At 37.7% G+C, this 72089-nt stretch overlaps 2 protein-coding genes across 6 annotated transcripts in view; both read right to left on the reverse strand.

Moving 5' to 3' along the window:
• Window positions 1-9520: 9520 nt before the first annotated feature.
• CAPZA2 (capping actin protein of muscle Z-line subunit alpha 2) lies at window positions 9521-45491 on the reverse strand. 2 transcript variants are annotated; one of them, XM_085307091.1, is made up of 10 exons: window positions 45383-45491; window positions 29155-29218; window positions 27091-27142; window positions 26360-26423; window positions 25637-25843; window positions 23836-23915; window positions 20641-20719; window positions 17150-17221; window positions 14216-14278; window positions 9521-13188 (listed from the first exon to the last, which is right to left on the reverse strand). In XM_085307091.1, the coding sequence occupies exons 1-10, from the start codon at window positions 45419-45421 to the stop codon at window positions 13048-13050; spliced, it is 861 nt and encodes a 286-aa protein (XP_085163217.1). In that variant the 5' UTR covers window positions 45422-45491; the 3' UTR covers window positions 9521-13047. The 2 variants fall into 2 exon arrangements, with proteins under 2 accessions (XP_085163217.1, XP_085163216.1); XM_085307090.1 differs by lacking the exon at window positions 9521-13188 and adding an exon at window positions 13628-13660 and having other exon boundaries at window positions 45383-45486.
• Window positions 45492-69338: 23847 nt separating this feature from the next.
• The window catches only part of MET (MET proto-oncogene, receptor tyrosine kinase), a 90524-nt gene continuing 87773 nt past the window's right edge, over window positions 69339-72089 (reverse strand). For 3 of the 4 annotated variants that reach the window (XM_085307095.1, XM_085307092.1, XM_085307093.1), the window contains 2 exons: window positions 71821-71957; window positions 69339-71671 (listed from right to left, as the gene is read on the reverse strand). In XM_085307095.1, coding sequence (XP_085163221.1) covers window positions 71461-71671; window positions 71821-71957 — 348 coding nt within the window. In that variant the 3' untranslated portion in view covers window positions 69339-71460. The remainder of the gene's footprint in view (window positions 71672-71820; window positions 71958-72089) is intronic. The other variant, XM_085307094.1, reaches the window with a different exon arrangement.

Here is a 72089-nt window from a genome sequence, read left to right on the forward strand (position 1 = left end):
ATTTAGCTCAAGGCACTAACTACCTAGCTCAGTCAGGATATAACAGAATACAACTGAAGTAATCATTACACAAAAATTGTTTGAAAAAGTATTTTATCTTTCTGCTAAGTTTTTCTACTAAATTCTCACTTAAGTGTTTTCTCATGCAGCTCCCCAAATATCCCAATTCCTATCTCAAAGTAGYCTATAAATGCAAACACTACTGATTTATTTGCCATAAATCGAGTTTAGAATTCTTAGTTTCTCATATGACTGTTAATGACTTTGCTAAATTAAATCAGGAAGTAGAAGCAATGACAGTTGCTAAATACTAGATACAGTGAAGTTGTCAGCTTTGCTCCTAAACTTGGGTCCTGGCAATTAAGAAATAATAGATGCTACTGCTGTAAAACAAAACTGTAGTTTCAAAATCTGTCCATCTGCTCTTATGGTTCAGGATCCAAGGTAGTGAATTTTTTTTAGTTCTTTAAAAGAATTCAATTCACGTTAAAATATCTTCTGCCTGAGCAATTCAGAGATCAGTAACCTTTCCAGACTTTCAATACACAATCCCCTCATAGCCCTAGCTATGCAGAAGCACTCTTGGCAAAGGAGGGACTACCAGATACATTCGTTGAGAATGTCTGCAAACTGCATAATATATGCAGCAATATATGCATAGGCTTCAAACATCTGTGAATGCTGGGAAGTGCCTACCTGGTTCAAAAGAGCCAGACCTTAAACTGATTTCTCATTAGCAATTAAATCCTGACAAGCAGTTTCACGCCTGAGACCTTTTAACATAGATAAATATTAAACTATATACTTATATGTAGATACATACAAACGTGTGTCTAACATACATATTAAACATATATATATATAGCACATACATATTAAACATCTGCAGATATATATTCGACGATATCAGGGATGAACTGGAGATGGCAGTCTAAACTGAAACCAATAGTGTTTATAAAATGCTTGCTAATTTTATAATTAGCACTTGAGGAAAGTTCAGAAGATACCATACTCAGCACTTTTGAGACATTTGAAAGTCTGAATAAAAGAAAACATATCTCAGATTAAACACACATGAAAATCTGTTCCCAGCCAAAGCACATGGTTCACAAAAACTGAATTAGATCTGATTCAGTTAACACTAAGATGCCAACGTTAACACAGTGCAAAGAAAGCAGTTATCAAATAGTTAAGTGCAACTCAGAATAGTGTTTCAGTATTTTCAGGCAGTGTTAAAAACAAACCTTAATCAGACCTCCCCACTCCCCCAAAAAATACTCCAAAACCAAAAAAACAACAACCCTCCAAAGCACCAGTTCTCCTTTCCTTCTTTTAGGCCTAGCGAACAACTTCTTTCCCCTAAAATCAGATGGGAATTCCACCTTGAATGTGAGCATAATTAGAAGTCAGTGCAGGGCATAATTCTCCCTCCAAAACACATGCACATTTGCTAAAGCATATGGAAATGTTTTTCAAAAACTCCACTAAAATAACATCAGTAGCACTTATATTTTTTTTATATAACAGGTTGACATACGTATTCGCTGAAGTATTTTATGAAGATCTTTTATAAAAATCAGGTGGTGTACAAAGCCACATCAGTATCCTACGTGCTTAGGATTCATAAAGAAATAATAAAAGCTGCAAGGTTGGCTGCTGGTCAAAAAAGAGCTCTTGGCAAGTCGGATTTTGGCATCTGCCTGCACACATGTTCTGTACGTCACAGGAGGCAAATGAGGTTGTGGGAGAAAAAGGGAGGCAGAGACAGATGGCTTAAAAGACGGGAGGGGAACCGGCGCTGCTTTCTTCCTCCTCCATTCAGGTTGAGGAAAAGGACAATAGATCGGCTTCCCACATCCCTGCCTTGGGTCGAAGCCAAACAGTAAACCTGCTTTTCTGAGGGAAATTTGGAGGTACAGGAGGTGGAAAAGGCATTGACTTTTTCTTGTATTTTTTTCCTTAAGAAATAAAATGTCAAAAGTAGTTTTTAATTTGCGGAGCATTGCTACTAATACTTAATAAGCCAATCTTTTTAATAGAGAAAAGATTCTCCACTCCTCTATCTGAAATTCACAATTAATGTAGACAGAATATAATTTACTTTCCCCTCTCATTTGTCAACACTGTCTTCACCGACAATATATGGGTAGAAACACAGGAATTCATTGACATTTATATTTTACTTAGTCTCCAGAAATTCAGACTAAGGAAATAGAAAAGTCACAGGGCTGGGTCACGTACAGATAATTATTGCTGCTTGAAGCTGGCAAGTATTAGGAAGGATAAGAATAGCTTTGATTGTAGGCAGACAAGAACGTACCAAGAAGCACATCTTTTCTGTAATCTAAGCAGGTAGCATTCCAATAGCACACTCAATTTCATTATATTACAACTATATTTGGCTCCTGAGCCAAATATCTTATTAAACCTTTGCAAAATTAAATAGGAGAATATCCTCTTGCCTTATCTGACGCAACGCCTTCCTACACAGCCTGCTTGCCTCAGCTCTTCACATCTGCGCAACGTGTCTTTGCTGAGAAAACCCTCTCCCATGGTATTCCAATCTTCTTTCTCTTTCCACAGATAAATGTCTCCATTAGCTTTTGTCTTTAAATTTGAGCTTCAGAATATTGTCTTACTTACAGGTCAGCTTCACCTTACCCTCCCTTATTTCCTTCCTTGCTCTCCAGGCTCTTTTGTCTGGACTGTCACATTGCTGCTGGTTCATGTCTCCTTTCCATGCAGCAACCATTCTTTGTATTCCAAAACCTTTTTCAGGCTCTTTTTATTCAATCCATCCTGCCTCCTCTTTTAATAATGGCAAAACTACCATCCCAAATTGCATTTACCTCACTGTATTTAGCTTATAATACTGCAGAAAAAGGAGGAACATGTTTTGTGATGTGTAATGAGTAAATTTACCCAATAATCCCTACCTAAATAGAAAGTTCTAAAAAATAGAAGATACCTTATGATAACTCTGGTTTAGTCCACGACCGAGAGAGTTCGGGAAAGGGAAAACTACCACTAGCCATTTCTTGAGTAAAAGTGGTCTGGCTGTGAAAGGGGTATTTCAAAGAGTTAAACCGGAGTACTTAAGCTAATCCACTTTCTAAATGCTAATGAAGCAGGAGAAAAACCACAAGGGCAATGCGCCCCCCTTCTGCAGTGGCTGCGGAGATATAGTCCTGTCTATAAAGCATTGGAAAGAACTGACAGGACCTGCAAACTGCTGTTTGTGCAAACCAAGATGTGTCTAGGATGGAAAAAGCTAAAGTTTACCACTGTTAAAAACATCTTGGTTACCCAAGATCCTACAACAAAGCTCAGGATTATTTGCTGGTGCCAACCTCATGCTTTGCATTGAAGTTCGACACTCACATTTGTTCCCTGAAGTATGTTTTTCAAGAAGAGAATTTTCTTTCATTAAGTTAACTGTTTGCATTCCTTCCACTCTTAAAACTAATCTGAACRATTCATATCTCTTTTCTCCTATATTAGCATAACAGGTTCCAGGCTCTTTAGCCAAACTCGGTACCTACATAGCTGAATTCTACTCCATAGATTTTTAACTAACATTTTAAAATAATCCACTTAAATAATCCACATTAAAAAAAATCAAATTTTAAATAACATTTTTGCATTTCATTTCCTTTCTGTTTCTGAAGAAACCCAAATAGTAGCCAGTAACATGACTCTCACCTGCTTTGTACAGAAGATTCTCTTCTTCTAACTGCTCGTGTTGGTACAGCCCAAAGTAAAGTGGCTTTCTCTATCACAAATCATTGCTAGCTTATATCTCACTTACTGTCTGTTATCATACCGCACAGGCAAGCATGATTTGCACAGTCTTAGCTGACATTGTTATACACGTGGCAGCAAGGGTGTGTGTGTGTGTGTGTGTGTTCAGTCCCAGAAAATATAGTAGGAGATTTCTCACACCTCCCCACTCACTTGCCCAGAACAAGGTGGCTTTTTTCTACTGAACGCTACCAGATCATATTTACAGTCTCACTAGTTAAAAAGCACCTCCAGTCCCAACTTACTACCTATTATTCAATATTATACAATACATACAGCATTAATAATTTCCTGATGGGTTCTTCCATGATGCTTATCACTACACCAAGTACTTCACAGATCCTAACTGAGCTTTTTCATAACCTCATTTACAAATAGTAAGCTGTGATGCAAAAACAGTAACACTAAATATAACCACTAATATGAGATCTTTTGCATTGCTTAACACTTATTACATGATACTTACTAAATTGCAATCTGACCTCAGTTTGGAATAGCAAGCACTTCTGCAAATCATGCTCTTGCTTTCTCACAACATATATATACCCCCACCCAATCCCCAAATGAAGAACATTAGCAGACCCATGATAAAGGAAGATTGGAAGGGGCATTACATGGAGGCAAAATACTAAATCCAAACAGCTGCTGCTGTGTGGGAAAAGGGTGGTCCCCCCACAGCTGTAGGGTGAGCAGAAGGCTGCAGCATTCTTCTGGTGGAAGAGGCACCACGGTCAGGGCAGCAGGCCTAGGCCCTGTGCCAAAATGTTTTGCAATGACTCTCAATGCACAAATGAAGCATTTGGACACCTTCAGTAGTGCTTACACCAGAGTTTTATACAAATACAGAATTGTGAGAGCAGAGCCTAGGTATTGTTGGCTGCTTCCTCTCTCTCTCCGACTCATTCTCCTTCCTCAGCTTACACAACTTTTAGTAAGGACAGTTCATACTTCCTTCCTACAGCCACCAGCAAGATGTCTGATAGAAGTGACTGGCCCAGCATCAGGTGTGCTCTGCATTCAGGTGAGAGACAAGTTAGTTGTCTGAGTGGCTTTCAATTCCTTCCTTTCTCTGTATGCCCTGTCCTTTCTATGCATTCTCCTTAAAAAAAGAAATTCACTATTTTTGTGTTTCTACTATTCAGCCATTTTTAGAAAGGAAGAGAAGACAGAACCTTGCTTGCTTGCATGTTCTTGCTCAGCTGCCTCTTTTGTTATAGATTTTTGTATATTCGCCCTTGGTGCTGCTTTCCTCCCAACTCTTCCCAAACTACTGTTAGGCCTTTTTTCTCCCGAGCTATAGACTGTTCCTACAGTCTTTAGCTTATCAATTTTGCACCCTTATCTTCTGTGTTGAGATTTTAAGTCATCAGCTAGTGGTGAATYCCTTTCCTGCAAGCTAGTCCAGATCCACTCTGGCTTGTTGGTCTTAACAGCACTTTTTCCCCACTGCTAGCCCAATAGGAATTCTTCTGTCTTATCTTAATTCTAAAGAAATACATATATTTTGCATGTGTAATAATGCCACATTTACATTTAACTCCAGCATTGGCTTATTTTATTTCCTGTTCAGTCACAGTCAGTGCAGCTGGAGAAGCTAATTCACCTTCATCCTGCTGACTGAATCAGTTGCTCTGAATGACAGCAGGGAGAAAAAACAAAATGAAAAAACTAGTGGGAGAGCAGTTAGTTTCCCCTCTACACTGCCATCCTTTCCCCCCAGCATTTTCCAGCCTTGGCTGCAAGCACAAATAATCATATCGGTCTTTTTTTTGCAACAATTTAATCAATAGAGTACAAGTGAATCACCTGAAGAATCCAGTTACGTGGCAAGCTCTGTCCTGGCCTTGCAGCAAAGCCCTTGCACAGGAAAAGGACTTCAATTCTTTGTGAACATCCACCATTTACTTTCCTTAGCTGAGTTACTCACATGTCTAGTCTTCTGCAATTGAGCTTGCTCCTGACATCTGACAGCTGAAGGGTTGTCTTCATACTTGGCACAAGCCTACAGGAACTTTAAACAAGCTCTTGAATGACACAGGCTTCACTGATACCCTGCTGGAAGTTCTGGCTAGGTTGGCTGGAGGAAAGGTACTGCCTTTTCCTCCACAGAGAGCTGATAGGCCATGTGGAAAATGCATGTATGGATGTTATGCCAGCTAAAATCTAGTCTTCACCAATACATGGTAGTAGTGGTGAGACAGCTTCAGTGCTTCTGAGAACAGAAGTTACCCTCACTAACCCCTACAACAGGTTGCTTTGTCAACACACTAGTGGTGAGTGACAATCAGTGGTCTGATTGATCACTTGCTCCTTTTCTTCTCCTGCACAGAGAAGAAAGGCAGGAAAAAGCATATTATGTACTTCCTATCCACGAACATGAGAGCTGCAAGACACAAGAGATATTTCACCTCTTCAGTTTCAATGGACATCAGTGCCTACAGAGTACTGCTAGACAAACTGCCTGCCATCAGCAAGAATATTCTGCGTAACGAAGACCTAGCTGATCACCCTGAGTAAGCTCACAGCAGCCATTAACTCCTCATGCCAGGACAGCCTTAGTCCTGAACTCACTGGCTGGTCCACATCAGTAGCATACAGAATGGTCTCATTTTCATACACTCCTAGTGACTACTTTGTCACTACACAATAGTAACATAAGGCACACGTATTCAGTATTTTTTTTAAGCATGTGTTATAATGTTAAAATTACAACAAAAATCTAATTGCTGCTAAAGATAATACTACAGCATTCAAGGCCAGTTTCTAGCACAAGGAACTCTAACTACTATGTTAATATCATAGAAGCTGCATATCATTGCACCATCACCTGGACTAATTAACAAGAGTGAAGACAAAACCAAAAAACTCTCCCTCCCTTCCTAAAAGCAGGATGTTGAGAAATGACTGAAGTGCTGGATTTCACTTTGAAACAAGAGTTTCTGGAATCACTCTTCATCCTAAAAGCTACAGAATCTGAAGACAGTCTTCAAATACATGAAAAATGCTGCAAATAAAATGGGAACAACTTATTCTGTATGCCTAAAGTATCAAGGCCTTCATATGCAGCATGGAAGATATAAATTTCTTAATATCTATTTAATAATAAAGATACTGAAGTCCTAAAGAGGCTTGGCAGGAGAAAAAATTTCAGCCACGGCCAGCTTTTTTCTCTGTTCTATCAACACTGGTTGAGATGCAGCTGATCGCGTCACACTGTGGAAGAAAAAACTAAAAGCAAAAAACAAAAAACAAAAACAAAAAAAACCCCAAACCCCAAAACTTTTGCTTTCTATTCAAGGATTTTGAGATTTTTCATCAACCTATTCTGAGTTCTTCCAATCAAGTATCTGAATTTGAGAGCCTGTGTTCCTAGCTGCTTTTTGGCCAACTATACTTCAGCTACCTCAAGCTCATATTTTTACAATGAAGTGAAAGAACTGTAAAGTTTCCTAATGTTACATCATCTGAAAGCTCATTTAACAACGCAACATCTTGTAAGAGGAAAGAAGGAAGCAGAATTTTCTCCCTGCTAGTTAGTTTAAAACCGGTAATGGCTCTTGGAAGCTCAGGAGATTTCAACTTCAGTTGCTTATACCAATAGTAATCTGTGTCACAGATTTAATTGTCACAGCAAAACTAAAAAATGTTTTGTCTGTTTATCTTTTGAATACTTATTTTGTAGTTAGTTTATTTCTTTTCCAAGCCTCCTCCTCCAGTTTTCAAGTCATATGGAAACCAATGCACAGTTTTAGACCAACAGAGAGGAAAAAAAAACAGGTACCAGGGCAACACAGAAGTACACAGAGGTACGTGGGGCACTATTTTCAGAAATTTTGATTGGATTAAGATGGACTGTGAAAAAACAGAAAGAATACCTTGAGCAAAACTTTTGCCCTTGCCCTTTGCAAGGCACAGGTCCAAGAACAGCAGAAATACCCAGGAAAGTTGCTGTACAGACAGATAGTAGAGGGCCTAGCTCCCAAATGCTGCGAGCCAGATACATCCCATTTCAAGTGCTCTGCCAGACTCCATCAGAAGAGCTGCACTTTTCAAATACAACCTTGTTTTTAAGTGAATTGATCCATTTCCTCAGGGCTACAGTGTCAGACTCTCACTTTCCAGGCTGCAACAGGAGACTTAAGTGGAAACACTTGGCACTTTTCCTTCTTTAGGAAAGTAATAATAGATCACATTCTTGTACTTTTTACTATCTGGCTACTCATTTCTTCTAACTAGATACATTGCCATACCTGGGAAAAAGCACTATGATGGCATCCCAGATCCAAAGACTGTATTTGGGCCCCTAGCTGCATGACTGGCCCTTCCGGCACCTCAATAGTGCAGGAAGCGTTTGAGCAGATCTAGAATCAGGCACATCCCTTTAGGCAGCTGGCTTCTGCAGCACCATGCTGCGACAAAACACACCACAACCCAGCACCTAAGAAAGGGGGAGTCTGCTCAAGGAGGTGAACTCCGCTCCATCGCCTGAAAAAGTAAACAAACAAACCAACCAACCYCCAAAACCTCACAAACCCACAACCCTCCCCCCTCACAGTTAAGATTCATTACATCCTAAAATGATGAAATTTAGAAATTTTTCCTCCACTTGAAAGCTTGTAGTTGTGATTTTTTTAGTTAACTGCATAACTTTATTTGTGAAAGAGAAGATAGAGTAGTCTCCTTTTAGCCCATTATATAAGAGCAATTATTCCAGAGAGACAGAGTGCTTCTACCTGATGGGACTTTAACTCTTTTCTCTACGTTAGAGGAAAGTAGCCTCAATTCCAGATGTACCACGTGAGATAACTTTTTTCTTAGMAGATTGTCGCCTACCAAACAGTAACTAATAATCCCTTTGAGGAACTTTCACTTGCAAAGAGGGGTTATACGTTCCTGTGACTGTCCTCCTCCCCACAACACTGCTTCTCTTGCTGTTCACGCTGTTGTGCCAAAGCCATAGCTCAGCCTTTACATTATCATACTTAAGCATTCCTGAAAAGTAGCTCAAACTTCGAGTTACATACTGAGAAACTACTTATTTTTAAAAAAGGATTCTAAGTTCTTTCACTGATTTCTGCAGTAATTGTACTCCATATACACTTAGCATTAAAAAAAAAAAAACAATTTAAATACAAAGCTTAAATAATATTTAGCAAAAGTCATAATTACATTCCCCACCCCAAGCACCACAAAACTCAAGAACTACTTTTGCAAAAACATTTACAGTCCCATAAGCTAGAAGATACATAAAATGTTTCTTTGTGAAGATATTCCAAACTAGAGCTATTCAGGCAAGTGTCCTGCATGCTCCTCTGTACCTATGAGGAATAAAAACCCTTAACTGATCTGCATCTGCACATTTCTTGTTGATTTGGAAGGCAAGATGGAAAATAAAACCTTGTTCACTGAATATATCCTTTAAGGCAAATACTATTGCTTCTATCCTTTCTTGGACATGCATCAAAATGTGCTGAGCAATTCCAGTTACAACTAAAACAATAACAGTAGCTGAGGAAAATATTACTAAAAAGAAAAAAAGATTTTTTTTTGGAAGCAGGAGGAAAAAAGCATGGATGGCTCTCACAGTTCCTATCCCTTAGCCACAAGATTAAATTGTGATATGTGTGTGTTTTAATTGGAAGCAAATTTCTTCCTTCTCACAGAAAAGTTCAGATGGATTATAGAATTGACACTATCACACAAAAACTGACACTTCATGTTTATGAACAAAGTCTAAGTTTAATCTAAACCTAATTTACAGTTGCACCAGAGGAAGAACAGTTTCAGTCTTTCCAGTAAATTAATGTGGCAGAAGCTATGTCTGTATCAGCAATTAATTCAGTACAATGGGTGTGAATCCACAGAACAAAGCAGTTGATGTTCAAACTCCATACCTACTCTATATGCATTTTTGAAATTTGTTGAAGGCTAGATTTAGTCCAGTCTTCCAGCCATCCTCAAMAATAGTGGCTTTCAAGCTGTCTGAAGGACTAAACATTGCTATGGATCCATGTTGTCATTAAGAGCTGGAGCACATCTAGTGCACACCCAGAGCAGTTTCCAGTTCTCCAAAAGGAAATGAACTCAAGTGCACCAAAAACTGCTCTGTGAGCCAAACCAATGTATGGTAAGTAGGGATGAGAGAAGGATTTACTCCAGAACTGCAAAAACTACAACACTGGTGTAGATTCAGCTGGAGTTCTCCCCTAAAGAGAAGACATATATTATGATATTTAATCTGATACAAAAGATCCAACTCTAGGCTGAATAACCACTTACTAATGAACTATGATTTCAGTGCTGCTGACTGAATCAGCAGGAAGCACTGCTTACGGTATTTAGAGTGCAAGAAGCAGTCAGGTAAACAAAATTACAGTATTAGATCTTATTCTACCTCCAGTACAAACTTTAAGACAGACATAGAAAAAAAAGGGGGCGGGCTGCTCAGGAGAACTTGAGAACAGAAGCTGGAACAGGAGTTATGCTGTCTTAAAGTTTGTACTGGAGGTAGAATAACTCCTGTTCCAGATGTTCAGAGATTATTTACTTGCATATCAGTTAAAAATTACCTAGTAAAAAAGGGGCACTGAGATGCATAAGATGCAATACATTTCATACACGCAAGCTTTTTACAAGTCCATATTACAAGTTATAATGTCTAGTACATCAACATTCCACAATACAAAGTTTGTCTTTATATTTTAAAATAGAATATAATAAATATTAATTCACATTCAGACACTTGCCACAGCAAAACTTCTCAGAGAAAGTGCTTTACCTACACAAAATACCCTAAAGCCTACTAAACAAGCTCTGAAGCTCTCCACTTTGGARAGGATAGGGGCAGAAATAAAAGTAGTACAAGCAACATCCAGAAAGTTTGAGAGAAATTGAGAACTCCAAGTTTACCATGTGACTCAATTGATAAACTTAGGTCAACCAAATTTGATATAATACGCCATTTAGAAGAGGTAACAGAATACTTGATTTACTTGTAAGTTGCATTATTGAAGCTGTAACTTAATAAATCTGATGTTCAAGGTGTAGAACTAGCTCACAGACTAAAAATTAACACAACAGGAAAAACCATTAGCAATACAAATTATATATATCACCCTACTGACAGAACTGAGCCTGTAGGATGCTATTCTTTGAAGATAAGGAGCTATACTATCCAGGGACTGAATGAACAGAGAGGGAAACACAGCAATAGAGCTCTTTGTGGTAAAAATACCTCTTTATTAGGAATATATTTAAAATTATCTTTCTGTTGTTTTAGGTAAGAAAAATAGCATTCTGACTTTTAGTCAGTGCTGACTGCGGTCATAGGCAATATTCTAACAACTAGAACAGTTATTTGCAYCATTGCTGTACATCAACAATTCTCATAACTGTCCAATTCGCTGTCTCTTATTTTTTAGCTTGTTCTTAAATATGCTGAAAAAAACACTGTTACAAAGTTTGTAATTTAGATCTTAATAAAGATAGATTAACTAGACAGTGACTCAGGATCTGTTGTTAGCTTTATATATAGCTTTTAGAAGCTTTCTTTTAAATGACAAAAATAACATGGTACAATAGCTGATATAGGAAGACAATTAAGAGGGCAACTCTCCAGGAAGAAGGCGGCAGAACAAAGGCCACTCTTTTACTATACTGCTTAGTACTGTAAGTAACAGCAATTTAAAGAACTTCAGTTAATTCTATACTCCTTTATACAAAAGCACTGAAGAACACAGTATAGGGGTATTGCTATTAAAATTTAAACAGTATACTACTTGTGTGTACATTTTTTTTAGCTCAGTCAAGTCTAGATTCTTTCTCTTGCTGTGCTTTAATTACAATTAAAGGCGATTAATTGGCTCATGGTGTAAACAAAGATATGCAAACCCTGTGTGTCAGCTTCACTATTTTAGGAGTCTGCATAAACACCTATCTTCTCAATACAAAAAAGCTCTCTAATTTACCGTCATGGGCATATCATTAGGTAGCACATTTTAAAGTATGTTTTCATTCAATTAAAAGTTATATGCATACAGGATTTTGTCTGTGCTCTTAAAAACTTGAAGTCTATTTTCAATATCAGATGCATYAGACAGGGAAAGTATTCTCCAGACAAATTTGTTTCAAGTCTTGTAGTTTCTTCCATTCCTTGTTGCCAATATGAAGCTATAAGCTACAAATTTTAAGTAGACTTCCATATGCAGATATTTCTTAAATATAGATGGAAATAGTGGATGATGATACTACAATCTCCAAACACCGAGAATATGCAATTATAGCCAACAGGCCAAAAGTTTATGCCTGCTTTAAGTAGCATTTCAAAAAAATATATATAAACACCACAAAATAGGCTTTATCAGGAAGCGATCTGATACTCAAATAAATAGAAAATTTGCATTTTAATGTCACATTGAATTTTAGTACATTTCAATCCAAGAAAAAAATAAATTGACAGACATGGTAAGAGTACAGGATTATATATATATTACAATATGCCTTGTTATAATACATTTGTGGCTTTATGATAAAAAAAACTCAAGGGAAGATGGAGTCTGAGTTCATTTAAGTAATTGTCAGGAACAAAATATTGAATGCATTTCTGAAATAAGTACTTTTATTTAATTTCAAAATCTTAAAACAGCATTAGACCTTGGCCTTTCTTAATTCTTTTTTTTTTTTTTAAAAAAAAAAAAAGTTTAGTTAACACGGAGCTAGCTAAATAAGTATTCAGGTTTAAACAATATAGAAAATGCTTTCCCCAGTTTTACATACAATGAAAAGATAGATGAATTCAACAGCATCTATGGCTAACTCCAAGGTGAGCTTGACCTAGCAATGCACACTAATGATCTCTTGTAGGAATCCAGCAAATTTTGGAAGTTGTCCATTTCACATGAAAGCAAGAGAAAGGGGTATTGTATGCAAAAATATTTTTCAAACTGTTCTTAACTTGTAATTGAAAACTAAAGGCATGGTCTCTTCATTATAAAAAAATAAAGGTACAACAGAAACTGTAAAGGAAGGTATTCAGCTATACTGAAGTTGCAACCCTCCGAAAAGAAAGAAAAARGGAAAAAAAAAGGTCAATTAGCTAAGCTTTGTGCTCTAACCAAACTACTTACAGTGATTTTCAATGGCAAAAGCCCATGCTGACTGGGTGATTCGACAGTTCCAAATACTTTTTGTAATAATTTTTATTTGTTAACAAGGACACTAAAATGATCCAGTCATGCAACGTTCACTTTAAGCGTTCTGCATCTCTTTTCCAATCTTATAGCTAAGGATCTTGTTCCAGTCAATCTTGGTGCGGGTAACTGGCAATTGTCGACGTAAGGCCTTGAAAGTAGTGTCCGACATAGTCTGATAATTCTCACTGATAGCAGTCTGTTAAACACAAGTAAAGTCATACAAAACAAAAAGACACATGAAGAGCAGAACTAGCATGTTATATAAAAATTTAAGTGATTTTGAGGGGTTTGATACCTCTTGAACAGGTTTATTAAAAATATGCTAAATTAACATCATCATTTATGAAGGTGAGCTATTAGATCTAGGTTGAAACCATGTGAAGAAAGTTACAGTAAGACAGATCCAATACACTTGGCTCTAAGCTAGATGTTTCAGCAAATGATGGTGTGGTTAATCAGCAACATGAATACATGCTGGTCAGAGTTAGCTCATACACCAAAGTCTTTCACTGTTTTTTTTCTGTGGGGATGGTRGACAGTCCGAAACATAGCACAAACATAAACATAATGTATGTGATGCTTACTGAGTAAGTTTTTGTTAAAGAACAGKTTTTTTTTAAACTGACAGAACAAAGTATTATGTCTGAAACTTACCATATGTTTATGCCCTATGTGAATATAAAGCCACTTTTACAGAGCATACCTAGAATAGTTATACTTTTCTAATTTTAAAATGAGTAATTGAAATGGATAATGCTTAGTCATATTTAACAAAACTGTTTTACAGTATCCTCTGAACAGAATTTAGGTAAAAATTCCACTTAAGAAATGTAATAAAACTTAAAGAGATCAGAAACACCGATACTCAATCACACTAGGCACTGCAGAAATGTACTTTCTGCTCTCAAAAGATGCCTTCTAATGTAAAGGTAAGTAAGTGAGTGAGTGCAATCACCAGGAGGTTTGGAGAAGGATACAATTAACAGCAACATGTAATCTGTATTTGTAAAGAACTACATTATCTTAATATAAATTTCAGAAGCATAAACTGAAGTGACTAGTCTGAGTGAAAAGGTTGTGGTTCCCCCCGTCCCCCCCTTCAATAAAAAGCTGTATTTCCTACTTCAATAAATTAAGCTAGCTAATTACAGAATACTAGCTTTGGTTAAGTATATAGTATTCTCTTACATATGAGTAAAGGTATAAACTTGTTTCCAACCTACCTGATACTCATTTTCTGCAGCTTCTACGATTTTTATAAATTCCTTTGCTGTCTGGGCTTCGTTCTAGAAAAAGAAAGCATTTGATTTAAGTCTGATGTACAGCATGATTCTATGAAGACCAACTGACTCATGCTTTTTCCCTATAACTATAAAAGATGTCAGCTAGACTCCATGAGAACACATGACCATTTAAAGGCTAAGAACAGTTGAACTTCCAAAATACACATGCCACATACTTTGGTGTTACACCTAAATTACACTTCAGTGTTGCGCTGCTTCAGAGTACAAACTAAAATTATGAGAAAGCAGATCTACTAAGTAGAAAGAAGTATTGGTTTATTTACATGAAGCAAGCTTTACATGATTTATTCATGGTGGTAAGTTATATTATATCCCAAAACAGTCCAACTGCAAGAAACAAAGATTACCAGGCAGCTCTTTAAAATAGCTTGATTAAAAATACTGTGGTTTGTTTAATTAAAAGTCATATGAACAGAATAGTGGTTGGAAGTATCACACTACACATGTAAATCTCTAAAAACATGCAAAGTATAGATGCTAATATTATCAACATCAAATCTTCACTACAAATGCAGGAAAACTTCAAGGACATCAGTTAACCAAAGCATACAAACAAAAAACATTTGTTCAACTGAAAGTTTTGCGTCAGGCAATTGAGTTGAGACAGCAAACCTCAGCTTATATTCCTGGTCTCCTAAAAATATCTACAAGTATGTCTTGCAAAAACAAGGGTGAAATACACCTGAATTTCAAAATCCATGATAGATGAACGAGGKCTTGGCTTGAGGTCTCATCTTTAAGTTTGCAAGTGTGTGGTTTGTTTATTTGTTGCTTTTTTAAAAACAAAAACAAACAAACAAATAAAACAAAAACAGAGACCCCCTCAGTCAATCTGTAGACAAGTTAGCTTGAAAGAGGTGTCAAGAAACAAGATAGGTGACATAAATTTCAAAACTTTTCCCAGGGTGTTGGAGACATTCCTAAAAGTGTGCTTCTCCAGAACCTGCTGCAAGTTAGGACCATTCTGTTCCCACATGGTCCCTTGTGCCTATAAAATTACTTTTCAGCTTAATCACTGTCAATGATGAAATGCTAATGTAAATGCAAGAAAAGAGACTGGATTAAATGACTGTGGGAAGACTATGGTAGTTTCAACTTAAATTGATTTAAAGCTTCTGTCAAACTGCACCTAGAAGCTGTGAGAGTGCTCCTAAACAGCAGGAGTAGGAGGTGCAGACCAAGTGTAAGTGGGTTTTGGAATGAAAGGGTTTGACCTTTCAGAAAACTGAGACAATGATTTCAAATGCTCTGCTAATGAAAGTAGGAACTCTGGGATAAGAGTTCCCATTTGGTTTAAGAGGGAAATCATGGATAAGAAAATAATCTTCACTACAAGTACTCATATCTGTATCAACAAGAGAACTCTTCAGTTGTTTATGTCAGTTATACGCTTACTGCTGATAGAAAACTGCTATGTTTCCTGTCAAAAAAGACTACAAGTTTTGAGGGCTCATTTTAATCTACCATTCCTTCTGCGTGATATAAAAGCCTGTACTACCTTTGCCTTCTACAAAGCTCAAATCGAAGGCTAAAAATTGGTAAGCAGCAACATACTTGCTTTTGTTGCATCAGGAGATAGACAGAAACTAAAGTAAAAGGTGTTTTTCTACTCATTGTTCTTCCACTTAACTTMATCCTGTCCTGCAATTTAGTTACTTCCAATATAAAAATGAAGCAAGAGCTACTAAAAGGAGAACTTCTGCCCACATAATTTCCTATCAATCAACTGTTAGTTGAATGGAAGACTAAACAGATTCCTCTGCTTAGGGGTCAGAAGTAATTTTATGTCTACAGCTCCAGAAGTGTTATCACTTGGCACCACATCCCCCTCCATTCCTTATGCTGCTACTGCAACTGAAAAGGCAACAAGCCTTGCTTTATATTAATGAACAATGTTTTTTATTGATGAACTGGGCTTTTGAGGAAAATTAGTCATTACTAGTCATGATCATGAAAATACTTCCACAGTTTACTCTAAATTTCCCTTTGCCAGTTTTACCTCACTGGCTTAAGTTTTACTAAAGTAATATTTCCAAGAGGAAATTTTGCTGTTTATAAATACAATCTCCAGTAAGCACAAGGAATATTAGTTCGAAAGTAATAACTAGCTGCTCATGTTGCAACATTATCTACTTTTAAAGGATGCATGTGTTATTATTTCCAAATAAATTTTGTTTCTTCTGTCTATTCCTCATAACTGTAATATCCCTTCTGGAAAGAGACTGGGGGAAAAAAAAAAATAAGCCTTAAATTTAAAGTGTGTTATGCTTCTCAAGCTGAAGCATCTCTGAAAGGGCTCTTTGTGTCGATAAAGGCAAGAAGCTGACAGCACTAGCTACAGATAGAAAGGAGAGGAAGAGAGAATACTCACTATTGCTTCTCAACTGGCAGCATTTGTTTACTATTTTTAGCATACTGGCCTTCTCCCAGAGGAGTGCTAAAGGCTATCTCCTAGACCTGTACTACTTAAATGGGTTATTATAACTCAAACTATCTTCCTATTCAAAAATATAACTCTACAGGTCACTTTGTAGACTGAAGTTTACATACAACAGAAGTGCTGAAAGCAAGCTAATTAAAACTTTACAATAAAGTTAATCTAACTTATACAAGCCACATGCAAGCCTACATTAAATTAATTTTCAAGTGCTTTAGGCATCTTTTTCCTTCAGTAACTACATGTTAGTTAAGAGCAGTAAATACTAATAAATATTATGTGTAAATAAAAACATTAGTTTCCATTCATGAAGAGCAAACTTCTCCCAAAATTTAAGTTTTTTTTCCGCTTTATTTCTCTTTCAAAATTAAAAAGTCATTTCAACATACACAGTAAGGTCTCTAAAGCTTACTTACAGACACCGTTAGAGAATCCTGTATGTCTTTATGGCTCACTAGCTGAACATTACCATCTTCATAATAGTGAACCTATAAAAAAAAAAAAAATCAGACAAACCAGAAAACATGTTACCTTTCACAAAATAACAACATGTAAGAAAATGAAAAATAATATTTAAACATATGCATAATATTTAAATATTTTTGAGGGGGTATTGTGAAGCAGCTACTGCAGATACATTTCCATATTGATATGCTGTAAGTATCCTCTCAAAGAAGTTCAGTTTGTGATTAAGTAGCAGCACATCTGCTACTATATATGTGACATAACTAAAAATTCTTGATCTAGTAGGTGAACAGTTTTGGAAAGACCTCAGAATGCTGTGAAGTTCTGTTTTCTGCTTCACCCAAACTGTTTGCTAGGGACAATGCAACATTAGGCTTCCATTTCTAGATCTGCCGGTTTTCATATTTCCTTCTATTAGATATGGCACATATCAAAAGCCAGTATTTGTGCAGATGAGCTCCTTTGCCTAGATAAAGTTTGCCAAGGTTAGATATAAAAGCAGAACAAAATTCACAAACTCTTGAAATGTTATGCATACTGCACAGCTTCCTCACTTATTTTGCAGGAGAAGGAGACTGGTAAAACTCCACGCAAGCCAGTTTTAGTACCTTTATAGTTATTTGGGAAGGAGTGAATGATTTGAAAACATGACAGTTTCTATGCATTGGAGTAATGACCTTAAAAGCATATAATAAGAATTATACAWAATCATTCACCATAACTGATACAGAAGAGTTACACAACTTATTGACATTTAAACAGACGTCTTCAAATCAGGGTTTAACATGTTCAGGATTGTCAAAAGCATAAAACATTTAAGTCAACACACCAGTCTATGTGTCTGAGCAAAATATTTTAAATTTGGTCAATACTATGCAATACTATCATTTCATACACACTGTGACTAGGAAACGTGCAAGAAATCCTCAATTTTATGCACAATAAAATAGAGAAAACGTGGCACACTGAATAAGATGGCTGTAACTAACAAAGACTTTCTACATCCAACTTYATAGTTTTGCTATTGCCAATACTTGCTTTTCAAATGGCATCATTCTAATCATAAAACTGGCTTCTTTTTAAGTTATCCAACATTACTGGGTAAAACTTCTGCCAGCCCTTTTAAAACCAACTCCTCTGAGGTAAGAAGTGCTTACGCAATACAAAGCTTTGAGACCTCCCAAGGAAATAGTAGCACTCAGCCCCCCTCCAATTCCATCAGAATCCACTGCAGAGAGCCCAAACTTGCCTTATGCTCTAAAGCCAACATCAGCACAAATATCTCATCTGTTTGACTGAGTCACATTCTTAGTGAACATACTCAGGCCTAAAAGTTCAACAGGGATGAAAAGTCAAATCTAATTCTGGGATGTATTACTCCTTATAAGAAAATATAAGGAGTGTACYTGTATACTGTTCTGTACACAAGTTCCTCACACTGACATCCTTCTGCATGCTAGGTCTGGGTTTAGAAGACCACAAGAAGGATGATGTTTATTAACAGAACCTCTTGGGAAAGGCTAATTAAGGAGGGATGACAATAAAATTATCCAACAGATAAAACTTCTTAGCCATTATACCTATCAGTTGTTTTCCATGCACAGTTTAGCATCACAGGGACTTAACTTTTAGTAGAAGACTCTGCTGTTGCACAGTTTTTTCTTATGTATAAAYGCAAGACAAAATTAAACACTGGAAGAGATCAAGACAGTTGAGAATCTTCCTTATTACAGTTTATGAACAGATTAGGAAAAAAGAAAGAGGCGGTGCAAATGTCCCCAAGAGTACTGGAGACAGCAGGTGATACTGGAATTTTCCTCAATAAAATATTCGGAAAAGGTCTTACTAGAAATAGGGCAATGGCTTTACCGTTACCAAAAAGATTCTCCATGTAGCAGCCCTTAAAAAGCATTGTTCTGGGAAAAGTTAATTCTGGCTTCTCTTGGAACTACAGAGAAAGCAAGTTAATGACACGAAAATCATTCTGAAATATTGCTAACACGGTGGTGAGCTCATATTCCAGATGTTTTTGATCTTTAAAAAAAATTAAACCATCTCTTTTTTTTCAGGGGGGAGGGGGGAAGAGGTGAAAGGGAAAAGGAGAAGGGAGAGAAACATTTCTATATACATTGCAGAAGTGGCACACAATATCTACAAGTATCCAGCTGAGTTCAACATTTTATTGGCTACACTAGGACTTCAGATACCAGATTAAAAAAAACAAAAAAATCAAACCAAAAAAACATTCAAACTTTCCATCACTTCCCAAAACACAGACTTGGGATATAAAAATCAGGCAGTGTCCAAACTAAGATGCAGATTAAAATCCGACCAYATCCTCTATTCAGTCGTCTTTCTAGGCTACTGGGCTGAGGTTTCCCAGAATGAGGTGGACATCTGCTTTCTTGTTCTGAAAATTCCTAGACATTTAATCAAAAGTCCACGCTGTGGGTAAGTCTTTTGAGAAGCCTGAAAATTGCTCAGTATGTTGCTAAGACCACCTTGATCTGACAACATAACATGGGCTGTTCATATTTGGAGTATCATTCCAGTTGCTACACAATTTGCTCCAGAATAGGAAATCAGATTCAGGCCCCCAGCTTATGTTGATCTGAACACTGTTACCACACCCTAGAACATCCTAAGTCTCTGGCTATGGCTTGAAAAACAGTCCACAATATCTTCCTTTTGAAATTGAGTCACTGAGCAGTAAATAAAACCCACTGGGCCACAAAAAGACCAGGAAAAAGGACTTGACACTATGCCTGGTAGGTAACGCACTCTTCTGAAAGAATACAATGCTGAAAGCTGATTGATCCCAAGACTGTTTTAATAAACTCATGCAAAACACGTATACGTTCCAGGGAACTGATCTAGGAAGTCCAGTCCTGCTGCTTCCCACAATGACAGTCAGGCTTTCTTTGGTCAAGATTTTTGCATTCCTATATGGACAGTATCTCCCTCCTGAATGCCCTAAAGCTAATAGGAAGCGCAAGATCCGACTAAAGCAATTTGGGTTCCAAAGTTTCAGACAATGGAATAACTGAAACCAAAGGTTCTCACCTTTCTGAGCAGCAGGATGGATACTGTGCAAAAGACTCACTATCACTTAAAAAGAAAAAAGCAATAGCCCTATCTCAGGAAATATCTATCCTCAAAAGAAGTTTGTGCATCTGAGAATCCCATTTCCTATTGGCTCATATACAGGAAACTGAAAGTGGGCCAAGCCAAGGTCTTCAGAATCATTATGGTAAACACTTATTTTGAAAGTATTAGGTCTACATACAATTAAGTGGCAAAACACACTAAATAGTTCTCTCTACTTTGCTTTTGTGGGGACTTAAAATTCTCCTAAAGTATTTAACACACTGGCCTGAAACTCCCTTGATAATAACTGAAAATCTTACTGACTTACTGATCAAGATAARATTTAGGATTATACCTGAATTTTCAAGATGCCAGCCACCTGAGTGGTTGAAGGAGTGATTGTAAACTTCCATTCTGACCTCCAACGGCCGTTCCTTTAAAAAAGGAAAACAGATGAAAATGAGGCAAAGAAAACCATTTTTGAATAAAATGTTCAATTTTGAGGGTTTGTTTTCACCCTACTGGTTCAGAGAAAAAAAAAAAAGAAAAAAGAAAAGAAAAGAAATAGACAATGTAAGACAGAGAATGAAATATCCAATTCAGCTACATGCACAGAATCTTTCAAACTGTAATAAACATTCAGCCCCACAGACAGTCAAGAAGACAACAACTTTTTGGAATATTTATCCTTCCTTTTGGATGAGGACCAAAGAAATTTATAAGTAAGAACCTTTTAACAATAGGACTTAGCGTCTAAAAATATCCAAGGATTCCATTGCTTTCTTCTTCTTTAATTTGGCATATATAATCAATATTTTGTTTCTAGAACCTGGATGTCCTGCTGAGTCAGTCAAAGTCACACTTAAATAAAAAACATCAGGCTGCAAAAGACTTACAAAAAAAGCATTAAAATAGCAAGACTTTCTGCAATACTGAACTGTTATTAAGACTTTCAGCTCTTCAGGCATTTCTTTTCCAGAATAGGAACTATTTCCTTCCAACAGAAACAAATTCAGTATTGCCAAATTTTTTAAGGGGAGTTTCAAACATTTGCCTTACAGTATAGGGAGACTGTAGTTTCACCTGATTTCTTTCTTGTAAACTAGACATTTTTGATTTAGTTAAGTTAGTGGGTTAGGTGGTTGTATTAGAGCTATATTAAGATTACACTGTGGCTGTATCTCAATTTCTTCTTTACATTTAAAGGAAAGAAAGTTTTGACATACTGTAAAGTCTAGCTCTACTAGAATTTTAGATGTAGATTCAAGAGCAACCAACTTGGGGAGAGACAAGGACTTTAACATTACCAGATACTAATGAATCTACTTTGACATTTTATATAAATAAATACATACACATACACACATGCACACATGAATATATATGCTCAATTTCACTGGGATACTTCTGTATGAAATGCTCTAAGTTAAGCAGAATACATCATTGCTTCATTTACAACYGCTGTATTTTTCTTGGACGTGTAATGCTTTTTTTTAAATCATCCAACATACTTACTTTCATGGTAGCCTGCCAGCCTTCCAAATGCCTAGAAAGCCAGAACACCTTGAGAATACAGGCTGTGGACTGGGCTGGCATAGCGCTGAATAATTAAGGAGCCTGATCAATTTTGAATTAATTTCCCCCAGCCGCAACTATGATATGCATTTATTAATGCGTATCTTGCTAAGAATGAGAGTTAGATTTTGGACTCACCCCTTGAAAGACTTTTAGAAACATGGTCAATATTTACCCATAGATGTCTGACCATAACTTTAAGAGAGTACTCTCAAGAACTTCAGATTTCCATCTATCAAAGTTTGTTGCATATCTGCTCCTCCTCTTTAATATAAAATCTAAAATATATTTATGAACTGTGCAAATTAAAATAAAAGCTTACGAAATGGTTTGTAGACAAAGCATTTCACTGAAGCAGACAAGTGGCAGTAAAAGTATCTATATGTAATATTCACCTTTCCGATTAGAAAACAGTTTTGCACTTTCATTTGTGACCCATGAGATTACCAAATATAACATCAAGCTCATGCAGAATAGCAAATAAAACAAAAATAAAACCTAAAATATTTCTTCAGATAACCCAATTCTAATACTGCCATATTTAAGGATATCTTTCTTGAAGAGAATTAATACATGAAGTTACCTTAACTCCAGCCAGTTTCCCAAAAGAACTATCCAAAGTTCACTCCAGATAGGGGAAAACTGCAACCAAGTGTAGGAGATCAAGTTCTTAAAGGTTTGGCTCACTACAACTACCAATTTTGTACTATCTAGTACAAAATTATAATTTACTGTAGGACTCTGAGTAAATTATAATCTTTAGGTCATTTTCTTTCTCTAAAGCATCCAAACTAGARCATGCTGTTTTCACCTTGTCATTCACAGTGGAACTTTGCCAAGCATAAAGTACTGCATTAGGGAACACAGGAACAGGTATTGGTGCCAGTGTGATACTGGAAGAGCCACATAGGAAGTTCTCTTCATAGTACCTGTAATTTCATTTGGAAGTACCTTAGGCCCTGCTCCAACTTGGATAGAAGCTTTGAAATATACGTTCTAGGCTTTGACTAGAACAAAGCCCCTGGCTTCTCTTTTTTTCCCCTCCTCCAAGCGTTTCTTATTAGACAGAAACAGATTTTTATTTGACCACTTTGCACTTTCCTGGCAGTGGAAGAGGGAAACAAAACTAGCCACTAGCTAGCTTTCCTCATAAGCATTTAGAAGATGCGTTTATTCCGCTTTATCTTTCCTCTTTCCTCTTCCCTAGTTCCTCACTCTCCCTTTTCACTTCTCCTACACTGAAGCACTTTTATGTGAAAATACTGACTTACTCAAATTATAGCACTAGAGAAGCGAGCTAAGAAATCACCCTAAGAATAGCCACGGCCCAAGGAATTAAAAGGCAAAAAAAAAAAAAAAAAGAAAGAAAGAAAAACCCACAAACCTATGGATATTGAGAATACCGAGATAAAGTTCTGTAGCAGACTTCACTTCTGCACTGGTTACCCAAATTAATCCAGAATACTCTCAAAACTACGCAAGAGAATGTTTCCATGACCAGCTTGAAAAATAAGCAAGGCAACAACCTCCAGACTTACTGTGTGGCCAAAGCAATGAATCAACAAAAACAGCTTTTTTACAGATACAGACAACTGCACATACAACATCACAAAACAATACAGACTACAAAATATACATTTTTTTGTCTCRTCATGGTACATAACAAAACCAGCATAGTGCTTCAAGAATACTGTTGACTGACTGGAGCAATATTCAATGAAGAGCTATAAGAAACATGTATTGGAAAGTAAAGTTGGAAAATTTTGCGGAAGCGTACCTAAGCTCTGCAGAACAGAATTTGTGCAATTTGTTGTTTTGCTTCCTAAAAAGAAAGAGTTCTCTACATAGTTTTGGAGGAAAATATTGAAAGTCACATGCAAGACGTGCATGTCCTCCTCTGAGCTAAAAATTATGAGTGTAATGGCAATAGCATAGTTACTCATTTTGCTGTACTTGCATCAACACAGAAACTTACCAAAAATTTTTTGCTTGGAACTGATGGCTCTCTATGCATGCAATAATGGTCTGCTGTCCATCAATTGTTTTACCATATACCTTAGTTAAAAATTAAAAAAAGAGAGCAAAGTATAAGTTTCAGTATGTCTTGCTTAAACTGCTTAGAGATATCCAGTCCTATTATAGTTCCAATATGTAATAAACAGCAAGATTTAATTTTATAACCACTATGATTCTTACATAACAATCAATATATTAAACAAGAAAGTGTATGTTACAAAGCAGAAAAATTTAAGATTTGAAAATCTCAAATACAACAGTCTTGGCCAAATTATATTAACAATCTGAATTTTTTGTACTGTGAACTCACATTTTTCTGCAACTAGGAAATTTAAATACATAACAATGACTGCTATGACAATATTTATTWCCAGATGGATTTCAAATACTAGCTATTCTGCATTTAACTGGTGATATACACCTTTACAGACCAGTGAAAAGATGATAAAAAGGTGGGTTTGGTCCTTTGTTCTGTTTTGCCCTCCAAAACTAAGTAATACTAAAAGTGAACTCAACTGAACGTGCAATCTGTTTTCCTTTACAGAAGCTCTGGCACACATATGACTGCACAGGACACCAATCCAGATTGTTAACTCAGCAGATAAGTATTCACTTCTTTAGTAGCTTTGTTTTCTGTCAGGTTAATGCAAAGAACAGGGCAGCTATCATTAGATCAGTCTGCTGAACTTTAAGTAGTCATAGGGCTCATAAAAGCACATAAAGGTACTATTTTGATCCACAGTCATAGGTTTTATTTTAAGCTGCCATCAGAACCCACTGATCCTGGTGGTAAGAATAAGATGCTTTTTCTCTACTACATTTCCTATTTATTGAACAGTTTGCTTTACTGACAGTTTTGTCGGTAAAGCAAACTGAGACAGGCATTTTTTTCTTAAGAATTTYTAAAGTAATCAGCCATGGGGCCAGAGTTGATGGGATCAACCTTCAGTAGTTTAAGTCTTAATGCTTAAAAAATTTACCTCTCAACTGAAGAATTTTTGTTTAAGTCTTCACTGTGACTGGACTAAAACATAACCTGTAGAAACCACTTACTGGTAATAGCTAAAGTATTAAACTTCTAAAGCTTTCTCTAATTTCCCTGTATAAACTCTTGACTGGACTAATTCTTTAGAGTTGAAACTGACTGTATCTTCCTGATTCAGTACAAATTAGAATTCTAGTTTAAATTTTTATCTGTAGAAACTACATCCATAGGAAATTCTTGTTGCAAAATTGCTTACATTTTATGACTCAGTGATACAGCAATGTCTTTTCTTATCCACAAGGAAGAATGTACAATCAAGTGAAATTATGTAATATATTCATCTGCTTGGTATTAGGAATTACATTGTAGATGTTCATGACAGTCAAAGAAAGATTAGACAAATCAGATTTTAAAATGGCAAGTTCCTCAAGTCAAGAGCCTAGTCTTCACCAATGGCATTTAAAATACCCCCAGTAGCAACACTGGCATTGCTCTTAAAAACAGCTCTAATGCATAAGACTACAAGTATATTAACAAACTAAGTGACTTTTCTGTTATAAGACGACAGAGATTTGGAAATGCTACAGTCTTGCAATATACTCGAAAAGAACACAACTGCGCTGGTAGCAACTGAAGAGCAAATTTTAACTTCCCTTGAAGAACAGAAAAGCACAATAAAAGGTGGTAACACCAGTGAGAGTCATATCTGGGAACACAGTTCTCTTTTAGTCTATGCTATATTAATATTACAGTGATTATATATTTTAGTACTTACCGTGCAGACACCATTTGGATAGTGTTCTTTAACATATGCTTTCATTGCTGTCTCAACTGAATTTCTCCAGGACTCTATGGCATTTTCAACTTCATGGGGCCTAGGATCAGTAGCCTCCTTTCTTAAGTGATCAAATTTGAAGGAAATCTTGTTCTTGGGATCCAAAAATTTTCCATTTCCCAAATCACCATGTTCTGTTATCAAAACCTGTATTACAAAATTTTAGTTATCAATACTTAAGTATTCAATAACAAAGAAAAAAAAATACCCCATCAAATATAATTATATTCTACATTTGACTGAAATTACTCATATCCAACCAAAGACTCATTTTAAACAAAGTCTGTACATAAAAAAAACAGAGGAGGCTGACATGTCAGAAAAATCCCCAATCCTACCCTCTTGCTGCGAACAAAAATTTAATACATAATTAATTTAAGACATTTAATACATGTCTTTCAGTACTAAAGACAGAGGAAACAGCATATATAGTTCTGTATCAGGTCCAACAGATTTCAGGACAACACTGCAGAACAAAATTTAAAGCTACTTAGGCACTCTAAATAATTAATTTATGAAATTGGTACCATTTGATGGCCATAATCTCTACACTTTAGCAGTGAAGATGTGTATCCTCTCATTTTCTTGCCAAGATACATGTTTAAATATCAGAACATCTTTAACAACCTAAGGAATATTACAAGTATTTCATTATATTCATACCTGTTCATCATAACCGTCAATTTTTACTGGAGTAAACTGGTCCAGGTTGTACTGTGCAAATGCACTACAAGAGGGAAAAAAMCAAAAAACATGCATCAAGCAACATCTTTTTTCTTAATTGCTGTGAAACCTAGGCAGTGATTTCTCAAAAAAATAATATCAGTGTTTAATTATCTAGCAAGCCTCTTAATCTTGCAACCACCTTGGTTCATTCAGTGCTCATATTACAGATTCCAACTAAGATTCACTTCAAAAGTAACCTGACAAACAGACATCCAAGCTTTAGAGTAACCCACAGAAAAGTGGAAGAACATAGAAAACCTGAATTCTACAAGGGATCCAACTTGCTAAGCTAGTCATCTCCATTCTTACAGATAAAATTAATTTTGGTAGAAAATGCAGTAGGCTTAATGTTCTGACGTAAGAAATAGAGTGTAAGGAAGCAGCATCTTTACAGATGTCAATGTCCAGGGCCTATAACATGTACCAAACAATAGAAAACCAGATCCAAAAAGGTAGAAAACAGTTCCAAAACTCAGGTCTCCCACTTCCAATTCAGTTGCCCTAATCACAAGGTTACTGTATTTCCCTTTTGCCAAGAATTTCTCCTTGATTAAAAGACTGACAATGCACATAACTGAATTTTACTTGCCAATCACACATCTTTTTAAGCAAATCACTTACTTGCAGCAGAAGTCTTAGTGAAAGACATTTTTCTTTTATGTACTTACTGGGCTGCTCCTTCCCTGAGAAGATTGTCATTATTAAGCAGCAACCGAACATCTGGAAGGAGGTATTTACAACATAAAAGTAGAGTTAGCTCATACAARTAATTCAGCCACATTAACAAACAACCAATCCCCTCCCTACCCGCCTCTCCCCAACCACATCTGTACGGGTTTACTTGATAGGAAACCTATAGCTTCATACTTCATAATTATGACTTAATGAGGAGTACAGAAATGGATCCCTTAAAAATGCAATCTGGTAAGCAGATATAAGCCAAACCTTATAGGTTTTGTGACAGCTCCAGGAATCCATCAAACTGTTTGTTAAGAAAAGTTATAAATGAAAAGAGCACAAAATTCAAATAAGATCACTTTAAAGATATAAATTGCTCAAAAAGCACATGATATTGACTGTAATGGTTGCGATATTTTGACAGCTGTAATGTTGCAGTATGTGTTGTACTTAATTTTCTTAGCTACTATTTTTGTTCTCGTTTCCTGATGACACTTACTAGTCAGAGCACAATATAAGAAACACATAAATGTAGAATAAAGTCAAGACTATCCTCAAAATGTCTTCATATTTGCTAGGCAGTAAATTATTTACATATTTATTATTTACTAGCCACTATTTTAATAACAACCACCTTATGATTTAACAGAACTACACATAAGAAATAAAAGGTGCAGGAGAGAGGAAAAATTCCTATTCACCTACAAATATGAATTTAAAATGCTCAACTTCTGAAGATCAGAGTTAAAGGACTGATAGATCTGGCTATGACATTTCTAACTCTTCTGAAGACTTCCAAATAATAGAAGTTAAATATATGTATCAATATATATGGGATATATTTGAAGTATTTTTCTATATTCAAAAACCTCAAAAATTTGAGCAGTAAGTTTAAAGCTTTCTCTTTGGAAAAAAAATGCTTTTAATCTGAATTAAATACTTTTAATATTTAGAACACTCCAACAAGTAGGTTTCAGTTGGACATTTATGATCAAATGTTCATTAGCTACAACTGCTTGGCCTATAACACATTACTGTTTCAATTATGAATGAGCTTGAGGACTTTATCAGTACTGCTATAAGAATTTATCTTAACTTTCATAGAACTGGGTTAATGAGCTGCTCACCAATGGTTCTTTTCACAAATGCATCACAAACTAAGCTTAAATAATAATCAGCTGGTCACAGTTTAATTGAAGAACAGACTACTTCTAGGCATATTAGATTTTTAAAAATTTTCAAGCTCTCTCCAGCCTCCCACTCTCTACAATGAGTACACTAAACTTATTTCCTCAAGAGATCAGTAGAATCAGAACGTATGTCCTTTTACCCTATGTATCTTGGTGTCAGACAAATATGACAAACTAAAGAAAAGAAGCTCTTAAATAAAGTTCAGAAAAAAGTACTGAGAGAAGCTGTAATAAAACTTGAAATTAACTTATACATATATTTTTATATATATATATATATATGTATATACACACACACACACACACACACAAAAATATATATACACACTCACACACATGTAGTATGTAGTATGGCCAATATCTTGCCCAGAATATCAGAATCTAATAGTTAAAATTGTTTGGAGAGAATTAATATTCAAATAAAATGCCCACAGCTACTTTAAGCATTAGTCCTATGTATATTCAAGGTTAAATAGTTGTAATGATATTCCCTTTAAAAAAAGAATTATTTTCAGTTAATTTAATTTTACTTGTAAGATATAATTCTGTCTACCAAAGGTTGGGAAAAGAGTACATACATCTCCTAAATCAAACTGTTAATTCATGACCAATTAAAAACAGAAGAAAGCTCACCCTCAAATTACTAAGAAAAGCAGTATTTTTCTACTCTTGCATTCACAAGGCAGCTCAGAATTTAAACGCAAAGATCATTATGCTAAGCTACAAAACCAGAACTGCATAGCTTTTAAAGCAAATAAGTTGCTAAAAATAAGCTGCATGAAATGCAGGGAAGTAAGCAAGCAACATTTTCAACACAATTTTGGGTATGTCTTAAACGCATGGACAGAGCAGCTGGATACTCACCATTGAATACCTCATTGAATTCCCCAGGAGGAGCATGAATTATGAATTTTGCTGCTATACGCACCTTAAATATAAAAATAATTATGTAGTTGCATAYACTTGCATTTATTCCTATTCAAATCAACCATGCTTTACATAGCTTTAATGTCCAGATAATGCATTGCACAAATCCCATTTTTTCAAATATTTATTCACATTGTTCAACTAGTCTGTCTTCATTAGAAGCACAGAACATCAAGTTTTACCTCTTCAAACAAGATAGAGGACACTGTATGAGATGGAAGTGGAAAGAGGAACTGCATCACTCTTACRTTTTGTATTACTGGCAAAGAGAAAAAGATTCATGTGACAAATAGGATCAACAAGTTCACAGTATATTTCAACTTTTAGCCCATGTATGCCTGGGAATCCACAAACTGATTCTAAGAGAGTCAAAAACTATGACCAAGAAATGTCCAAACTTCAAAGCTTCTTTGGGATTTTACAACACATCCTATGGCTCTAACTTTCTAAAAGGTCTGCGGCTGCACAGTAATTCATAGATTAAAGAAGGTTTAAAATACTTGTGGAGACATTAAAGCATGTAATTTCACCAGTATCTACTAAGACCTCCTAATAGCGCAGTACGAGAAGGTAAAGGCCTGAAAAATCTGAGAGTTAATTTAATGCAAGTCCTTGACCAACTGTCTTCAGCTCTAACTTCATGAACATATGACAGAGCATAAGCTAGCACTGACATTAAAAGTAGCTGCACCTGCCCTGGCTTTCTCCCTCCTTGTGCCAGCACCAACACTTACACAGTTGCACAGTGAGCCAAATTAGAAAGGTTATTTTTCTCTTATCAGATCAGTTCCCCAAACTGGTTCACTGCACAGCCACGTATGCTCACAAAAGGAACTGAAAGCCACGTTTTGATGCAAAGTAGCCTTAAAACATTTCAACTATCACCTTACTTGTGGAATGTCACTCAGCAGACTTAATTTCATTCATTCTTCTTTTCCTCTTAACAGTATAAAAGCTCCAAGTATAAAAAAGACACTGTTTTCCTAACTTTAAACTCAAACTGACAGAAGTTACTATTCTCAACACTTTACAGTTATCTAAGCTGAGGAGAAATTCAAGGCTCTCCAGCATCCTTGATATAAGGTAGCTATTCAAATACTACTGAACTGTATTTCCCTGTATCACAGTTCTAACACCTTTATTTATGTTTCTACAGAATAAAAAAACTGAGAGGGTCAGTTTATGCATTGCAAGGCCCAAGTTTCAGGCAACTGTCTCCAGGAAAGAAGGCTGAAGCTTAGCCTGTCTCAAGAGAGCTTAGCTGCCCTATTAGCAGAATTCAAACGTCAGTGAGATYCCAGATGACTAGTCTCGCATCTTCCTGCTCACAAGAAGTCAGCATAAAGCCACTCAGAGCTACCTAACGGAAACAGAAGTGCTGTCAAGTTCTAACTTTCTTTCTAGATTAAATGCTACATTTTGAATAGCAGACAAAATCTGTCTGCAGTCCAGATACCTAAACTAGAACTCCTCTTTGCATGTAAACACAAAATCGCATTACACAGATAAATGCCACCAGGCTTACTCTTTTCTGAAAACGGAGACAGAGAAGGTAGAAGTATGTTATTTTTTATGGCAACTTACTGGAGCACTTGCCCAGATAAGCAGGAGGCATGATCTGGACTGCCTCCTTGATCTGAAGGAGTTTAAACTCATTTGTGTTAGCTAGAGAATTACCCAACAAGCAGTCTATGCACTTTTCCCAAGCGAGAACACAYTCCACGTCTCTCCTGCTGAAGCCGGGACACTCAAAGTAGCTCAATGTTCACCAATCCAAAAGACAAGGAATAGCTAACCTACTATTAGGGCATCCATGCAGGAGAAGCCTCATGTAGGTAGAGACACTCTTGCCAGGACATTTTATCAAATAACCAGTTAAAGGAGTCTGGGATCAGACTGCAGCCCCGGCCTTCACAATCATGAGCAGATACTCAGGAGGGCTTTCAAAACGACCACTGGACTGTCCCAGCTCTGTCCTCAAAATTAAGACGAAGAAACAAAGTTTCTAGGCTTTGACTTGACCTCAGAATGCAGACTACACTGCTTAACCCAGCCTCAGCAGGGTTAGCTTTGGGGGTGCAGAGAAGCAAGACCTACAGAAACATTTTGAGTTTTAAAGTAAAATGTCCATCAGCTCTTGGCTAGGAAGCAGCTAAGTAGAGGCCTTTTGAAATTAAGCAGAATTTGGATACTGAACTTGCACTTTAAATGTCAGTGTATTTTAAACTGCTAAGATTTATAAGGTGAGATATAAAGCCTGTATTATCACTTGAACAATACTTCATTTTCAACTGTTCTGGTAATGTAAAATTGATTTACTTCTTTTTCAGGTATCACTAAGAACTATTTTCATTCCTACTGGTCAGATTGGCTATAGTATGAGTAATACTCACTCAGAAGAATTCAATAGCAATAGATGTTTCCTCAGGACAGACTGACTGAAACATTGTTTTTAATTAATGTTTTACTGGTAAATTAAACTCCTCAATAAGATTTTTTTTTCGGAATAATTCACCTTTGATATCAATTTTAAAAGGATAGATATGCACAATCACACAAATCTTTACTGAAGATTTCAGATAAGCGTAAAGTATATTCATAATTGCCAAAACTAACATGCCTTCAGAACTTAAAAGATTGTTGGCGAAGATGCTTTTTACATTTTGTTAACTGGCTTTATGAAGCCTGTTTAACTTATTTTTCTCAGTAGTTAAATCAAATTATCTGAAAAACCATATTTGGCAAAAATCACACATACAAGAAGTCCATATATAAAAATCAAATCCAGGATCTTCACTGAAGAAATATGAACTGAAAACTACTTATGGCTTCTTTATTGCCACTGAATTTTTGCATAAGTATCTCAGAAGGAACAATGTAAAAAATACTCTAAAGGAGGTTTCCCTGTTTTCCAAAACTAGACTAATACTGAAGTATAAAAGCATAAGCCTTCATGAGCCTCAACGAGCCAAAGATCTCCCCCTGTTGGCAGCAACAAGCCATCAGCTCAGTTGACATTTTTGCTGAAAAACATTTAAAGAAAGCATTTCAATCAGGTACATTATAATTGAAACCAACACTGGTCATTTAATATACTGAGTGAGACTTAAAAGTTGATTAGAACAATTGTTTTGAACAAGTTAAAGAGAAACAAGATAGCACTTTAGAAGTCTAAAAGACAAAACCTTTTCATTCAAGAGTACTGCACATTCTCTACACAGTACAAAAACTTGGTGTGTCTCAGTTAAAAAAAAAAAAGAGAGAGGAAAGAAAATCAGGTTACATCTGAGTATTCCTTTCAAAAGGACTCAAACACCAAGACTGAGAAAATACCATGAGTTTCTGAACTTACTACCCTACTTTCTCCCCCTCAAAAAAAAAAAAAAAAAAAAAAAAAAAAAAAAAAAAAAAAACTTTGGATGGTGTTTTAAGTCTAAAGATAATGTTTTATTGCTATAGTTTCCAACATTAGATTCACAGCCACTGTTTTCAGTTAAAAGTCTGCATAGTTGCTTGCCAAAAGTTGACAGAACATTTGATGATGAAAGGTTCACAAAAATCAAGTCTTGCAAACAGCTCTTACCACAAGACTACTTAGGGAATTGTGCATTTACCAATTTTAAGTCATTGAACGATGAAAACTCAATCTATTACCTTTTCATGAAACTTCACGCAACTTCTTACAATCTGCACAAGCCATGCACAGGCTGAAAGGAAGTTACTCTCAAAAAGACTTCTGAAAACATTCAAAAGGGGARCATTCCCTACAGCAGGCACTTTCTTTACTCATTTTTCACATATAGATCTGTTACAGTCATCTCTGCATGCTTGAATTCAAGTCAGATATCAGCAGGTAGGAGCTGCCAGATTCACCTTCTCAGTTTAAATGAAACCAAATGCTACCCCTCACATCAGTTACGAGCACTTTGACTTCATGAAGTGAAAAAAAAGGGCTAAGTTAATTCACATTGAGAAGCTTAAAAGAGATGAAAAAAGGACAAGTTATTTTATACTCTCAGGGTGGATATTATACAGATTTTGTACTGCTGGAGATTACAATAATTGGTCTATCAACAAATAACTACAGTCAGTTACTGCAGTATTTGCAGATACCAGATTAAATAAGCATAGAGGCAGCAATTTACAGGATGGTGTCAGCTACCACAAATACGCCTTGTTCCCATACTTTTGCCTTTATTTTGCAATATGATTTTCTCTCAAGTCATGTCAATCAGACACAGACAGATCCTACTCGTCTATCGTTTCCAGATTGAGACGTTGTAAAGTTTGTTTTAGTTTAAAGACATTAAACACCGTGCCTTGAAGTACCCCAAACCACTCTTCCTGTTTCTGGCAAATCGGAAACTGACCTTGGTAGAAAAAGCCCAACCTTCTGCAATGCACATGCCTATATATGGTAACGAAAGAGCACACACAAAAAATGCAGGAGCCTGACAAGGCCGCACCACAGTGTCAGCTCAGCTTTGAGATCTGCTCCTGCTTCCTGATAATCAAGTCAGGTAYACCTAAAYTAAAATAAATAAATAAAACTAAAATAAACAAACTAAACTAAAATAAAGAGGCACCAAAAATTAAATTTAGCTTAAAATACATTTTACTGATTCATGGCTGTGTCTGTCAGGCACTCTGACAACACCTCAACAGCCATACTGTGCAGGAAAAATGTGCTGGTAAGTATGATGCTGTGAAACCACATACTTTGCCCTGATCACTTAAAGTTCAGTTGTGAACTCACTGCAGCAGGGAGACCCACCCTTCCTGTATACTCATACCAGATTAAGATTTATTGCTCTAGAGCAATAAAAATGAAATAATTTATTTGTAACACAAAAACATACACATAAAAAGCCTATGTCACATAAAAACTGCACAAAGTTTGAAAAAATACAATAGAAGACCTCCACAATACATTTCAACTCCAGAACGCCAAGAAAACTTTGTTGCTGATCGTAAGGGAAGAAAGAGCTTCTTTTGACAGGTACTTCTATCACTGAATTTAGCAAGCGTTGTAGGAGGAGCAAAGCATTATGTATCACCTCCTATACTCTGGATTTCTGTGAGAATCCCTGCTTCCCTTATGTAATAAAAGAAATCTCATACTCACAGGTCAATAACATATGTGTGGCAAAAAGTAGACAAGATACCACATTTAGCACAAGGGAGCTCTTTGGTTCTGCTCTGGGAACAGTAAAGAGCAATTCCTGGTTGTCATGCCATAATTCTCCTTACTGGTTCTAGGAAGCCTTTCCACTGATGGCTAGGCAAACGGCTTAGTTGTGACCCACTCAATTCCATTTACAGACAGCTTCAGTGTCATCTCACAACTAGCCCACAGTCACAGAAATACTAACACAGTTAAACTAATTCAAATGAGATGGAGAAGTCTCAATTCTCTCAAGACCTTATCATTCACATGCTGATAATAGTCACATCACTGACAATAACATGCAAGTTATCAAGAGATCCTGCTAGTAATATCTGGAGTAATATTAGACAAAAGACTTCTCTAGTTTTATTGCATTTTGAATTTGACTCAAATTGCCATGCTTTGATTTCAGCTGAGCCATTATTTTTCATTACACAGCTTTATCTTCTAACAAACAGTAGAACTGCTCTGACATCTGCTGCCAGTCAAAACTCATTTTGTACTCATATATGTAGCCCACCAAGGAACACAGTCTAAGGTTCCGTCAGCCATTTCAGCAATTATTTGTAAAATACAGTGCCTGGTAATCTGTCAATATTGCAAACATGGAAGTGCTGAGTTTGCAAACACTTCAATGTTCCTAAAGTGTTACAAAAATGTAACTGGTTCCTTCAGCCACCTACATGCTTATTGGCTCCAGCTGCTCATCAGATTCCTAGGTTAGATACTTCCCAGGATGCTCCACCAGCAATTACAATACACCTTTTAAAAATAAGAGAGTGGGGAGTGTTCCACAAGTGACATTAACTGATCTAGGACTACACTGCTGCTGCCACCATAAGTAATTACTCCCTGATTCCTCCCAAATAAGCCCTGTGACCAATTTCTATAAGCTCCTTTGCATCATCAGTGCTTGTATAATTACGGCGTATTCAGAGAAGCAAACTGACCCAACTAAAACCAGCTAGCTGTACAACGTGGCAGGAACATAGCCACCAACTCAGTTCACTAATCAACAGAACTTGAGATAATTTTTGCTTCTCTCTGCTACCAGTTTAGTGAGATAAACAATCCCTCAAAGGGAGAGACAAGCACTGAGAACATGTCTAGAAAACGGATTACCCCATGTTAACAGTGAACTGTCTTCTCAGCATCTCACGAAACTTCATCCTGCTCACGGGTATGGATGGCTAAGAAGCAGCCTGATATTTGCAGCATCTCACACAAACGTGGAACAAAAACAGTGAATCTAGCAGAGAGGGAAGAAATATGGAAAGCTGTTTTGCAACTGCTTTGCTGCCAAGCTCAACAGAAAAATGAAGTATACTAGTTCAATTTACTTCTGCCTCTTGGATAGCGAAGAAAGTAAACACAGCAAAATCGTGGTTCTGTGGCATACAAAAGGAGTGGCACATTCCATGCCTACTGGCTTTGGTTGAACTGAACATCATATTAATGTTTGAAGCTGCATTAAATATGTATAAAATGTATACTCTCTCAACCAATTTAACAAGCTTGAAATTCTATAAAAATCTAAAGAGAAAAGGAAGAGACACTACTAATGATCCAAATAACTCCAGAGGATGAAAACCTCATCGTATTTGGGATTGAAAAAAAAAATCCCTTCTTTAAAAAAAAAAGATCACCCTATTTTACATACTATTAAATCCTTGTCTATTTATTAAAAGTACCTGCACTTAGTACTATAAAAAAAAGTATTACATAATGTGAGATTTTTCCAGTTGTACCCTATCTGAATTGATTAGAATAATGAGACTCATTCTCAAAAAACGATCTGAAATGTGTTGTTTTGACAGTTCGATCTCTCAACAGCAGTGTATCTAAACAATATAAAAGTACACACCTTAAAATTACTTTATATACCAGATCATTAAGATGGAGAAATGCAGGATGAAAAGAAAAACAGGATTTTTGAGAGTTATTTTATTGAGAAATGTGAAGGCAAAGTATGTTACTTGGTAACATACATGACTAACTAGAAAAAAAATATGGACGATTAATCTCATCCATGTCATTTTATATACTTACTTTTGTTAACAATTTTATCTGATCTGACACCTTTTTATGCCTACAATTTGAATATTTTAATTCAGAAGCATAATAGAAGAGCTGAGTCACTGTTTCACTAAGTCTCAACAAATGTTTTGCTTGCAAATCCTAAAAGATCAAGATCTGAAGCTGGAATTTCAGGTTGGCATCACCATCAATTACTATAAACTATGAATCACAGAATCATAGAATCAGTAAGGTTGGAAGGGACCTCTGGCATCTCAAGTAGGGTCACCTAGAGCATGTTAGACAGCGTTGCATCCAGACGGGCCTTGAACAGCTTCAGAGAAAGAGACTCCACAACCACTCGGGGCAACCCGTTCCAGTGCTCCGTCACTCTCACAGGGAAGAAATTCCCCCTCACGGTCGGGCGGAACTTCCTGTGCTTCAATTTCTGACCATTGCCTCTTGTCCTGTCACATGGGACAACTGAAAAGAGTTTGTCCCCATCCCCTTGACACCCTCCCTTCAGGTACTTRTACACATTGATAAGATCCCCCCCTCAGTCTTCTCTTCCCCAGGCTAAACAGGCCCAGTTCTCGCAGCCGTTCCTCATAGGGCAGGTGCTCCAGCCCTCTGATCATCTTCRTAGCCCTACGCTGGACTCTCTCCAGTAGCTCCATGTCTCTCTTGTACTGGGGAGCCCAGAACTGGACACAGTACTGGAGATGAGGCCTCCCCAGGGCTGAGTAGAGGGGCAGGATCACCTCCCTYSACCTGCTGGCAACACTCTTCCCAATGCACCCCAGGAGACCATTGGCCTTTCTGGCCACAAGGGCACATTGCTGGCTCATGGTCAACTTGTCATCCACCAGCACTCCCAGGTCCTTCTCCGCAGAGCTGCTTTCCAACAGGAAAAGCCCCCAGCGGTGCCTAGGGTTATTTCTCCCTAGGACTCTGCACCTGTCCCTGTTAAACTTCTTGAGATTCCTCTCCACCCAGCTCTGGGAAAACTTCACTGATAATACAGGAAGCGTAATATATTGCAGTATATTAATTTTCTGCAGTTGTATTTCTCTGAAAGCCCATAAATGTCAATAGTTGACTGAAAAATGAGTAAGCCAGGAAAATCACATATATACAAAAGGTATTCTAGAACTTAGTGACACCACATATCCCAAATTTGCWGTACAGAATACTCTTCTTTAGTGTTTTTATTTCAGGTTTTTGTCACTAACATAGYCCTTTTCCCAGGCATATATATGAAAGTATCAGAGTTGTTTCAGAGATTAAGAACACTTTATATTCATAACCAAACCAGAAAAGAAACAGCTTTCTTTTCCATTCATTGTGCTTTCAGTTAACTTCCAAATGATTTCCTAGATTTAAAGAAAATAGAAATCAAAAAAAAAAGAAAGAAAAAAAGAAAGAAAAAGGGAAGATGTCTAATAAATTAGCATTAAGTCCAAGTCTCAGGAGAATACATTCATTTTTAAATAGCTGACATCTCAAACTGTTTTCTAAATCATTCTTCAGTACTTCCTATTCTATTATATGGTCAAACTCGAAAATATCTAACCAATCCAAAAATTAAAATATTGATTTGGAAAGCAAGCTAGAGACTACCACTCACCTTTGCTAAATATAACTCCCTGATGATTTGAAGAAGGCCTAATGCATTCATTGGTCTGATATAAACTTATTAAATGTTACCAACCATCAAACCATTATAAATGTAAGCAATTGTACACTTCACTCACAGATCAGATAAACATTGGTGAGTAAGCATAAGAGTATCAACCTTCCAAGAGTCATTCACTGAAAACTGAAAAAGCACTCAAATTTTACATTTGGTACAAACTAAGAGTGCTAACTTTTGTTTGGGTAATAAGAGATAAGGTACAGCTAACTGAGAAATCACAAAGAAAAATACTGATATCTTACATGTTACAGAATCAAGATACTCTGTCAGCTCAACAGAGACTCCTCAGGTGCAGCAACTACACGTCTCTCCCAAAAGTCTTTGCACATGACATCTATTATAACCTAACAACAACTTGGTTCATGTTTGGAAAGCATATTTTCCATGACAGAGGCTAAATTTTTAAACGATCCTTTGTACTGTTCCAAGTTTGTTATTTATGATTAGTTATTTCAAGCACATCAAGCCTGGATTCAAGAGCAGTGGGGAGAGAAAAGAAACCAAGATCAGAGCTTGCTCTGTGAAAAATTTCTTTAATACAGGCATACAACAGGATGCCATCTTAACTGAACGCTCTCTTCACCCCTGTATTTCTTATTCTTAAGATTCTCAATSTTACATATTACCTACTACACACTCTCCAAGTTGTCTATTAATTTGAAAGTTTTAATACCTGTTATCAAATTAAGAGCAAAATATTTAAAACGCTTCCTAATCCAGAAGATTGTTGATCAAGTGTAAAATAATTCTCATATGGTGAAAAAAATTTGTTCTCATTTCTTCTTAATCAGTTTACATTTTTTATACCTCATTTTCAGAAGTTGGATTTTTCAGGACATAATACTGGAACTCAGTATTACATAGAGCTATCAGAGGAAAAATACATTGCTTTGCTAAACAATGCAGGATGATTTCCTATCCTTATTCCTCTTTAGCTGCCAACATTAAAATCGACCGAAGATGGTATTTCACAGCAGAACTACAGGCCAATGAATCTTCTGGAGGGCAATGGAACCTTATCTCCTATGTCACATACACTGTTTCTGATTCTATTGCTCTATTTGCCAACGATCTGTTCTATTCTCCATTCTTGGTTCATTTTGTTTATCTTATTTAAAATTATGAGGTTTCCTGAGTAGCAATCTTTCACAGGAGTTCTGCAAGCACAAAGACAACAAGAACAGGACCTCTGATAGTGCTTAGGTGATGCTGTTTTATAAACACTTTATGATGTAGTTACAAGTTATAATGCACAAATAAATATCTACTTTCTCCAGACTGCTTGTTACAAAAGAAAACGTCAACTGCAGTTTTAGAAATCACTCACTGTATTAAATCTGGAATATAAGGTTTCACTTGTACTCATCTTCAAGCTGCAGATGATTTTTTTAAAAAACTGGTCAAAAAATAAMGTGCACAGTGATAGAACAAGAAGAAATGGACACAAGCTGTAACAAGAGAAGTTTCAATTAAATATTAGGAAAGATTTTGGCCATGAGGTTAATCAAACATTGGAATAGGTTTCTTGGAGTAGTTGTGGGATCCCGATCCTTGGAGATATTCAAAACTCAAAGKGTAGGTCCCTAAGCAACCTGATCTAAGCTGGTCTGCTTTGAACAGGTAGCAGCTGGATCACCTTCGAGGTCTCTTCCAGCCCATATGATTCTACAAATACACTAAGCTATTTGCAGTCATATATACAATATATGACCAATTTTTCAGCCACTACTTTGTCATTTTCCAGCAGACAAAATGATTAAGATTTCTGTTCTATCCTTCTATCTCAAGCATATTTGTGCATGTCTTAAATTACTTTATCTCCAACCCAAGTCAAAACACTATCATACCTCAGTTAGGTAGATAAAAATCTTGGGAAGACTGCTATACTAAGACTGAATTCTATATCAGTCTGGAAAGTGCTCCCAACTTCCTCATCCTTATTAAATAATTGACTCAAAGTGTTAGCCAAATTTAAAGCCCAGCCATTAAGCCTAACCTCCCATTTGTAAAAACAACTCCCTTCATTCAACTTCTGTTACGTTTTACTCATGGAAGAGCATTAACTTTGACAATAACACAGCTATGAAAATGGGGTAATTAAACAGAAGATATGTTCAAACATTAACTAAGTTATTTTACACTTAAGTATTAAAGAATTTTCAACCTATTACCTTAACTTGCTACAGTATTTCCAATTCCATTCTRAATGCAAGTATAACAAGACCTGGAGGGTTCACAAGGCGCTCCTACTAGACACATTAGCGAAGTTACATCTTTATCTAAAGTATATATTAATGAACTACAAAAAGACTGAAATACATTACGAGCACTTGCAAAACTTAATATTAAGTTACAAATTACACTGCAATTATATCCAGAAGAGATTTTTCAAATCCTGCTCACACTCTAGGATATTCTGTTCCTGATCATCTATACTCTCCACATCTCATCCAGGATACTTCCAGAAATTAGAATTCCAGATCCTTTCAAAAATTAATTGTTCAGAACATACAGATAGAACGTATTTATTATATCCTGCATTAAGCAAATAACAAATTTTGTCAACACAAGTCTGCTAATGCCTCTAAAGCAGTTTTAGGAGAAAGGTTTATGTTAGCATTAAAGAAACAACTGAATCAGCATCGCCCTCACTGGAAATGTGGTTTGTACCTGCAAAATGTGTTCTACTGCCAGCGTATTAACGTTTGAAAAGAAAAAGTAACATATGAAAAAGAATGCATTTTACTGGCACAGACTGTTTCACCTCAAAGGATTCACAGAAGACATCAGATTTCTCTGAACAATCTGACAAAACTACACTGCAAAGTGTAGTTTGCTGATGCAAGACCTTTATTACTTAAACTAGGGGTTCAAATCTAAAAATCTAAGTCATAAAGTTACATAATAGCACAAGAAATACTTGGAAACAATGCTGATTCATTTTTGCAAATGAGACCCTATTTCCTCATCAGAAGAGAAATTTTGGTATGATTACAGCAAGCTGACCTATTGTTAAGCTCTGCCTGAGTCAAAATTCTTCCCTAAAACAACKCGAACTACTGAGACATAACCTTACTGAGGGAGTTGTGGTTCCTTTTTCAAATCATGTTCCCATATTTACATGTTGAGCTTTTTAAAGAATGTGAAAACTATTTTGCATGAGGGGAAGGAGAAGATGTGTTATCTTTCCTACTATATTCTCTCCTTTCCTCTCCTAAACGGAAGGTATCCTGATATTCTCAGACTTTGTCTTGATATCAACACAGCTATATAACTCCCACAAATACTGCTCTCTACAAAGCACATTTAAAAAAAAAAAGATACTAAGCTTTAACCAAACTACTTTAAGTACGCTAGATAAATACACAGATTTTGCATTCAAGACTTGTTAAGAGAGGATGCATTTGCCACAGGAAGAGAACAGAACCAATGATTTTCCATTGCTGTATCCCTTAAAACGTCAGGCCTTCAAGATTTCCACCTCTCACACCTCATTTTTATTTATAAATGGTGAAAAAAATAAAGTTTTTTTTTAAACCAACTATCTAAAAGCATCTGAACTTTCAGTGACCTAAGTGAATAAAACAGCTACAAAACATTGCGTTTCACAGACACTGGTTTTAGCACTGAAGATCTCTAGTTCTGAAGCCAGTAACCTTGACTGGCAATGGCTCAACTTCAAATCTTCTGCTGTACACAAATCTTACATGTTTTATTTACCAGAAATATTTCTTCAGAATTTTAATTTCAGTTAGGTTTATTTAAAAAATAAGCTTTTTCAACTTTATTCTCACTACCTAGAAAGATGAGTAAAATTTCAAATTCTTATGCTGAGCTTGAACCTAAAGAACAAAACTGGGTTAGAAAGAAGTTACACTAGTCTCACACATTAAAATTATATTCATTTTGGACACTGTCTCTTCTCACTCCTTGCTTTTAGAACTTCTTTATCTGAACCATAGTACTCTTTTGCCAGTTTATTTCACTATTCCAATTCATGCTCCTTTTTTTGTATTCTTAATTATGCCAACACCAGTAGGTTTTAAACCTGAATTATGATAGAACTGATACTAAAACACTATCATCCAGAACTAACTATTATATAGCAACAWGGAGTTATAGCTCCTGCAAGATGAACTACTACTGTTACAGCACTTAAAACTACTGACTATACACTAAGGAAAACATGAATCTGGGACCTTTCAGAATTTGTGCTGTGACTAGATCACCTGATGTCTTATTTATGAGTCTGGCACAGGAGAAGTTCTAGTATTTTTATTCACCTTCTTCCCTTTCCAAATTTCAGCAGTTTTGACCTGTRTTAAGTGTCTATTAAAACCACCTATACTACCAAAATCAGCTAAGTCAGACTCAAAATTAGTCTGTTTCATATCATCAGGAGACAAGGGTAGAGAGGAACAGGGTGATTTGTTCCTGCTGAAGAATGAGCATTTGTCTATCTACCTCTACTCCTAAATTTACATTATAGCCCTACCTGGATGGGTGAGAAGAGCRTGCTTTTCAAAAGCCATCCAGCAGACATTTTTAGCTCAGTAAAAGTGACTGACTGAACACGTATGAAGCAAGATGAGTTCTAATTTCAAAAACATTTGTTGTATCATCCATAACAAGAGTCAATTAAGACATAAGAAATTAGACAAACTGAAGAAAATTCATTCAAGATCTCTAAGACATGAAGTAATAACATGCTCTTCCAAATTTCTTTCCTTATGTAGTGGTTGTTTAATAGCTTAGTAGATGGCAAATCTGTCCACTTAAGATTATGGTAACTTTCAGGGAAAAAAAAAAGTTTTACTGTAGACTGAGTATTTGTCTATTTAATCCACTTACAGTGCACAATCATTTGGATTTCAGTTTGATCCTATCATAAAATGATTAAAGATTTTAAGTGGTATAGCCTTCTGCTGTTTTAAAAAAGCAAACAAACAAAGCCACCCACAGACATCTTCAGGATACCAGCGCCTTCAAATAGATTAATAAAAGGCTATCCAAAATAAGTTTAGTGATGATGTGTAACAAACAAGTCCACAACACTTTGGGGACCCTAGACTTTCTGAACATTGGGTAGGAGCTGCAGTACACAGTGAACCCTTGTTTTAGAATGGATAAATATATTAAATCTGATACATCTAAAATCATAGAATCAGTAAGGTTGGAAGGGACCTCTGGAGATCATCTAGTCCAATCTCTGCGCTCAGCARGGTCACCTAGAGCATGTTAAACGTTCAGATTAATTCAAGTTAAGGCAAATACCTCATTCGTGGAAACTGAAAATCTTTATGTATCACAAGATCTGCATGGACATTTGCCTGCTTTTGCAAAAGTTTGCAGCATTACCCATCTTTGTTTCGTTAGCCAATAAAATAGATTGCCAGGCTTGGAAAATTCCAATCATGTAGAACAATCAATCTTATATGTGACTGAAGTGGACAGAGGAATTAACAGTGTTACTGAAAAAAGGGAAAGAAAAAGAACAAAAAGCAGGAAAGTTGCATTTGACAGGATCAAGGGGGGAAAAAAAAAGAAAAACACAAAGCCTCTGAGTTGCTAAAACTTTAAAACAGGTATGAAAGCACTGCACCTCTGCTCTTTTAAGATGAGGCAACAAAAACACTGAGCTAATCCTGGACCAAGCGGTAGGAAAGATCCCACTTAGAAGAATACATAGGAGACAAAAAGATCTCTTTTGCCAATCTTGAAACACCCTACAAGGAAAAGCACAGATTCCATTTGCTTACGCTGAGGCAGAAAGACTCTTGAACGTATGCACTCATTTTGCAAGAAAAGAGAAACTGGAATTAATGGACAGAAGAAACTCCAGTACTTAACCATATCAGTCACAGAAGCATGGGTAATACTTCTCAGCTTATACAGASGCAAAAATAAAACTGTTGCTCTATCTTACAGCACCACAAATAACTTCTAGTCAAAGTTTTTTCAAGCATAACCTCCATCTACAACACAGTGGATTAGTTATTTTGTTGTTCTTACAGGACAAAATAAGAGACTATCACACACATATATATAATCTTGGTTACATAACTTCTCATACCAACAGGAAGGCGGTATTTGAATGTGAATTAGGTAGAGCAGGATACAGAGTTTTAAAGCCTCTTGCCAGGAAGAGATAGTGAGATCCTGGTGCTATGTGTGTTAACACATCAGTGCATCTTCTGTTCTGAAACTTGGCCCTGTTAACCTCAAACACGCAGAAAACCTGCCAATCAGACATTTCAAACATCTTTCTTCTAACTTCAGAGAAGTTGATGTCTCCCACATTTCAATCATCTCAGCAGCTTCTACGGCTTCTTTCTTTGGCTTCTATGGCCAAAGAAATCTATGTTTTTATCAGAGATGACTGACRCTGTGCATTACATAAAGACATGGGCAGTGCACCATCATCTACACAAACTACCACACCCTCGCTCTGGAGCAGCCAGCTGCCATGAGCCTGGGTCCAACAGAAGATACGGAGCACTGATAATTGGGGGTCTTCCAAGACACCCTGCTCTGAGAGATTTTCAGGAAGATCTGTCTTAAACTTAAAGAAGTTTCCAATTGCCACAAGCAGAGGCTGCGCGCAGCTCGTTAATACAAACCGCCTGCTCCCTGACCTCAGACTTCCCCAACTGCTGCCTCTCTTAAGAGGAAGTAGAGGAGCCTTGCCCATYCCCACCCCCTTCCTCCTCTCCCAAGTCTCCTGTATTCCAGCTCCTCTCGGAGACCGCGGGAGGTGCGCAGGGGGCGACGACACCCGGAGCGGGCCTGCCCYGGCGCCGGGGCGCAACCCGGCTGCGGGCAGAGCAGCAAGCGGGCCCCGGCACGGCGCCGGGGAAGGGGCGGCGGGGCTGGGGGAAGCGGCAGGCGCCGCTCCCGGCGCGGCTTTCCCCCCGCTCTCGCTGCGGTCCCCGCTCACCCTCCCTCCCGCCCGTCACCCTCCCCTCGCGGCCGGCCGCCGCCTCCGCCGCGCAGCGGGTGCCGCCCCCGCCGGGCCCGGCTCAAGCCCGCCGAGCTCGCACCCTACAAGGAGCGGCGGGGGATGATGCCCGGCGCGGCGCGGCGCGGCCCTGCCCCCGCCGACCCTCCGCCCGCCCCCCTGACTGACAGGCCCGGGCGCAGGCAAAGCTAAAAATACCGAACGCCGCGGCCACCGGCGGCCCCAAACGGCGAGGGCCGGGCTCGCCCCACCGCCTCGCGGCGCGGGGGGACCAGAGAGCACCCCGGCTCGGCGACGGCGCAGCAGCATCCCGCCCGCCCGCGCCTACCTTCTCCTCATCGGAGAGCTGCTCCTCCAAGTCCGCCATCTTCCCGTCCGGCTCCCACAGCGCCGCTCCGGCCGCCGCCCCCGTCTCCTCCCTCCCAGGCAGGAAGGGCGGGGCCCCGCCTCCCTCCCCCCGCGCCGGCTGCGGGGGAGGCGGCACCGCTGCGCATGCGCGGGCGCTGCTGGGGGGGGAGGCGGGAAGGGGCGGCAGATGCGGCCGTGGGAGTGGAGGCGCCGCCGCCGGCCCTGCGCGGGGTCGCGGCGCTGGGTCGCCCGCGGGAAGCGGCGCTGAGGCGGGCGGCGGGTTGGCGCGGGGCGCCCGGGCTCGCTGCTGCGCTGTCGGCGCAGCCCGGGCTGAAACTACGCCGTGTCGGGCGCTGGGTGAGGGGGGCCGCGCCGTGCCCGCCYGAGCGTCGGCCCGTGAAGCGCGGCGTGCCCTGCGGCCGCGCCACCTCTGCTGGCTTCGTCCGAGCCGTGAAGTGAGTCATTTAAATGAGCCCACTGGAAATCTGCGTGGGCGGACGGAACGCAGCACTACCAGGTCTCACACATCCGCTCAGCAGCGGGCCTACTGCGGGTTCCCTGTCCTAGCGCAGGGGAGAGCAAAGCTGAGAGTCTGGGTGGGGGCAAGTTTCAAACAGCAGAATATTTTGGAGTCCCATGAAGTGYGCTGGAAGAAACTTCAGAAAGTTCAGTTCAGTGCCCACACAAAGAAAGGTAAAATAGACTGTATAAAATAGTGGTAACTCTTTCATTGGGCAAAGAAAATGAATGTAGTTAACCAGAGGAAACAACATTAAATAGGCTGGAAATTTCTTACCACCAAAATGAACTTGAAAAATATCTCCTGGCTGTGTGGAACTGCACATGCACAGAGGCATATTTGAAGATGATGGCTTTTAAGAACCAGCTGAAAGAAGAGGTAGTAGAATGATGWTTAGAGAAAAGCATTAACAAAGGAAAGAACATTTGTGTTACAGACCATGGATTTTGGACCAGTGAAATTCGATAACCTTTTCCAACAGTGTGACCTATGGCAGATGCCCAGGGAATGGTGAAAGAGCAAGGCAAATGTATACTGGTACTTCTGGGGAGTGTTTCCTCAGGCTGCAGTATTGCTCAGAACATGGTCCTCCTCAGTGACTCTCTCCTAACTAGGGTTGTCAAACTGTTCTTCGGGGGGCTAATAGGCAGYGGGAAGTCTTGTTTTCTTCCAGGAGCAGACACAAGGTCAGACTGGAAAAACAGATAAGCAGGAGAAGCTGTTTTAATAATGAWCCATTCTGGCAGCAGTGAGACTGGCATCAGACTCCATTGTATAGAAGCTGAAAATTTTTAGAGGCCTAAAATGGAAACTGAAGGAGGAAAGCAGTCAGCTGGTCTTTTCAAGAACTCCTTCCTGTTCCTTGATCGAAAGTAGAAAGTATGTAGGAAGTATTCATTTGTCTTAGCCAAATAGGGTGTTTGCATTTTATGGAACAGTGGGATAAACTCTGAATAGAACTGGGTGCCTATAGTCTTCATGTCACTAGTAGGGGTACCAGTTTCTTGGATGATAAGCTGGCAAGGGCAGCTGGGAGAGTAAAAAGACTAATGCCAGGGATATCCTGATACCACATGCTAATATATGGCAACTCCAAAGCATTATGAAATGTACCCAAACGTTAAATTATTTGTRAAGGATATGGTGCAGTTTACTGTGCATTAATGACAGCAATGCAAAATGCACAAGACAATTTGGAGCTTGAGAAAAGTTATAATATGATCAGTGTAACGAAGTTAGTTGATAGAGTCTTGTGCCTGGGATATTGAAATTGRTGGTTCAGACCTTGTTCCTAAGGACAGAAGGGGTAAATGGAGTTAGTACATTATTCTGGAGTGGCCTTTAGCAATCAGAGAYATTTCAGAAGAATAGGATCTTAATTATTTAGAGATTACAGTCCTAATTCATTAAATGAAAGATGGTCTGCTGTAGACCACCCTATCTTAGAGAATAAGATGAACTTCTTAAATGCATATTTCTAATACGAAAGAAGAAAAACATTGCTTTTGTTACTTCAGACTGAAGGAAGTACGGTGGAAGGATTATATGTTGGTGATAACTCTTTGTTAATATTTATGAAACACTAGTTTCTTAATGTCAAGCATCGTGTATTTCAAGGTGAACAAAGAAGAGTTGAACATTGACTTGAAAATTCAGAAACCAAGATACATCTGAATAGATCATGATTAGTGGTATGAATGTAGCCAAATTCTAGCTGACAGATCTTTTGTGCTATAAAATCTGTCCACATCATTTGTTTTTCGTGCATGAATATCCATTAACAATGCTTGATGTAGTCACATGCACCCAGCAGATCTTGTTGTGTTCATCCACATCATGTGTTCTTTTTGCATGAGTATCCATACACAATGATTGATGTAGTCACATGCAGTATAGCAAAATATTCCCCAAATCTGGGGAGGCTAAATTTTTTTGAGGCTATCACTCTAGTTACCTTAAAGTGATCATTGCATGGAAATGAAAGAAAGGTATACTGGACAAAAAGTCATTGTGGATATGTGGAAGATATGTGGAAATTATGATGACACCATAAATCAATATATAAACAAAAGATGTAAAAGTAAAAAACAATGAATATACAAATTGGACAATGTGGCATATTCTGGAAAGTTGAAAAGATATGTAAAATATCTGTAGCTACTGAGAATAAAGACAATGGACATGCTAGGAACATGTTAGGAACAAAATAAAGGGCAAGCAAATCTTGTGTTTGATAAGGCCACTGCTRGATGCAAAATGCTAAAGAGTAGTACAGAAAAGGCATGCTCTATGGGTAGTTTGGTTTGGAACATACCATATAATGTTATTCAGACTCAATAAAAATTAATGGTCTGTAGCAGGGGGGAAGTGTTGAGCAACATCTGTTGAAATGAACAATTTCAAACAACAGGAATTGATAACATCCCCCCAGGAGTCTTAGAGCAAATAGCTGAGGAGCTCATGAAACACTCATTTAATTTTTAACAGACATAGAGATTTGCCAGTTACTAGGATATACCAAGGAAATTGCTATGTTTAAAATGTATAAAGAGCCTCATTCAAGAAGGTAGATCTTCTCATACAAACACGAATAGTTTTCTGCTAAGACGAAATATCTGGCTATTGGATATACAATGTTTGCACAGAGTCTTTTCTTGAAATTTGTTGCAATCACTGTGATGATGTGAGTGACTCAGAGAAGAACTGTGTAGTCATTATAGAAATTAAAGGGAATCTTCAATGTGGCATTTTGCTGGGTGCTTTAATGTGACTTTAGGACTTAATGGGAAATGAGTAATTTAGCAGGAGTAAGTAGTGCTTTTGCTTTATGACTGAGTGTTCTTGTGGAGTGCTGGTGCGTCTTTTCAGAAGGAATGTGGAAATTTTAGAGCAAATTTAACAGAAGGCCAAAAATGATCCTGAGAATACACAACAAATTTCAGGATGTCAGGCTTAAGGAGATCAAATTAAGGAGATTATTGAGGAAAAGATTAAGAGGTGATTTAGGAAATGATTTCTTTTCAGTAACTGCAGGATAAAGCAGTGATACCTGAGTTAGCTTGGAATATGTCTGCATCTCATGTGAAGTCATACCCCTTTATTGCTTTGAATTGAAAATGGCTAACTTCCATACAGTGGATCTTCTTTTTGCTATAAAGTTCACCAACATCAGCTATCTTTTTCATATGCCAGTGTCTATACACAATGATCAAAGGTTCACTTGCACTACAATCACATACACTACTGTAGAACATCCCCACTTTTGTTAACTGGCTATCTCATGTCTTAGTAGATGTCTAGTCACACTACATGAAGCTCACTGTGGACTACCAAACCTATCTGATGAGCAGTGTGTGTTCAACTGATAAAAAGAGAGAAAAACAAGCCGATTTGAAAGAGACTTCTGTTTGAGTTCTAATTGATCTAAGCAAACATGATAGATCTGCCAGTCTGGTACCTTGATCCTTGATTAGAATGGGAGGAAGAGCACAACAAGCCTTCCTGTGAGGCCTCCCTGCAGAGCTGTGAAAATGGTTTGGGAGAAATGTAGTTTCTGTGCTAAAGGGATCCTAAAGATTGGCAAGGAGTCAGTTGGACAGGGCAGGTTAAGGCAGCACACTGCCTGTGTGCTTTTGCACTAGCCCCCAAAGTTGAGATAAACTGCAGAAGAATGAAATCACGTTTTCATTCTTCTGATTCAAGACAAGCAATTAACATCCGATACCCGTTGCATCTGTTCAGAGGACAAATTGAGGAAGTCAAGTAACTTTAGCATGGGCTTTTTTAATCCAGAGGATGTACTAAGCTCTGTTTCCTAGGACAAAGGTGGAATCAAGACAAGCTCTAAGCCTCTCAGAGTGTGTCCAGGCAGTGATTCTGGCGTACCCAGAATGAACTGGAAAGCTGTGTCCATACTCCTTGTTCCTTACTGTGAGAAGTKTCTCTCTAGATCCTGGCACCTTGTGATACAAATCCTGAGATTCCTGCAGGTTGTTGGGAGGCACGCTCTAATTGCTGAAATTCCCAAGTGTGTCTCAGATACTCAGGCCCTGGAGRTTATCTGCCAATTTTGATCTGTTATTTTGGGGAAATAAAGTATCTGATATTTGCAAATCTTGCAGTTCAGAAGCTTAACAGTGAAAGCAAATGGGTTTATTTTAGAAAAAATGAATGTTAAATCCTTACAATAGTGTTGGAAACAAAACTAGAACAAGAAAAAACTGTAATAAACTGCAGCTTTAGAGCAAACCTGAGGCTGAGCTTCCTCCTTAGATGTGACTTAGGATTTTTATAGGCCTCAGCAGACAGAGTCAACTGAATGACTAAGTAGCCATTCACCTTCTGTGGGGGGCRCATTCCTGTTGATATCTTACACTTTACTGTCCTGTTGTGTTCTTTGCTCAGCAAGTTCATGGTCTTCCCACTGACTATGACATTTTTAAGATAGTCACAACATTCTGTGTGTTTTACAACAATAATATTTTTACRGCAATAATATTTTTACAACAGTTTTACTAATTTTAAATCATATTCTRTGTTTTTAATGGAGACTATGCCTGTTATAGCTATTCAGATGATTGACTTTGATATTCAGGGTGGATTTTTTTTTTTTTTTGTTAATTCTAGGGGCTAATGTTGTCACATTTACCCTAGAAGCTCTTTTTCTGTTTCTCTTAGGGTTGCATTCAGAGCCTGTTCAGACTTGTTCTGGAGCTTCCTACTCTGTTTCTATTCCTGGGAGTTTCCTCAGCTTCTTTTTCCACCCCACCCCCTCCAAGAATAGTCAGCAGTATCTCTTGCCTTATATAATTCCATTTCACTGTCTTACATTTGCCTCTCTTTTGACATGTACCCATGTTTTAGGAATTGGAGATCYTTTTTTTCTTAGATTTATCTTAAATAAATCTATTAGTTTACTTCACTGATTGCAACAAGATTTAGTTCTCCTATAAACCAAGGGTAATGGAAGCAGATATACTCATTCAAGAAGCAAGAATAAGTTTATGAGACAAAATTGCTAGTCTGGGATGGGAATGCACAAAAGTGGTATGAAAGAGAGCAAATGTTGAGCATCTTTGAGGAAAGCAACCAAGGAAGCACATACACCTATGTCTTGTTGGCTGTATCAGGAGAGATAAAGAGGCTGCAGACCTTTGAGGGCAGACTGAGCAGGCAATCCTGGCAGCAGCATCTGCAGAGAGCTGAAGGCAACAAGAAGATAAGAATGAAATGCTGCATACTGGATTATTTACTTTTGGTTCTAGTTAGTCCCAAACTATTTTTTGAAARGAGTGGTGGCTATATGATCCAAATGATGTACAGATTTTTACAGGTGCTAAAAAAAATTCATTTTCTATTGATTCTAAAGCTTGTAGTCCTTGCATATGGGGTTTATGTTGGTAAGTTTCTCCTAACTTGTTTATCTTTGTTATCTTAATATATCAACTACCTAAATGCTRTAATGTTAGCTTTTAAAGTGAAACATTGTCTCTACCTGCCAATTTATTTTCTTCACCTGCCCTTTGAGATTTTTGAGTTGTTTGATAAGGTTGTGAGACTTGAAAAATCACTTAATCCAAAATTCTCTGATGAATCCCGATTTCCTTCTAAAATGTAGAAATGTGGTACTGCCAAATCTTATTTATCAAGCAAAGAGATGAGGGCTGCTCATAAAACATATCTCATTACAAAATAACTTATCTCAGTGCTAATTTATTTAGTTAGGATGCAATATAAAGAACAGCAGTGTAGTAAAAGCATATTCTATAAGTATCTTCAAGTTAGCAGTGCTTGATGGATGGCCGGTACTGATAAGTTTTAGGGATATAAATTACATCATGAAAATTTTCAGGAAAAATAGCAGGACAGTTAAAAAGTTTTCTTCTAGAAAGGTTTACATTGTCTGTGGAAAAGCTTGCCAGCTTAAAGATTTGTCTGTGCTAGTGATAAGTGTTTTTTAATAAATGATACCACAGCCATGTACTATGACAATGCTTTGAAAAGCAGAGCATTAGCATATCTATTTTACAGCCTGTTTTCCAAAGATACACAGATTATCTGTATGTGCAGGCATAGAGTTTCAAGAAGAACATTGATAAAGTGCAAAGGGTTCAAAGAATAATCAAAGACTGGAAAATGTTAGCAACTCAATCTGGTTAGTTTAGCAACAAAAAACTTAAGGGTTTATGAATATTTRTTGGGAAATCAGAAAGTTCTTAATAGACTGTTTGGATATTGACAGTCTAGAGTATACCAAGATCTGTAAYTGGAAGTTGAAACAGGACAAACTCAGAGTACAAAGAAGCTTACATTTTAATTGTCGGATAATTAATTACTGGARCATCTTAACAAGTCAGCACTGGGACTAGTAATTTTAGAATAAAGATTGATTGTTTTTCTAAAAGATGTTTTCTGTAGGTCAGCAAGGAATTGAGAGCAGTCTTGTGGCCTGTATTGCAGAAAAAGCAAAGAAGATCCTAAAGCAATTCCTTCTGGCTTTTTATGGCATGATTCTTCTGTTAATCATTTTGCAGCTTTTTCTGTTCAGCTAATGGAGAGAAACTCAAGTGAGAAAGGAAACTGATCCGTGAGGGAGACAAAGAGAAGAGTACAGTTAGAGTGAAAGGAGATCTTAATTCAGTAAGGGTGGTGTGGAAARGGGGATCTGACCATTCAATGGGAGTGAAGAAAAAGCATCAGGGAAAATTAGTAAGGTTTTAATGGGCGTTAATGAAGCAGGAAAGACCTGGGTCAGTTCACAGGTCTGTGGTTTAACAAAGTATTTAAGTTAGGATTATTTGGGAGTATTTTAGATGCTTAACTTTTAAAAATCTGGGACTGAGCTGATCATCCACAGCTCCTGTTGTAACAACAAGGAGAAATAAGCACTCCAAGGGTGAGATTGATCTGACCTAGTTTCCATGTCTGTTTTAGGGTGAGATTATTCGCTCACTGCAATAAAGTGGTTAGTTCAGAACTAGCCATATAAATATTTGGTGTCTGTGTTATGACAGCAAATCCCTTTCAGTGCTTAAGGTCAAAGAAGGGCAGAAGGTGGTGGACCAAGGRGAGGGGATCAGGGCTAAAGGAAATGCACAAAGGAGAGCTGCAGTTACAAGGCTGGTGGAAGAGAGATGACTTCAGTTCTAGCTCATCATCACTCTGTGCTCAGTGGGAAACTCATGCTGAAGGAGAAAAGTTACATACTTATCCCTGAAGGCTTTCATACCAAGTGGGCTGTATTTCTGTATATTTCCATTGCAGCTCCTACTCTGGCATCAGGAATGCTATATAAGTAGCCATCGGTAATACAGCAGTTGAGCAGGATTAGTGTTAGCAAAGAGACAGAACTGGCTGGAGGTTGTGAGGTGGGATGATCGAAGTATGATGGTTCTGCACCCCATAATGGCTGAAGAGGGCTTTAAGGTAACTGGTGACTTAAGACAGCTCTGAGATGTCTAACCTAAATCAATCTAGCTCTTCTTTGCTGTAGGACATTCATTTGCCTTTTACCTGTGCCAGGATAGGTTGGGAAGAGAAGGGAAGACCATCAAACAGAAGTGGTGCTAGGAGATAGGAAGTAAAACCAAGGAAAGCAAAGGAGCTGGAACACCGCTCTCCCCAGCCATTATTTTTTTTAGAAGAATAATAGAACAGCCACCTGATTTCAAAAAGCTCTGTGGGAAAAAAACAAAAATTCCTTTCTGTCCCTCTCACTGAGCCTGGTTCCTGTTTATATTTTTAGTTACTCTTTTTTGAAAAGGAAAGTGTAGGTTTCTAGCTGAATTTATTGACTTTCATTTTAAAGGGAACATTGTTTGGCTATTTTATTTTTCGACAGGAAATGGCAAATGTGCTGATTTGTATAATGAAGTTGAGATTCACTGGAGGAGTCCAAATTCCTTTTTCTTTTACTCTCTATAGAACTGAATTTCCTATGAAGATAAAATCTCAATAAATGTAAACCATGCAAGCAGATGTGACTGAAAGGCTGGGAATTTCTGAGTCTGTGTAGGCACACATGCTTCAGAAGCAGTGTTACCTAATGCTGCATAACAACGGTACGGTTCTGAACTTCTGATTTTTAAGCACTGCATGTTACAAGAGACAGCAGAAAAAGGAGCAAAGGATTTTGAAATAAAGGAACGTAAAATTATTTGTGATATTTTGGCCTCTGAATGATGTCCAGCAGTAGTACCTAAGTATACTTGCTTCTGACCTCAGTAAAAGTGCTGAATGCTAAATATATCTGAAAATCAGGACAATGTCCAAAATGTTAATGCAGGAACATGACTTTAGACTTCTTTAGAAACTCTGTTTGCAGTTTCAGAAGTGACCTGTGATTCTGACTCACTCAGTTTGAGATGTTTTTATGCTCCTATGCTCCTGATAAGTAGCAGTATTCAACCATTTGTGACAAATGGTCTCTTTAAGGCAGGACTCCTGAAGTTGCAGAGACAAGGACATTATTTATTTGAAAATAAATAAACCCTTTAATAACTTAATAGGCAAACATTAATAACTTAATAGGTGAACAAGAACTTTTCTGACTCAGTAACAGTGCTAATATTTTGAAACTAATGGTCATATTCTCTTATGTCTTCTAGACACTGCATTATATATAAATGTGTGTGCAAATAGGATGAGGCCTGCACTTATACTCGATGAACAGGAATAATACTATCATCAGTCCAACTGATCAATGTCTGAGTGAACTGATAGCAGAAAATGCAGGAAACGTGCACTCAAATTMAGCAGCTTCACCAGATGAGTGTTTGCTGCTTGACTAACTATTCAACAGCTCACTGGCATAAGAGTGTGTAACTGACTGACTGGACTTGCACAGAAAGTAAGTTGGAAAGGGAAGTGTATGAAACTTCTGGAGATTTCTGCTTACTATAGTATTTTCATGTATTAGAAGAAAAGTAAAAAGGTTTTGATTAATAAGATGGAATGGGATTCTGTGTATTTCATTTTCATAGGTTAACTCTGCTGTTTTAATATCTTAGAAGCTCTAATTCTGTTTTACTTTAAAAATTATGCAGTTCTTCTGATAATGAAAACATATCTCACCTGAACTGGGATTGGAGTAGGTTCCAGTGAGGATTCCAAAGTTGGCATGGAGCTCTCGAGGTAGAAGGTCAATCTGAGGAGGAAACTCAGCAACTCAAATCAGCCCAGCTTCATTTTCTTTGTTTCAGGATAAGCTTTCCAATAAACAGGATTTAATTTTTCTGAAAGACTGTAAGATTGAGCCTTGTATGAAAACACATTTTGAAAAACAGAAGATTTTTTATCTCTCTCTGAGATTTTATGTAGCTGTTACCTCTGTGGTATCTACACACTTTCATAATTCCCATACTAGGGAAAGGCAGATCATCAAATGAAGATCTGTAGTTCATCTCATCTAGTTAGCAAAGAGTATTTAATATGAGTTTGATAGAAATATTTAGTAGCTGAGATATGCCTGCCATGAGAAGAGTTTGTTCTCTTATACCATTACAGTAGAATCACTTGTCTTCAAACAAGCAACTCGTAGCAGTATCTCACTGGTTACCTCAGTTAGCTAAAAAAAMCCCCAAAGACTCCTTGAAAGGAGTTGCCCTTCTGTGTATTGATAAAATCATATTATTCTGTTAAAAATGTTTTTCTCCGCAGTGTTTTACAGAAGACTGACACAGAAAATGGTGTAAGTGGCCTACAATATCCTGTATGCCACAGAACTCATCTGTGGCCTTACGAGATCTGCTTACCTGAGAGATCTGTTCTTCCTTATCTCTACACAGGGAAGCAGTGAAAACAGCTAATGTGTAAAATAAAGTGAGGAATTTACCTTACTGTTCTCCTTTACCAATATGTGACTATAGTAATTGCTTTGTTCTCAGTTTTCTTTCTGGGAATTAGTAGAAGGTCTTTCTCTGACTAGAAGAGAGCAAGGTTTTCACTTGGGTGGATTTTGGAGTTGATGATGCCCATAGGCCACTTCAGGTAAGACTGAGTGATTAGAAATCAATGGAGGAGGCTACATGCAAACGCATGTGTTAYAGCTGGGAATGCCACATTTTATATGTCTATTCATCATCTCAAGCTAACACTCATTTGCTTTTTTTCTTATTTTGAAGCATTAGTTTTTCATTGAATTTAGCTATGTAATGGTACAGAGGTCTGCTGCAAAGAGTAAAACTAATATCACAAGCATTACAAAACTGACTGCAGGAATTACCCATAGTTGTATTTCATGCTTGTTCTGTACTCTACTGTGATCTGCTTTATAGGCTTTGTAATGGGAATTCTTTATTCAGTGATTTACAAGAGAGAAAAATCCCCAAAGGTATTTCTGTTATTGATTATCCTTCTGGGAATTGGATTTCCAATAGAGTAGTAATTCTATCTTTTCCTGAGGAGTTTATGTTAAGAGAACAATTATATTTTTCTTATTGCAGTAAATTGGAGWGTAGGGATAGTTAGTTAAATTCTCCCTGACTCTTAACTGGAATGAAAGACAGTTGGGGGTAGTCTAATGCAAACCCAGGGGAAATCCATCCGGTCATAAAGCTCCCAARAGATAATTTTTTGGTTAAGAAGGACACCTCAGAACAAAAGTAACACAAAGATTAAATGTCAAATTATACTGCTTTCATTTCTCCCTACTCAGAAAACACATATAGGAGTAAACATCACACCCGCTCTGACAAAAAATACAACAATTTCCCTCTTTTTAGCCTTTTATAAGCATTTTATGTGAACTAATTTGGAGTGGAATATACTAGGACTGGTATTTTGGTAGTAATTTGTAATTCACTAAATAATTTCAATATCTAAATGAACTATTTGGAACCAAGGAAAATGCTTTTAATTCTGGAAAGGGAATACAGTCGTATTCCACATGACCTTTAACCAGTTTTCTAATTTTTAGAGAGTAATATTTGCTATTTATCTGCRCCTCTTTTAACTCCTGTTGTTGCTGGTATAATGATATCCCTGGCTGATACAGATCATTAGTCTGACAGAAAGCCTCATATAATTTATTTCCGGATGGTGAGTTCAGGCTTTTACAATCTATGCAAAGTTAGTGCAAATACAGTGCTCTACTTCCTTCCTCACTAGATGATTTTGAACTTCTGTTTTCATTCTCATGTCAGACCAGGACATACCGAACAAGAATGAGTCCTTTCCCTCTTGCGATCACCAGGATAAGATGACACAAGATACAAACAGAAGTGGGATATCCAAAGATGTAAAGTAATAACATCTAGCGTCTCTGTTCTGACTACTCTTTGTCAAAATTTTGTGGTCCTCACATAAAAGTGATTTTCGGGGAAGCAGGAAAAAAAGGGCAGCAGGGAGCCTATATTGCACTTGTTTAAAGTGCAATGCAGGAGAAGACAAAGTTTTCTTGAAAATTTAGCTGTGGCTGGTGGTGACAGGGTTTGAGACTGATAACATAAGAAAAACTGTGGAAGGAATGAAGATAGGCAGGAGGTGGTGAGACAGATATGAGAACCACTGTTTCATGTACTGCGTGCTGACATGCTGACATGAAAAGCTGTTTCTGAACTTACTTGCGCTTGCATACAGACGTGCTGTAACTGAATCCAACTTCCTCATGGGACCTGTGCCATAGTAGGAGATTGGTTTTTTGGCTGTTCCTGGCTGTTCCCTTGTGTAGCTGGTGAAGGCTAGACCTGTTTTTTTTTTCATTTATTGTAGGTTTTTTACCTTTCATTGCTACTTACTTGTGTCTGGGTTTGGCCTTACATCTTTGGTCAGAATCTTTTCTTTGCTCTGAGTCACATTAGATTACTGCTGCCACCATTGTTCCTGCTTCATTTGCTGGGACTTTTCCTGCTACTCAGGAGAGAAAGAAAAAGAACTGGGAAAGGAGTGGGAAAATGGGAGGGTAGGGAGGAGGAGGAAACAGATCTCGTATCATTTTCTTTCTTTATAACAGGTTGCCCTTTACAGTTTCTGTACAATACAGSTTGTCTCTGTTTGTGGGCTATATTGCAGGCTTAGATTTTCTTTGTATAGGCTACTAGTAAGTTCTGTTCCTTGACATTAAAAAATATTCCAGCCCTCTTAACTTGGCAAAGTTAGTATTTTGTAGTGTGATGGAGGACCCCGTGGTGTCACCTGCTTCTGTCCTCGTTGCAAGGTGGAAGGGAACGGACTAAAACAGGCAGATCTAAGTCAACGCTGATATATTTTTTTCTGTTTTGTGGGAATTTATGTTAGCCAAACAAAACAGGGAAAAAAAGGGAAAGCAATACAAGTAGTGAAGCTGTTTTAGTGGGTGTGAATGGAATAGCTTGACTGATGAGCAGTAGAGAGGAGTTTCAGTCCAACTAAACTACGAAGTCTGAAGGATATTTGCTTGACTTTTGTGCTTAGTGTATACATCTGTGTGCCAAATGGCATCTGAGATGTGCCTGACATTACTTCCTGTGGATTAAAGATTACTGATACCATCTAATGGGTATGAAAAGCCACAGGGAAATATGACTCTTCTGAGTAGAAAGGAAACTGAAGCAATCGGCATCAAGATGCTAATCTTTCTTTTCCTGTTGCAGGATATACATCTTTTATTTTAGGCTCCCCTTTGTAGAATAAAGCAATGTGAATTAAGAGCTGACAGACAATGAATGTATTTAAGCTAGTGTAGAGGGCCAAGTATAATGCCAGATGCTGTGTGAGAACTTTAGATCTAGCTTTGGCAGAAGGAAGCCAAGGTAGTGTTTGTTCAGTGTTCCTGCAAGGCAACATTTGTTAATAGTAGGGGACATTGAGTTACCCAGAGAGACAGTACATCTTAAATGAAGCATGAAATTGGGTGACAACAAAATCAGAGAGCAAATCTGTGGAAGTGTTACTTCTGTAAGGACTCTTCACATGGTTTAGATACTGACTGTTCTAGATTAATAATTTAGAATCGAGTCTTACAGGTTTTTCCAGTGACATATTGACAAAAAAAGTTAATGACTTTTTTTTTTTTTTCTGATAAGAGTTGGATCTGTACATATCCATTCACAGGAGATGTATTTACCGGGTTCTAAACAGATAATAAACYACAGAAAATAAAATGGTCTTTTTCTATTCTTACTTTCTACTTTTGCCCATTGATATAATATGTGTGTATGTATGTATATATGTATAGTTAATAAAAAATACGAGAGATATACAGAGATTCTCATCTATTATACAGTATATTATTATAAAAATGCCATCTAAAGAAAAAAAAGAGATGTTTCAAGTAATTTTTTTGGAAAAGAAACAATCTAGAAGCCTGAGGATTATTGTCAGGGTAATGAAGCCAGTTAATTCACAACAACAGTACTAATCAAACATTTATCTTTATAGCTTTATTAATTGTACAAATGTAAATACGAAGTTAGGCTTTGTGGGTCTAGAAGTCATGTATTCTCTGATAGCACGACCTGGGACTTCAGGCGTATTGAGTGTGATTGTCACTTACCAGCCACCTTTAGTTAGTGTCAGGGAATAGCTGACATATGATCTGCGTGATCCTGGATGATGCTCTTCATTAGCACGTTGAGGCACTAGATGGCACTGTTGGTTTGAGTTTTACTGCTGTCCTCTTCTAGGGAGCTTGTCTTAATTAGCTTCCTTTTGAAAACAAACATGCCGTTTCAACAGAGGGTCAGTGTACATTGTTCTGGGCTTTTGCTTTTATGTTTATAGTCATGTAATCAATATGTTGGAAGGGTAATTAATTTTTAACTTCAAGCCAACTGTAGATCAAATGCCACTGGAGTCACTGGGTGGAGGCAGTTTCATTTCTTTTGAAGCCATGATCCTGATTAGCTGTAAAGGGTTTGTAATTAGTTGCTAGAGTTCCAGAAGGCCTTCTGCTTTGAAATACTGGTGTTAACTTTAAAGCAACATTATTACTGTGATATAAATTAATGAGTTGTGGCGTACTTCTCATAAAGTCCCTCTCATGCACTTGCTGTGTATTTTGTCCTGTCAATTACTGTTTCAAAGCAGCTTTATTTGCTTTGGCCATTTAGTTCCTATCAAAGGAATGGTACTAAGTCAACTTTAAATTGATCAGCTTGCTTTCTGCTTTTCATCTCTTTGCACCCATTTTCTGTCTTCTGAGACTCCGGAGGACCCAGGACTAAGGATGAGCTTGTGATCCTCCATACAGCAGGAGATGCAATGCTGTAGCAAGGGCACACTGCCAGCCTGGCTTCCTCTTCTCCCTTCCCTTTCTTCTCCCATCTGGGCAGCTCTGGCTGTCTCTCAAGTTCCTTATGTTGTGGTATTTGCTAGCCCTGTGCTTCCAGTGCTTCCAGCTTTCCCCCTTGTCCTCTCAGCTGACCTTTCTTGATCATATTTTCATCCTTTCCCTTGCTTTCAACTTCTTCCTTGACTCTATTCTTCAACATTCAAACAAATTCTCAGTACTCATCTCTCCATCTCTCCCATTACTTCAATATCTTACTCCTTTTTTTGTCATCAGTAAAGAGGCCATTTTCATGGACAGACTATTGATCACTTCTTCAGTTGCCTGGATTCTTTCTGATCCAATGTCTGTGCTTTCTGTTACATTAAAATGTTACTAGAAGCTCTGCCTGTCCACTTTTGGGCAAGTCTTAGAGCCTCTCTGCTCCGTTCTCATTCTCGATTTCATGGCCGAATTTTGATACTTTGATCATTTAATTGACTTTCATTCCAAGTAAAACCCTATATGCTAATTTAAGCTGAAATTAAACTTTTTGTTTAGTCTAATATTAAAAAATGTTCAATTTCAAAACAAAAATATTTCATTTTCTCTGAAATAACCCACCCTCTCATGTTTTTTGGCTTAAACTATTAATTGAATGCAGTCTGGACTGAACAATTTCTGGCCTTTTGAGTCATGCTTTTGAGCAAATCTTATCAGTTAATGGGACTGTGTTACTAACCTATGCTACAATTGTCTCTGATCTCCTCTGGAAGAAACAGCAGCCCTAAGTAAGGATGGGGATGATCATCAGCTATTGAGACTTGTCAGATTTTTAACCTTATCAGGAAGACAAGACATCTTTAAGAGGGTAATGGTTGGCAGAGCTTAGGATCCACACCATTACATTTTCTGTCACAAATGATTATTGTGGCTAATAAAGGCAAGACTGTAGTTATTCCAGCAGACTGTTCTGTAGACTGTAATCTACAGTTGTTTGTAAAATATTAGATTAGATCATAAAATTTATCCTAGTTTTGAGCCAAACTAGAAATAGATATTTGCAGCATACAGAAAGATTTGAAACCCAATTATTATAACCACAAGAACTGAAAAGAAAAATCCATGCCGTCTTTCCGTCTGTCTGTTCCTCAGGATGTATTTTTCCATTGATCTTAGTAACAGTGCTTCAGAGTAGCACTTGCAGCAAGCAATTGCTAAAATTGATGCTTCGGGAGGTGTTGGGGTGGTAGAATAATATGTACAAATGTATTTACAGCAGAGGGAGCTGATGTTCAGTGAGTGTGTGGCTGAGTTTTTACTGCAGTGCTGGTCTTGGAGGAGTGTGATTCATTAACAGTGTGATCCATCGAGGGGGAGACTGACTTCTGCTTCCCTTGTGCCCTGGCTGCAGCTGCAGCTGTAGTGCAAGTGGCCTCAGATAGCACTTGTCTGAAAGAGGAATCTTCAGGGGCTCATGCACATTTTTTCATGTGCCAGGTTTGACGTGAGGGAGAGACTGACAATACCATCAATAAAACACTGCAAACCTTAAGCCTCGGCATGCGCCCTCTCTTACTTACCAAAGTCCAATACTTCCATCTTTTAAAATACCATAACTTCATATTACTTACACTCTAAACAGTATCTCCTTCGTATTCTTAACTCTTTTGTTCTTTGGCCTGAGATCTGCCTGATCTGTCTCATGAATAAGTGTTTAAGCTCAAGAAATTCTTTAATTTACAGCATTCTTTTTGAAGCTGGAGAGCCTAAGTTCTCTGGCATTGGCTGGTTGAATTATGCAAGCTATTCAAAGTTAATGAAAATTGAGACAAAGCAAGTGTGAAACAACAGGATATATATACATTCAAAAACATGGAGAGTTATTATTGCTTTAAGTGAAAATAATTGGGCAACGCAGACTGAGGAATTGAAGGACTGGGGCTCCAACTGTTTGAATTTCTGCTCTTAGCCTTGTCGGAGATCTCTCTGGGTGGAAGCTGTCCCCTCAGTGGGACAGCTTTCCTGACCATCATAGTTCAACTAAGGTAGTAATCTCAGTAGTATTAGTTGCAGAAAGGGATATTGTCCTAGGACAAAAGTAGGATAANNNNGGGGGGGACCTATCTAATTTGTATAATCAGAAAGATCCTCAGGCAAGTTACTAATTTGCCTTGGTAGTGCCTAAAGCCATAGTTCTCAGTCTCCATCTGTTTGTGAACAATACCTCTAAGCAATTAAAGTGCTCTAGTACCTTGTTTTCCCAGACAATTTGGATTACATCAGTGATGTCTTCCTTTGGCCATGAATAACAGAACTGCTGACCTAATTGCAGTATAAAGTAGTACAAAAATTTGAGAGTACTGAGTTCAGCCCCATGCTTAAGAAATGTGGATAGACTAGGAAGAACCAGCAAGAAGAAAGTTATCTTGTTTAAAAATATGGTATGTGATAACTGAAGAAAACGTTTCAGCTTAGAAATGAAGAGACTAAGGTGGGACGTTTTTGGTTAAAACTTTTCTGTCAACAATGTGACAGTTTTCTCTATGTCTCATGGGGCAGGGCAAAAAAGAASGTGGGGGTTTTGTTGTGCAGCAAGGAAAATTTAGATAAGAAATCAAGGAGAATTTTTGCATTATACAGATAGTGAAGCCTTGTAATCCTGGAAGCTTGTACAGTTCTCTTAAGAAAAATGTTAGTCAAACATTTGCCAGCGTAGGTGAGGTGTATTCACCCTTAGTGAAGTGGGATGGACCAGGTGATCTCCTGAGATTTCTTCAGGCCTACATTTCTGTACAAATGCTTTGAAATTTTCTGCTGAAAAGTACCAAACTTTGTAGCACTGTTTGTTATGCTTTCTCATCTCAGTATAGTTACAAAATAAAAGTCATTATCTCTAAAATCTTATTCTTTCTGCTCATTTTCTCATCAGCTATCCTCAACACCTATGTGTTAGGTGCTCATTATCATAGCAGGGTAGAATTGTCACTAGCAGTTTAAACAAAGGACGCTTGATTAGGAGGATCAAGAAAGGAAAGGAGGTAGGTTTTTATGATGACATTTCTATTAGGGAGTTCTCCCAACATTACAGTATTTCCAGCTCACATGTAATTTTGGTATTAATTTCCTTAACATGTCCTTCCCAGAGTGATTGATTTTTGGGTTGCCTGCTGTTATCCCTATATCTAGATAATATTTTTGTGCTGAACAGTGTACTGATGTTATGTAAGCTGATCACTGAGGTAGGATGGATTTGCCTCTTTTTAAACGGCCTTTTATCAGTTTTCCTTTGTCTTAGAATGTAATTTTTTTTGTTGATGAAAGATTATCTGTCATGTTCTCTAGCATAGCTTTGTTCAGTGAGATTTATTATATATTCAGTTTTGTATCTACAAAACCTCGCTTCACAACATAAGCATCTGATGTAAGTTGCGGACATTTTTCACATGTGAAAAATACAACATTGGCATTGCAAAACAGAGATAAAGCAAAGCAGCAATGCTTTGGCGTTTAGCTACCCTGTGTCTGACTGATGCAGCTGATTTCTGAGCTGTGCTTTACCACTAAATAGAAGTTCCCTTGAAACTGTGTGAGTCTATCACTTTATGCTTAGATATATGGGATTTGTGACACATCTGGGAACTGAAAAGACACTGAGAAGCATTTTAGACCTTAAAGAAGTTGCACATTCCAATGAAGTGGCTTCTTTCCAGAGGCAGCTCTTCCAGCTACAGACATGTTGCTCGTAAAATCTGACCTAGCTGTTAGGGGTAGTATGTAACTAAACACGGAGGGGGAGAAAGGAGGCTGGAGTGGTATTAAACTTGCAGAGAATAGCGCTGGGTACCTTGAGCAGTCAAATCCTTCGATCTCATCGCTCTTTGTAATTTCCTGATTGTGMTTGAACATATGAACAATGGACAAAGTTCCTGTATTCTCGTTCAGGTGGTAAAGGAAGATTTTTTTTTTCTTTTTTTTTTTCCTTTTTCATTGAAATGAGAACTCAATAGTCTGAATTTAGGCTGAAAAATACCAGAGTTGTCATGCTGCTTATATATGTTGTACTTTATGAATGAGTCTGCTTTATAATATCTGCTTGGCAGACAAGCGCATAAATACAGTATGACAAATAGGATCTAAACCAAGCATTTCATTAAGGAAGGATATTTGTTAGTGGCTTTCAGTATAGGCCATTAACCTTCATGGCCACCAATTTCCCTGCAATGAAGTTACTATTTTAGCACCATTTAAGGTTTTATACAGTAAAATATAGGACTACATGTTTTTTATGCAGTGGTGCTAAGTACTGCAGGGAACGGGTAGGTATTTTGAAAGAGGGTGAATGGGAAAAGTGGTSGATTAGTATACTTTGTTCAGCATGAAGATAAGGGTTTGAATACATTGGCCATTACCAGCCATACATTATCTTGCTTTTCAGGATTGCCCACAAAAAATATTATAGGGGGAGAAAAAAAAAAAAGAATTTGCACATATAACCTCCATATTGTGATGCCTTTTGGTAGTGTGAAGATACTGGTGACATGAAGAAGGAGGAAGTACCTGTTAGTTTGGTTCTAGTGGACAGAAGAACCCTTGAGTATTGCAGAGACCACTATAGCTTTTGCTTAATAATCCAAAACCAATTTGTCTGAACACCCTTTCCCAACCAGTTCAGTTTTGAGAATGAACAAAACCTATTTCAGGATGCCCAGAACAGATGACAGAAGAGAATTTCCTTTATTTGTCCAAAGAGGCTGGCAGATGGATTGTGAAGGAATGTCATCCTCTCATACATATGACAAAGACATAAGCATGTTTTAAAATAATTTTCTTTGTATTTTTGTGAAAGTCTTAAAAAAAAMCCTCTGATGCTGTAAATTAATATCAAGGTACCTAGCAAACACATTTTTGCATTTTATGTGTTGCAAATGTACAAAGGCTTTTCCAGGATATTTTCAAGAAAACTTAATATTCACAAGAAGAGATAGGAAAAGCCTTGGAATGGATGCCCTTTGTTTACCTGCATTTCATACAGCAGCCCGGGTTTACGCTTGTCAACAAGGTAAGTTTGTTTTCATCACTTCAGTGACATGATTTAACTCACRGGGACTGTGTAGTCGAAAAACTCCTACCCTCTTCCCATCTGATTCAGAGCTGCTCTTCAAAATTTCTGGCAAGAGCTACAACAATTTGGTGGTTTCTAATGTGTATGGGGACACAAGCATTGCTGGAGCATTTTTACAATTATTGAGCCATTGACCTGAGGGGGGAATACTTAGAATCCTATTCTGACTCTTGTGGCCATGTAGCAGGTCTGTTATATAGGCACAGCTAGTAATTTAATAGCCAGGCTGATTTCAATAGATATGCTTACAATAACTGAAAATGAATGAAAAGGCTATTCAGATGAGTATGTTTCTCTACCAAATGCAAAAGTTACATGGTTATAGTGTGTTTAACTTGTGAAGCTAGTTGTTCTTCCTGTAGCAATAATTTTCTATGCTTAAGAAAATCATTACCAAACAGCTGGAGTTGTTGTGACTTGTTCCTTGTTATGGCCCATTTACTGACCAGGGCATACATGTTTTATAATGTATGTGTTTGCCATGAGTTTCATACTATATAAGCTCCAACAGGCTGCAACTCAAATGTCTTTTTTAAATTGTCTTTATTTTTTACTGATCTGTACAAAAGATAGAGAATATATCACTGTTGTCTGAAGTCCTTTTTTTCCTGGCCAAATGAGGTTCAAAGTGTATTTTTAGGGTTTTTTTTAGGGGCTTTTTTTCAGTTTTTGTCAAACTTGCAAGCACGCCAGCAACCACAGTGTGCTGCAAACACATGACAGCAGAGGTGTCCATGTTCGGTCATGCACCCTAAAGTTCTTGGCAATGACACTGCTCATATCCAGAGGAGGCAGAAGTCATTTATACCAGAGATGAGTTCAACATGTGCATGGCAATTAGAAGTCTGGCAAGTATTAACATAGAGTATTTGCAGAAACCCACAGGTCCACAGAGGCCTGAGCAAGGATGACTCTTCTCTCAGACTGTTCATGAATGGGAGAARACGTTCTGCAGATACTAATGAAACTCCTAACAGCACCAGGCTGYGGCGAAATACTGCTGGGAGAGGAAAGCACGAGAAAAACAGAATGGACCGACCAGCCTTTGCTGGCATTCTAGTTTGCATTGCACAAACAAAATCATAGCAAATCCAACCTACAGTTTCTGGCTACATTCACTTAAATCCTTGGATAAGGGATAAATCTTTTGCTAACCTCTGGAATCCTGGGTGCGGGCTCTGCAAATCTGTTACCCCTAAAGCTCTCTGTGCTGCCTTCAGACCTGCCGAGGAAGGGATGAAGGCACAGGAGGAAAAAAAATCTGAACGTGCCTCTCCCTTTTTCCTCTAACCCCAAATAAACTAACGGCTGAAAAATAAAAGCTCAGCCTGGTCTTCATTTCAGAGTTTCACTTTCAAGCCTGATTCAGCTGAAGTGCACCTGATTGCCTTTCTGCTGGGAGGCCCTCCCTGGGCCGACCTTGGCAGGGACTTCCCTCGTTCAGCACTCAGCTGAAGGCATCTCCTGGGGCAGATATTGTATCGTGAGGAGGTTGCAGGCTCTGGAAAAGAAAGCACCTAAGTTAATGGTGGTATCAGCCAAAGAAACGTTGTTCCTTAAAAACACYGAGATAGAAATCTTTTCCCCTCTGTCCCTCAGGATGTCATGGAGTGGCAACAAGTGCTTGACCTTAATCAGAAAAACAGTCTTTCAGCAGTCTCATTATAARTGATTACACCTTTAACATTAGCAGGTGGATGGGGATTTCAAAAGGCAAATTCACTTTAATGTCAGAGTTACAATTCCGGAGTGAGATACTGATCCCGTTTGTTCTGGTGTCAGCTGAATCAATCAAGTTACTCTGAATTCTCCCTGCTGCTTATGAGATCAGAATTTCTTGTAAATGTTTGTACTAGCAGATCTGGCAAAATACTAAAATTTCCTGTGTCTTTGTTCAATGCTCGGAATACTTAGTTCGTGACCTACTTGTTAAAAAAAATGGAAATTAGAATTTCTCGGGAATAAATGTTTCATTTAGTGAGCAAAGAACCCATTAGAATGCAATTTATTTGCTGTTACCTTTTCCTGAGCTTTAGTGTTATGACTAAATTCCAGAAATGAAATTTCTGAAGGGAGTGTTTAATTCATAAGTTAAAAATTATTTTGACACTATTTTACAATTCCTTGTCCATACTGCTTCTGGAACTGTAACAAAAATTATAACATACCTTTTCTCTTCATTTAGTTACATAAGGCACTTAAGCTCATTTTTCATGATTAAACCTAACACTAGTGACAGAAAATTAGTAATATGCAAAATCTTAGCAACCCAATGATACAGCATCCWATTTTTCTTGTTTTTAGAGATCTTTTGATATTATTGTTGGATGTATTAAAAATCTTCCATAGCATAGGCAAGTTTTTAAAAATGTATGAGTTAATATTGCACTTAAGAAGTTTGGGTGAAATCAATGGCAAAATTTCCATTAACTTCAGTGGGATGAGGAATTCCCTAGCCATTTTAAAAAAATTTTTTGAGAATTGCATAGGGTATGTTTTATGCTACTTTTTGAGCACAGCCACTACTAATATTAATGCCAATTTAATTCAGCTGAAGATCCAGTACAGAGTGTACCTGATCTAAAGAAAGTCACTGGGATATATAACTGAACATGTTAAGCTTGTGGTTCTGTTGAGCCTTTTAAAAATACAACATATAGTAGCCCTTAAAAATCATGAGAAGCAAACAGAGGAATGCGTTACAAATCAGGTATTTAAAGTCAGCCCATCGTTTTGCTGTACAATGCCATTTTAGATTGATGACTCTGGCATTAATAGCTGACTGCAATAAAAGCTTGGAGGTTTTTATCTGACTTTTCAGGGAAATCTTGAAAATGTGTTGGAAAATACATAGATGGAAATAATTAGAATAAAAAATGTCAGACCTTCTAGCTGAATTGGGCTTGTGACACAACAGATGATTATTTTTTCCCTTAGCTGCTATTTTCAATACTCTTTTCCCCAGATTACATTTTGAGTTGAAACTGAGCGTATCAGTTTTCTGTCAAGAAGTAAATTAATCCGGTGAAAATGCATTTCGATGTTGCTTTCCTTGATATTTGGAAATTACAAGAGCATATAAACGGTGTTTTTAATCAGTTGAGACTTTGTGCAGATTTGTTGTGATTCTTGCATCTAATTCACTTGTAAATGTTTGAATGTTAAATGCGACTCGGAGGCCAGTCGCTGGAGAAACTAGTTTTTCACGTTGTCTGGGTGAGAATGACCCAGCGCATGGGAGTGTCACAGCGTTTGTGGGCTACACAYTGCAGGCACAACACAGAGCAGTGGACATGTGGAGTGGAGACATCTGACCTAGCTGGTAGGAAACGCAGAGGAGAGCGGGGCTGACTCCTGCTCCCCAGAGATAACCGAGACCCCGGGAACGCGGCTGCCTCCTCTCTTTAGGAGTCACAGATATAGAGTGCTTCCTGGAAATGAAATATGTGATGGATGGCCATGAAGGATGTAGGTTAAGGTGCACATTTGCACCTAAAGTTTCTTGTATGTCGGCTTACGAAAATTCCCACACTCTCGTTGAAGTAGTGTATTGGCTATTAGAGATATTATATGGGCAATAGGGAAAGATACTTGCTCTTATTTGCTGTTTGAAAGGACTTTTTCTGTTGAGTGAATAGGGAGTCTGGATGCTGAATGCTGGAACCAGCATCCCTGTTGGGCCAAGCAACTACTCATCACCATACCTAAATTGTGAGCTTCAAAACTCATCCCTGATGCTAAGTACATGAAGAATTTTAAGGCTCTTTATGGAGGCCTGTGGTTAGAGAATAGACTTTCTAACCAAACAGACTAAGCCATAGTTGTTCATTAAAGAATATTCTGCTTTTTTTTTCCTCTGTAGCACGTAGTTATGGATACGAGGCTGATGAACTTTGTTTGACCTATTARAGCAACCTCCACATATCAATGTTTCTGAGTTTAGTCCTTTAGTCCTCTTTGGTGCAGCTCCACAGGTTGCTTTTCCCACATTCGTCAGCAAAAACTTGCAAACTTCAATTGGCTTAACAGTCAAATGTTAACAGTAATAACAGTGCTCAGAGCATGAAGTATTACAATAATTCATTTTAATATGTTTATTAGGTCATAACAACAACTATAAACATAAGTACCATTCAGCTCTTTTGCAGATATATGAACTTACTAACATCAAATCTTTACCAGAATCACATATTCTTACAGGTGTCCCAGACACAACATTAACTTTATTAAGCAAAAGTTCATAAATAGTAAAAATGTCCTCTGTTTCACATTGCAGTGTTCCTCAAGCATGTATGTACAAGTTTGGAGGATCTTCTCCAAATCTGTGTCATAAACTTCCTTAGATGTTTTAACAACCATAGAGATGATTTTTTTGCCTGCAGCAAAGCCTTTTGTCCTTGAGCAATCTACAATTAGTATTGCTCTCAGCAGACATGAAAGTTTGTTTCTGAAAGGAAAGTGGTGATGAAATACAATACAATATTATCTGCTCAGAGTTTGCCTACACATTCTGCCCTCATTTTAAATCTTGCAGTTATAACACTGTCTCCTAAGAACAATAAATCTCCCTTATTTCAGTTCTTTATCTGCACTCTCTCTCTCTGAATATGTTAAAATGGTTGGCTTCCAGCAATGGAGATATTTTACTTAGGGTGGAGTGTGTTTACAGTCAGTTCTTTTCCTCTTTAATATTTACATGGTATTTTTTAAGGTTGCTACAATTTATGAATCATGTATGTTGACATACATTTTCTGAAATGTTCACAGTGCAGTATTTTTGTGGCCTAACCAAACCTTGTAAATGTCATTAAAAATAAACTTTTTTTTTAATATAAAAATAGAATACTTTATGTGTTTACACCAACAAACCCAGTTCTATTCTACACTGAACAAGCTATACAGTAGTATGCACAGAATTCCACAGGAACAGAAAGGACATGTGATGCTTGCCCTAAAGCTACAGTACTCTTCCCTAACGAATGAAAGTTTTATTTACTCTCTCTTTTCAACATTGTTTTTTGATCCTAATTTAGAAGTAAAAATGGATGTCATTATTCACTGAACTGCATGAGAGGCCATGGGCCTAAAACTGTTTCTTCTTTTGATTGCTCTTCTGAGGTCTTTAGGGTTGGCATGAAAAGTTACCAACATTCCTGCTATGGCAGTCTTTTTAGGTCAGGGCTGGCTGCAGCACCTCAGGTCTTTTGTCACCTTTGGTGGCAGCTCTCCAGGAGGGTAGGGGCAGAGCTTCAGGTTTTTGTTGGATGACTCACCAGACAGCAGCTCTGAGGGCCACCAGCCTGCTTTCTYCTCTTTCTCTCTAGAATGATACAGCCTGTACTACTACATCCTGGGGTTTAGCCTAGTGTTTAATATGGATGCCTTCAAGTTTTCATTCTCAGAGAGTGGTTACTGCATTACTGAAAGAAATGGAAGCCTCACATTTTTCAATAAGAGGTCTAGCAATACAAGCTGGTACTAAAATAAGTGGTTGAATGCTGGAATAAAGTTGACACTAGGAATGCTTTAAGCTAGGTGCTTTCTGTTTCATGTTACGTACCGTCTGACTACACCAGAGGATTGGCAAGGCTGACATGCCTGTTTTATTGCATTCCATTTTTTAATGATGACTTCTATAGTTTAAGGCTTTTGCCATGAAGCTGGCTCTCTTGGCTGCATGTCTTCCAAGAAATCTTGATATAGTGCAAAAAAAAAAAAAAAAAAAAAAAAANCTAATTTTGGACTGTGCAGGAGAAAAATATGTTTTGCAGGCTTCTAACTCTCATTGTTTGTCTTAGCCTTTTGCATGAAAACCATTTCTGTCTGCACTGCTCATCATCCTAAGGTATGTGCAACAATAATAGTCCTTCCAGCCTTAGTGGTTGGTATTCTACATTCTCCTTCATGGCATTAATGACAAATCTTTGTGCTTGGGTCTGAGCACACGACAACTGTGGGAACTAGCACTGGATGGTAGCACACAATGATTTCCATTTGCTAAAGTGATGCAGTTGTCCAAATAGTTGGAAATTGCTGTGATGGTTTACAGAATCCAATAGACTTAAACAACACAATACCATGTCCTTGCACTAGTGCAACTTGGGCAACAACATAAACATGTGCAACAGTGTTCTCACAAAGACTGGGCAGTGAAAAGTAGTGGACAAAATGTTTTGCTTTTTGTTCATACTACTAAGAATGATTTTTCCTCTATTTTAGACATACCCGTCATGTGTCTACATCCATGTCTGTGTTGTCTTGTGATGACAGTAGAGAAGGATAGGGAGCAATGCACTTCACGTTGACATAAGTAGCATTGACATGAACGTAGTGTTCCCCAACAAAAGTGGAGAAGATTGTTGATATTTTTGAAACAAGTTCAGAAAATGCTGGRCGCATCTCAGGTTTTGGATGCCAGCACTTCAGCATGACTTCATACCTGCCATTCAAATAGAAGTGAACAATTAGGAAATCATGTAAAAAAAGGAGGGAAAAAAAAAGAAAAACAGCTCTCCCTTCCCTCATAGTCTCACTCATGGTAATATCAGAATCAGCAGCATTTGCAGGTTTTGCAAACTATGTACTTACAGTGGGTCAGGGCAGTATTCAGGTTGTAGCAGCCTTCTTCCTTGTAATAAGTAAACAGTTATATCAAAAGAATTTACATCAGGATAAGGTGGTGCCCCTCTTGTCATAAGTTCCCATAACAACACACCAAAGGACCACTAGAAAACAAAGAAAAAAATAATAAATCATTGGGTTAGAGAGCTTTACATTCTACTTTTAGAATATGGTTTGACAGATTTAAGTATTCAAATGCATGGATTTTCCTTTTAAAAAGTTACTTTACTGCATTC

Source organism: Rhea americana, unplaced genomic scaffold, assembly GCF_003343005.1.
Source record: "Rhea americana isolate MKP2758 unplaced genomic scaffold, rheAme1 scaffold_252, whole genome shotgun sequence".
Classification (NCBI taxonomy): Eukaryota; Metazoa; Chordata; class Aves; order Rheiformes; family Rheidae; genus Rhea; species Rhea americana.

Bases quoted from the DNA above. Each gene is read 5' to 3' on its own strand.
- CAPZA2 (XM_085307091.1), bottom strand. From the start codon at position 45,421: ATGGCGGACTTGGAGGAGCAGCTCTCCGATGAGGAGAAG. The intron at 23,916-25,636 runs GTAAGTACTAAA...TTTTTAACTAAG, and splicing joins ATCCAAATGGTGTCTGCACG to GTATATGGTAAAACAATTGA. The intron at 17,222-20,640 runs GTATAATCCTAA...TTTTTTTTATAG, and splicing joins CTGGCATCTTGAAAATTCAG to GTTCACTATTATGAAGATGG.